Source organism: Oreochromis aureus, linkage group 3 (genome assembly GCF_013358895.1).
Source record: "Oreochromis aureus strain Israel breed Guangdong linkage group 3, ZZ_aureus, whole genome shotgun sequence".
NCBI classification, from domain to species: domain Eukaryota; kingdom Metazoa; phylum Chordata; class Actinopteri; order Cichliformes; family Cichlidae; genus Oreochromis; species Oreochromis aureus.
Genome location: NC_052944.1, coordinates 59821590 through 59890968, shown reverse-complemented (window position 1 = coordinate 59890968; position 69379 = coordinate 59821590). Strand labels below are relative to the sequence as shown.

Below are 69379 nucleotides of genomic sequence, written 5' to 3'. Positions count from 1 at the left end.
GTCTCAACTGTTCCGATACTCCTGACACATATGGGATCACTACAGGTTTTCGCTTGGGCAGCGGTTGTCCTTCTCTCCTGGATCGGCTGGAGCTTTCTTTAGGTGCCTTCCCAGCTTTGACAAAAGTCCAGCTGGGATAACCACATTTGCTCAGGGCCTTCTTGATGTGATGTTCTTCTGCATCCCTGGCCGCTGTGTCAGTGGGGATGGTGTTCACTCTGTGTTGTAGCGTCTTAATAGCTGTGTCCCAAAACGTCGGCTGCATCCTTTGGAGGACCCAGCCTCAGTCTACGTGAGCCGAGTCCTTCGAAGAAGGGAAGTGCGAGGCTGTGAAATTGGACGGTCTAGCCTTCCGATATGCGTCACCGCTGTGTCGGTGGAGTTTAATAAACTCGGCCGTCTGCTCCTTGCTATCTAAAATATAACAGGACACTGGCATAAATTCTCCACCGTCTCACACTTCTGTTTAATCAGTTTTCTTTTTGACGTTTATTCAGCTGTGTTAAAATCTCAGAGGAACCCACCCGATGGATTAATAAAGATTTATTTAATCTAATCTAAGCTAATAACTTTGATCTCAGCTAAAATGATTTACTTAGGAACAAAAAAAACACAGAAAAAAGCCAAACAATTACATTTTTAAGTTATCCGAGTGACTTATATATCATGTTTAACCTGAGTAGCGAAAGAGCGGGGGTCTGAAAACGATGAAGCCAGGAGTCCGCTGCTCTCGCCGGCTGGAGTGACCATTGAACACCCCACCCCCCCCCCGGCTTGCTATCGAGCGGGTGGCTAACAGACGTCTCTGAAAATGTCGGCGCACTTTTGCAAATATGCGATGTCTTGATAAACCAAGCAGATATTTGAAATTTACACAGCTACTTTCTCGCCTAAAAATTTATTTTGTGACCCAGAAAGATTAATAAGACTAATTTTAAAACTTAGTAGCGGCCACCATTGTTGGCAGCTGGGGGGGGGGATTTGGCTGGGCCGCGCAATGAATTCTGGGATATGGTGGGCCACGAAGGACACACCCGACCCATCCTTCAAATTCGGGGAAATGAAGGACGCATTTGAAGGAGTCGACGAATTGGGACAGCCTTCATCACTTGGCTGTGACGTAATCGGCCTTCAAATGCGGCCTCTGAAGGATGCAGCCGACGTTTTGGGACACAGCTTATCATCAGGTTCCTGCAGCACTAACCTCTAGTGTTGTTTACGACATTCGTGTTCATATGCTTCTTCAGCTGATCTCTGACGTCTCAACAGTAGGTTATGCACAGAGAGAAAGGAAAAGAAAACGAGTGATTACTTAGGAACAAATAAAAACACAGAAAAAAGCCAAACAATTACATTTTTAAGTTATCCGAGTGACTTATATATCATGTTTAACCTGAGTAGCGAAAGAGCGGGGGTCTGAAAACGATGAAGCCAGGAGTCCGCTGCTCTCGCCGGCTGTGATTTTCATGTGAGTGCGCACAGACAGACGCGGAAAGCCTGCACAGGAAGTTTTTAACCTCCTATCAGCAAATCAGACGGAACTTTCAGGTTTTATGAAGCCAGCAAACTAAAAAGAAAACAAACCGCTCCGGAGTTTCTCCACCCTCCATGTCAGTTACTGCTTATCTGCAGTGACGGCTGGCAGACCACGCGATCTGTTTAAAGCCATGTTTACATGATAAATATGAAGAAAGCTCTTGTGTGACACTGCTGGAGTCAAAACAGGTTAACACTCACCTGCAGAGATGACCAGATGTACCAGCAGCCATTTCCGCCTCATTGTTCTGCTGGGGTCCGTTCTTCGTACCTCGCTAAGTAAGTTAGTGTTACACCACTCCAGGACAACTTGGTGTAGACAGCAAACCGAGTTTATTTGGGTACTCCAGAACCGTGGCTTTCACATACATACAGAACCCAAGAATACTTCTTTTTTCCTTTTTTAACAGAACATTGTTTTTTTCCCTTTGACTGCCCTCTACTGGTGGAAAACATGTAGCAGCCAAAAACCCAAACATATAGCTGAATAACACAAATACTAACAGATTTATGCAATGTTTTAGACATATTTTAGCTTTACACTTTACCAAGTGCTACATTCCTCCCCTGCTAAATAAATGTTGTCCCAACATTGACAAAACATGACAATAAGAAACAAAAATAAACAAATATACTTCTTTTTCCTTGTGACAATGTGGAGATGGCGTAAGTTGGGATAGGGTATAGCAGTGTTTAAGATCACTTTCACGATGCACTATTGAACCTCAGGTGACAGAATCACATGTTACTCTCTTACCAGATAAGCATAGGCTTATAACAATGCTGAGTGTGTTCCAATAATCCACATAGAAATATTACCCTCTAAGACATTACTATCACTTTATCACGTGCTCCGGAGCTTGTCAACTTAGATAGTAACCATTTAATCACAATTAACCTCATTTAACATAAAACAATCCAATGTCTTACGCTACCATCTCAAAAGCATCAAATACTTGTGTCACCATACTGGTAAGACCTTGTTAAGTACTCGTACAATTTTGAAAAATAACACCATTTAAATTCAGAAAAGCTCTTTCACAGTTCAATAATAACTAACTGGTACATAAGCTGGACAGTAAGGCATTTGTAGAGCTGCCCAAGGTACTCCAAACTGTTCATAGAATGGAGATGCTGTTGCACTGGCATACAATGGGTTAACACTGTGACCAATTACTCTTTGAACTGGTTGGCCAAATGCATCATAAGTCAATATTTTCCGTGGACATCTCTCCCTTTGAGATCTTCTCGGCTGCGGTTCCGACAGTTCTGGGTTCATTTCACTGGGCTGATCTGGCGAAGCAACAGTGTCTGATGATGCTGAGATGTCATGTTCAGTGTTATCCTGTCCATTCACCATATCTGCTTGAAACTCTTCAGCATCCACTCTAAGCTCCGTGCTCTTTCGCTGAAGGTCCTGGTCAGGGTCAGTAGCAGGTGCGGACACCATCGAATCCCCTTGAGGCTGACAGTGGTGGTGCCTCACTCCCTGAGACCAATACTGCTCCTCATCATCTGAACTCTCTATATGGTTCAATGCATCTTGTGGGTCTCTTTGTTTTTGTGTCTGTGTAGTGTTTTTGTGCCTGCTTTGTTCAGTTCTTGTTATTTTGGGAAGCGGTAATGCATTACAGGGCATTAACATGTTGCGGTGGAGAATACGACCTCGTCCAGTACCACGCTCCGGCTTGACCTCATAAACAGGGCTATTTTCCCCCTTTTGAGAGATCACTATGTGAACTTGATCCTCCCAATAGGAGCGCAACTTTCCCGGGCCTCCCCTCTCTGACATGTTCCTGACAAGTACCCTGTCCCCAGGTGAGAGTACAGCACTTTGTCTCTTCTGGTCATAATGTGATTTTCCTCTCGCCAGAGTCTTTTAATGTTTCTGGATGCAATGTCATATGCTTCTTTCATCTGTTGTTGCCATTTGTGAGCATAATCTTCATGTGATTTGCATTTGTTTGTCTCACTCAGTCCAAAAATTACATCAATAGGGAGACGTGGATGTCTACCAAAGAGTAAATAAAAGGGTGAGTAGCCTGTCGAGTCACTAGTTGTGCAATTATAGGCATGCACAACTTTGTTTACATAGTCACTCCAGTTTTCTTTCTTTTCCTCATCCAGGGTCCGCAGCATTGACAGCAAGGTGCGATTAAACCTTTCCACTGGGTTCCCCTGTGGATGGTAGGGTGTAGTCTTTGAATTGGCTATTCCTGTGTACTTCTGCAGCTGTTTGAATAAATGGTTTTCAAATTCTCTGCCTTGATCATGATGTAATTTACCAGGAAAACCGAATTTCAAGGAAAAGTCATTAAAAATTTTATCTGCTGCTGTTTTGCCAGATTTGTTGCGTGTAGGGTAGGCTTGAGAAAACTTGGTGAAGTTGTCCTGTAACACTAAAATATACTCATACCCTCCCTGCTCTTTTCGAGATGGACATAGTCTATTGAAACCATTTCAAAGGGTGCAGTAGCCGCACGTGACACATGGGGGCCCCTACGCTGAACTGTAGGTTTTTTCTGAATATTACATTTGCACACCTGTGTGATGAAAAACTCAATATCTTTGTACATATTCGGCCAATAAAACCTACTCCTTGCCATCATCATCACGGTCCCCCCCAAGTGGCCCATTTCGCAGTGAAGGTGTTTGTACACCAGTTCTTTGTAAGAGTCTGGAATCACAATCTGAGTATAAGTCACAGTCTTTCGTATCAGCAACCCATCATCTGAAATAAACAGCTTTTTCCACTCATGTAGTAGCTGTTTTACTCTAGGAGTTTTGGTCGCTGATGTGTTGTCCAAGCTTGCACCTGTACTCTTTAAGTTGAGAACATAAGCTATGGCAGAGTCCTGCTTTTGAGCTTGTAATAGCTCCTGTGTTGTGATTCTCACATCTGGCTGTTTTTCTGTAAGTATTTTATTTACTTCTGGATTGCACGTTATAGCTGATATCCAATCCAGTTGTTTTTCTTCCTGTGTTTCAATGGCATTCAGTACTGCGCTTAGCACTTCAGGCAAACACAGCTCAGTGCATTCTGACATGTATGAGTCCATACTAGAAGGTGTTCTGGACAAAAAGTCTGCATCCACGTTACTTTTTCCGGGTCGGTATTTCAATGTTATGTTAAAATCAGCCAGCTCGGAAACCCATCTGTGTCCTGTCGCATTCAGTTTAGCTGTGCCTAAAACATAGGTTAAAGGGTTGTTGTCACTGTATACTGTCACTGAGGGAGCATAGAACAAATAGTCTCTAAAGCGCTCAGTCACAGCCCATTTTAGTGCCAAAAACTCAAGTTTCCCTGAGTGCCACCTGTAGTTCTTCTCAGCCTGTGTTAATGTTCTTGATCCATATCCAATTACTCTTAATTTACTGTCCTGCCTCTGGTACAAAACTGCACCAAGGCCTTCTTCTGATGCATCGATGTGCAGAATGAAGGGTTCCTCAAACTTAGGATAAGCCATCACGGGTGGATTAGTCAAAACATCCACCAAATAGTCTAGTGCTTTTTGGTGGCTGTCACTCCATATGATTTTTTGGGTGGGTGCAGCATGCCCCGCCTTGGCTGACCGTGCTGGTGTTTGGGTGTGGTCAACTGAGAGTAAATCATATAGGCACTTTGCATGTCTTGAAAAATCTTGTACATAGCTTCGGTAGTATCCTAAAAATCCCAAAAGCTTTCTCAGCTCTTTGATGTTTGTTGGTGGGTTGTCCTTCAAAGCTCGTACTGCTTGTACCTCTTTTCCATCCATTCTGTAACCGTCAGCTGAAATGATTTTGCCCACATAGCGGACCTCATTTTTAAACAAGTCACATTTATCAGGTCTTAGTTTTACTCCCCAAGCCTGCTGACGTTTGAGAACTAATCTCAAATCTTCAATATGCTGCTCAAATGTTTGACTGTACACTAAAACATCATCTAAATATGGAGTGCATATTTTGTCCCTCAAGCCTTCTAAACTTTCCTCCATGCTACGCTGGAAAGCTGCAGGTGCATTGGTGAGTCCAAATGGGATTCTATTCCATTCATACAGCCCCAGGGTGTTGTGAAGGCGGTATATTTTTTCGAGTCTTCGCTGATTTCACCTTGATAGTACGCTTTGCCTTGGTCAAGCACACTAAACCACCTATTGCCGCCAAGTCCATCAAGGATTTCCTGTATTCGTGGAATAGGGTGTCTGTCTGGAATGGTCTTTTTATTGAGGCCCCTATAATCGACACACAGTCTCAGGCCTCCATCCCGCCCTCACACACACTATTGGAGAGGCATATGGTGAGGTTGATTTATGAATAAAGTCTTTTTTTAACAAGTCCTGAATGTGACTTTTACTTCATCATAGAGAGCACGTGGGACCGCATTATAGGATTTGGCTACAGGAATCTGATCAGTGAGTTTGATATCCATTTTAGATTTTTATGTAACCAACTTCCTCTTTGTGTTTAGCAAATGCGCCTGACTCCTCCCTTAACATTTCCATGACAGCTGCCTGTTGTTCTGCGTTAAGGTGGCCCAAATTGACAGGTGGTTCCCAAGGCTCTTCCAGTAAGCTAGATGAGTTCTGATTGTCTTTTTCTACAACCGAACCTATCTGAGCTTCTTTGAGATTCACAGGATAACTGTGTGTTACCCTCTCTATGTTACCTAGAAGGGTTTTAGGTGGCAAAACAATGTCATGTTTGGTAACATTAGTAACATAGATATTGACTTTTATGGTACTGCCTGATACAGACAGCAACTGGCAGTTAGATTTCAGACCCTCATCTAAAGACAGGTTTTCATCTGGCTCAAAAAGCATTTCACTTTTTACCTTTAAGTCTGTTTTGATGGAACAACTAACGCCGTACATTTGTCCACTCGGTACGACAATAGCTTTGCGTCCTGATCTGACAGGATAAGTAACTATCTCGCTACTGGCGGTGTGGATAAGGTTCAACAGTGCTTCTGCTTTGCTTGATCCTACTCTTAGAGAGTTTCTGAGTAAAACAAGCTTTCACTGGACTGAGTAGTGTCTTTTTTATCAGTTCCTCAATAGCATTAAACCCTATTATTGGTTTCTGCATCACATCCTGACTTACTAGGATGGGAACCCGAACCTCATTCTGAGCTACAGCTTTTCCTCTCGGATCACAAAGGCTGAGGCTAACTTCTACCCAACCCTGGAAAGGGACTTCAGATCCATTTACGGCTCTCAAGTCTAAAAGTTCATCCTTACTTAGTAAATCACTGATGGGGTGAACTTCTAAGTGAGGTAAGTTGTCTGATTTCCAGCATGCACTCATTATTGAAACTTGGGCTCCCGTGTCCCACAGCGCCTGTGTTTTGCAGTTGTTCATTCTACACCATACTAGACACTTTTTGCCCACGAGCTGTGCTACTTTTCTTTTTTTGGTACTCAGATTGAACACGTTTGGGGGTTGGTTCCTAATTTTAGGATTTCCTGAGTCAGTTGGTGATGCCTGGGATAAGTTTTGGGCCTTGGGAATGTTATCACATTGGGACATTGGTGCTGAAGCTGTGGCTTGTCCCGCAGTCACAGCCCCACCCAGTTTCCCTGCTTCTGAGCTCCCCTTACTTTACATCCTTTTGCCCAGTGAGAGTCACTGCCACATTTGAAACAATGGTCACAGTCCCTGTTTTCTTGTTGACATGCAGAGCATCGCCATTTTGGTCTCTGAGCTGACTTTCTGTACACCCTGGCTTGCCTATCACCGTCACCACTTCTATCCCGTTGGACAGTTTGTACTAGTGAAGCTACCTGTCCTGTAAGTTCCCTGATTGCTGAGTTACTTTCCTCAATTTTTGCAAATAAGGAGTTATCTTTGAGGGGTTTAGCTGGTTTTGTATCAGGCTGGCTTGTGCAGGGATCAGTAAGCGCTACATTCTGCTCAACTACATTTAGTCCTGTTCTAAATGACCTGTGGGCTTTTGCCTTTAACGCTCTCTCGCTTTCATTGTACTGGGCTGTTTGCATTTTCATTAATAAGAGTTCATCGCTACAGTTTTCATCCTGCAAATATACTCTCATTTCTGCTCTGACATTGTCATTTAGAAGACCCGTTCTAATGGACTGAAAACATTGACTTTGAACAAGTTCTTTGTTGTACTTTAGGCTAGACTGGGCACGCTCAGATGCAAAAAGGATTTTTTGACGCAAATCCAGCACTCTAATCAGGAACTCGAGTGGTGTTTCATTTGCCCCCTGTGTAGCCTTGGTTAATTGCTGATACAGTACTGTTGCATCCGTTTCTGCATAATGGGCTTTTAGAACTTGTCTCAGGCTGGTCAATGTGAGATCTTCTTTCCCTTCCAAATAGCTCCTTAGTTTTAAACCAGGACTGATGGCACGTATGACAGCCTCCACGATCTCAGCTTCAGAGTAGCCCGTTTTTAAGCCGTTTTCCATCTGGTGCTCTAAGCTACTGAAACTCAGCGTGTCTTTAGCTGTTGACTCACCCACATGTCCACTTATCCTGAAGTCTTTTCTGAATCCACCTGGTGAAACATTACAGCAGCTGTTGCCAATGCAGTCTCTCCCCCTGCGCTGTGTTTCGCCATCCAGCGACGTCCTCATGGCCACCTGCCGCTCCGCTGATGCCCCTTGAGCCGCCTGATGCTCCAGCGATGTCATCGGCCCTGTCTGCCGCTCCGGAGGTGCACGCGTCGCTGCACGCGTCGCTGCGAGTTGCCCCTCGTGCACAGCCTCCGCCGTCATCCCCGCTCTGTCTGAAGATGAAGACCGGGCCGCCGCTCCCGCGCCGACAGCCGCTGACCGCGCCTCCACCAGCAAAACCAGCACATCATTTAGCTCCAGAAGCACCGACATGCCTTCATCCTCTCGTTGCAAAAATTCTTCTCGTTCACAGAACTGGCTAATAAGCTTAACGAGAGCTCTGCGAGATTTGCTTTGTATTTCTTCACTGTCCTTTTCGGTAATATTACATAGTTCACATACTCTGAGCAGTTCTTCCACAGAAAGTCCACATAACTTCTGCTCCAACTCCAACAAAAAATCTTCACGGCTCTCAGACATGCTTGAGAGATAACTAAGGCGAGTAAAGCTCTCTCAGTGTATCTGACCGGAGGAAACACAGTTTGCGTCGCATTAGCTAGACTGTTGCAATCCGTTAGCATTAGCCCCTTTGCTCTGTCACGCTCCTTTACCGTGTACCTCTGTGTGAAGTAGTCCCAAAAACGATCTCGGTGGAACCTCCAAAATGTTACACCACTCCAGGACAACTTGGTGTAGACAGCAAACCGAGTTTATTTGGGTACTCCAGAACCGTGGCTTTCACATACATACAGAACCCAAGAATACTTCTTTTTTCCTTTTTTAACAGAACATTGTTTTTTTCCCTTTGACTGCCCTCTACTGGTGGAAAACATGTAGCAGCCAAAAACCCAAACATATAGCTGAATAACACAAATACTAACAGATTTATGCAATGTTTTAGACATATTTTAGCTTTACACTTTACCAAGTGCTACATTAGCCGGATTTGATTGTTGACGATTTCGCGTGATCTTGGATCATTCGGTTCTCCGAAGCTCATCCGGGACTTGCTGTCATAGCAACAGATCCGTAAGCGTAAACCTGCTTGGGAGCAGGCTTACTTTATGTAAACAGGATTAGATCGCGGCCACTCTGGGGCCCGTTCTTCGTACCTCGCTTACTACATCCAAGATCAAATGACACATCCAAGATCAAATCATCGCGCTAACCTTGAGCTCGCTAATCCGGTTCTCCGAACACACCTGTTGTTGACGATTAGTATAGCTGGATGAAGTAATGCGAGATCACTGGGTGGCTTAAAAGGGGCTACGCATCGATAGTAGAAACATTGATCCGCAAACCTGTGATTGGTCGGCGAAGATGTCGAAGGAGCGCGCTCAGTATTTTACGGCAGCAGAGCAAGAACTCTTGATTGAGGGATATCAGGAGTTTCAGAGTTTAATTAAAACGCAAGGGAACACCGCAAAGGCTGCAAAAGCAAGGAGAGAGGGCTGGCAGAAAGTTGCTGACAAATTAAACTCGTAAATAATTTATTATATCATATTCCATTATATCCTCTTTCACATTAGAGCCACAACAGGACCCACTAGAACATGGGAACAAGTAAAAGTGAAATATAAGAATATTCTACAGAATGGTAATAGTTATCACTTATATTGCTTTTAGTCTCTTGAAAAGAGACCCTGAAATAATCTGTTTGTTTGTTTATAACAGCAACCAAGAAAAGGGCCGAGCAAATAAAGACAGGTGGTGGTCCTGCACCCCCTCGTGTGTGTGTGTGTGTGTGTGTGTGTGTGTGTGTGTGTGTGTGTGTGTGTGTATACATATGAGGAAGGACAGGAAGGATCCTGTCTATCCCATCTATCCCGCAATATACGCTGAATTCTGGAAACTCTCCTTATAAATCTTGCACCTTCCGCAATGGGTTGCTCGATCGCGTACGAACAGACAGGACATGGCTGCGACAGACTTCCCAAATCCACCTTCGCTTTTATAGCCGTGGTCTCTCATCTTGATTACACGAAGTAATTTACTATTACTACTCTAAAATATGAATTACATCTGAAATAATCAAATACATGTAATAGAATGATTACTAGTACATTTCCCTTTTTCTAGGAAATGACCTGTATGTATCTGTATGCAATCAATAAAAGAATCAAATACTGCATTGTCTTTAGTTACATTGATGATATTTATTTATGGTAAAACAGTGGCGAAATATCGCTGTTGCTTTCATATAACTGCAGCGGACATACCTGAGTGGCCGCGATCTAATCCTGTTTACATAAAGTAAACCTGCTCCCGAGCAGGTTTACTCTTACGGATCTGTTGCTATGACAGCAAGTCCCAGATGAGCTTCGAAGAACCGAACGATCCAAGATCACGCAAAATCGTCAACATTCAAATCCGGCTAACTTACTTAGCGAGGTACGAAGAACGGGCCCCAGGTATGTCCGCTTCATTTATACGAAAGCAACAGCGATATTTCTCCACTGTTTTTCCATAAATAAATATTATCAATGTAACTATAATGCAGCATTTGATTCTTTTATTGATTTCATACAGATACATACAGGTCATTTCCGAAAAAAAAGGGAAATGTACTATTAATCATTCTATTACATGTAGTAGATCATGTCAGATGTAATTCATATTTTAGGGTAGTAATAGTAAATTACTACGTGCAATCAAGATGAGAGACCACGGGATAGACAGGATCCTTTAGCTCAGCGCAACAGTGTGCTCATAGAGAGATATCGATTTTCCGTGAGGGTATTATTTACTTAACACTCTCTCTCTCTCTATGTATGTATATATATATATATATATATATATATATCCCAACTTACTGTGCATGCTTCAGTCACCCCTTGCATGGGAACAGGTAAAAGTGATGGAGTGTTATGTAAAACTACACACAAAAACCCACAATGTCAATAAATGTCACAGTACAAAAGGGGTGTGACGAGGGGTGCAGGACCACCACCTGTCTTTATTTGCTCTGCCCTTTTCTTGGTTGCTGTTATAAACAAACAAACAGATTATTTCAGGGTCTCTTTTCAAGAGACTAAAAGCAATATAAGTGATAAATATTACCATTCTGTAGAATATTCTGATATTTCACTTTTACTTGTTCCCATGTTCTAGTGGGTCCTGTTGTGGCTCTAATGTGAAAGAGGATATAATGTAATATAATATAATAAATTACTTACGAGTTTAATTTGTCAGCAACTTTCTGCCAGCCCTCTCTCCTTGCTTTTGCAGCCTTTGCAGTGTTCCCTTGCGTTTTAATTAAACTCTGAAACTCCTGATATCCCTCAATCAAGAGTTCTTGCTCTGCTGCCGTAAAATACTGTGCGCGCTCCTTCGACATCTTCGCCGACCAATCAAAGGGTTGCCGATCAATGTTTCTACTATCGATGCGTAGCCCCTTTTAAGCCACCCAGTGATCTCAGATTACTTCATCCAGCTATACTAATCGTCAACAACAGGTGTGTTCGGAGAACCGGATTAGCGAGCTCAAAGTTAGCGCGATGATTTGATCTTGGATGTGTCATTTGATCTCGGATGTAGTAAGCGAGGTACGAAGAACGGACCCCTGATCCGACTCTTCAAAGTTTGCTAAATATCCCAGTTTAAACTATGATGGGATTAAAATTCATCTTGCGAATAAAGCTGAGATGTCCAAGTGGGTAACAGTCACGTTTGTTTTCAGCAGCTTGATCCGATTGTGTCCAGGAGAAGGAGAAAATAAATAATAATATAATGAGGGCGGGGTCATAAACACGAGCGTAAATAGACGAGGTTGAAGACAAAAACAAAAAGCACGTGTTTCAGAGCTGATCAACAACAAAACTGAATCAACCATTAGTCATTAAAACATTATAGAAGCTGTTTAATAGAGACACACGCTGCTTTACTTTATATCTACCTGCCCATCTCTATTTAATGATTTCATATTTCAGTATTTCTCTTGGATCTCTCATCCTCCTCTGCCTCACACTGAGGACATGTCTGTAAAAGATGAAACTGAGTGTTTAGAGCAGTCTGAAGTTTTGAGTTGCAGGGATTTCCTACTCTAACATCATTGTTTAGTGTGACAGTCTAACCCCAGAACAGGATGTACATGACAGGAAATATGAAGCAGATTTACTTTACATCTCTGCACCGTCCTCGGCCAGACAGTGATCATCCTGCATTGGTTTAAAAAGTAATAACAACTAAAAGAATTAAACCGGTTTTATTGTTTGAGGGCATTAAAGAGCACAGCGATGGTTGAAACTGAATATTTCTAAGGACTAAGGTTCAGTGATGACTGTGGAAGTGGGCAAGGAGTTAAAAAAATGTCTGAAAGCATCTCTAAATATACTCTGAGTGCATTTGATTTATGTAGAGACAATTCAGTTGATTATTAATCATGTGATTATGTTTTCCTGCCACTGAAAAATAACATAGATCTTACAGTGTCTCAGATTGCTCTGCTCATGAGCACCTGGGAGTTTCTAACACATGGCTGGCTGAAAGATGAAATCCATTGTTGATGTGATGGAGAGAGAAACTGTCTGTGAAGTTTCCTGTAATAATCACAACAAAACAAACAGGTGCACCATGTGCAGACTGTAGTGACTGTAACCTGCTGAAAAAGTACAAGACTTCTTTTTTTCTGCATTTTCTTAACAGATTTAACATTTTTCCTGTAAAAAAACAAAAAAAACCCCTTTTTTCTTAAATTTTATTAAGACAAAAACTGAAATGTAATCTATCGTCCTTCAGGGAGAAAGTAACGACACTCCCTCTGTGTTAGTTGTGCTGTAAAGATTATTGAGATAGTCTTTCCACCGAATCGTTGTTTGAAAGTTCTCAATCATATAATCAATTAGAAGATGATCCTTTGATCATCCCTGTCTCCCATATGGAGCCTTTAAAGTTCATCCAGCGTGCGCTATTTGACATTTTTGTTTTAGTAAGATATCAGAAACAGATCAAACATCCAGAGCACCAAAGTGTTTCTGTGTCTCTGTGTGATCAGCGTTCAGTTTGTGCAGTTCATTGAAACCATTGTGATTTGCAGAATAAAGAAATTAAGGAGACAGACAGAAGTAAACAAAAAGCAAAAATGTATTCACATTGTTGGAAATTTCCCAGAACACCGAGAGTCTGTGGGCAAAGGTAAACACACAGGCAAATAGATGCTGTGAGAGAATGATGAAAGGAAAGTGAAAATAACAAAAATGACATAATGAAACAAAACACACTGAACAAAATGTTGGGGGAAAACACCATGATGCAAATACAAACAGCAACCTCTCAAATAGATTTCAAAAGTACGAAAAGCTCAAGACAAAGAAGCTTTCAAACTGAGAACATGAAGTCTGAGTGAAAGCGACCAGAAAACCCCCCAAAATGATGCAAAACTTAGCAGCAACTCAGTGCCTTGAAGTGGTCATGAAACAACAGCAACAGTAAAATAACCACAGAAACTTAAACAAAAAGAAAAAGAAAAAGAGTCCCAACTATAACTATAAAAATACAGAAAATAAAACTCAGATGCTCACAGGTTATGCTGGGAAACACAAGTAACTGTGAACAATGACACAGCCCATGATATTGATACTGACAACATGAATCTAGTTACAGAAACAATAACGCCAAAACAAACAAAAAAATAAAGATGTTATTGTTAGAATTTGTCACTTTGAGTGGGTATAAAATTGATTTGGTTGCAGTTTTAAATTTGTTTTTGTGCCCTGAAGATTTCACGTGGATATCTTCTGCACTTCAGGGGAAAAATGCTGGAGAAACAGGGTGAATTAATACTACAAAGAAACTTTGTGCGGTTTTGGTAAATATACTAAAGTTATGGTGCAAAAAAAAAAAAAAATCAGCTGATTCTGAAGAGGTCAGGCGGGAACTAGAAACACAGACGCCGCTCCTCCTCAGAAGAGAGCACATCGCCCACAGAACTGATCCCACCTGTCCTCCCTCTCTGTGGATTGCTATCACACACAATTATAGCGTGCTGTACCAGAAACTCCTCGACGTTTCAGACCAGCTGCTGGTTATCTGCCTCCGTGGGCTCCTGTTTCTTTCTTTTAAATCTCCACATTGCCACAAATCCAGCTGTAGTAACAATGACAGCGGACGCAGCAGCAGCAGACACAGCAGGAACAACCATCTGATCAGTCCTAGTCTCCACTTCTACCACCTCCTCCATGTTTTCATCTCCTGTTTTCACCAGTTTAATGTTTTCATGCGTTTCAGCTGCAGAAAAAAAACATCAGCTGTCAGCGGAAAATCTGTCAGAAACCAAAGCAGCAGCAAACCTACAGGTGCACAAAACCAAGACACCAGGTGTTTAAGCTGCTGCGGTCACAGACTCTGCAGCCATAATCAGTGCTGATACCTCATGTTATTTTTGTGCATATCTTTTCTTACCTTCTCCACATATTGTACATTTCATCTCTGAACACATCTTAATTTAATTAACTGCACATACACGTGCAGAAAATTGCGTATTTTTATTCTGTATGTGTAACATTTGTTTAGTATGTTTTGCTTGTCTTTCTGTAGCACCGATGTGGGACAGTACTACAATTTCAATATACTATTGTACAAAACATGACTGTGCAATGAAAGTAAAGAGCCAGCTCTACAGCAGCTTTAGCTCCTCATCAGAAAAAACCATATCTAGCATCTGTGCTAGCAGCATGCTATGCTACTGCCCTTCACATTCACACTGGAAGGAGTGAGCAGAGGAGACCATGGGAGGTACTCTTCATTTATTTGTCAAGTTGCAAGTGCAGAGACTGTGCAGTTCCTGTAGGTGCTGGGAGCCAACTGATTTTATTTTCAGTTTTCAGGTTTGTAAATGACGTGGGAGCTGAGCGTGAGCACCACAAACTCACCTGTGACTGTGAGGTTGATGAAGTGACTGATCTCAGTGTGAGCTCTTTTACTTCTCCCAGACTTCCTCACTGCTACGTGACACTCATACATCCCAGTGTCATTAAACGTGACGTTCTTCAGGATCAGAGAAACGTCTCCATCCTTCATCTCTGGGTCCCTCAGCTTTACTCGGCCATGAAAAGATGGATGTTGGTAGTTTTCATAGGAGCGTTTGTTCCTGTAGAAGTAGACGTAGCCGTCTGTGTTCAGGTCAGCTCTGCTCCACTTCAGCACTGAGATTATTTCCTGTTTGGTAATCTGACACTGGAGAGTGACGTCAGCTCCAAGCTTCGCCTGAACATCCTGCTGAAGAGCTGAGGACAAGAACATAATCAGTAATCATGAGTTTAATTTCAGCCCTCTGATTTTTTTTAATTCATGAAGCTGCTGGTAAACAGGACCTTTCACATTTTTAATGTTTCACACATCTCGGGTGTGAACGCATCATTATGGAAACGTTTTTAGGCAAGTAAGCGAACTGACTTCTTGTAAAACATCTGCAGTTCTGGGAAAATAAAAGTTTCCATAAGACTAAGTGAAAAATTAAGTAAACTGCATGACTCAGGAGCTTTCTCAGCAATGACCTGACATAATCGTCTCTCACATCGCTGTGGAGGCATTTTGTCCTTCTGTTCTTTACAATGTTATTTCAGTTCAAAGCTAATTTCAGTTCATATTTCTAGCTTTGTAACAGTTTACAGGGGGGTGAATTTAAAAGAAAAAGACATAAAATTAGAAACATGGTTAATTAACAGGTGTTATAAGATGGCTGTGTGCAGCTTCTAGCTGCTGACTTAACCTCAGCTAACTGCAGATGCATGAATTAGACCAGTGAACCTTCTTTGTCCTGTTGGTGCATTTTTAATGTAATTATCTCATAATTGTTATTATTGCTGCTGTGCAGAGGAGACCATCCAAGCAATCTGTGCTCCAGGTTTTTTGAGTGATTTATTTGGATGTTAGCACATCAGCACATCCAAATACAGATCCTACAATATTCAACATGAACCCCAATAATCAGACGACCCCCTATGAGCAAGCACTTGGTGACAGTGGGAAGGAAAAACTCTTTTAACAGGAGAAAACATTCCGGTTGAGGGTGAGGGCAGGAAGACAGGATAAAAGACACGCTATCAAACAGAAGGTGAGATTAATAATAACTCAGGATTAAATGCAGAGAGGTGTATAAACACATGCTGAGTGAAAAAGAAACACTGCACCAAACTCTGCAAAAAAACAGGTGGTCCTCAGGTTATAGCAAACAGGAAAAAAAGGGGGCACAAACCAGAGCGTGGTTCTCATCTCTGAAGGGAAGTACCACTAATACCAACTGAAACTGGGTTGAAACTTTTTTTTAGTATGAGAAAAAGGACAACATTGCCGTAAACCACCAAACAGGTGGCCCTCTGTTTACCTCAACCTGAAAATAGGCAACCAGGTTTTAGAGAAAAAAACTAAAAGGTCAGATGCTCCAGATCTGTGTTCACAGCATGATTCAGATAAACTAGAATCCGAATTTACTGGTTCTTAGTTGTGGTCAATTCAGTAAGATGACACAGATTCTTATGCCTACTACAGGGGACAGAAGATAAACAGTTTAGATCAATTATTTCTTTAAACCACAGCACTTCTTTTAAAAAAAATCTTCTGTTTTGTTCAGACTTGGAGTCTACACTTTGTTGCACGTCAGGTTTGAGTTTCATTAATTTGTAAAAAAAAAAAAAAAAAAAAAAAAAAAAAACACAACAAATCAAGTTTAAAATTTAATATGATTATTTGTTTGTTTTTTTTACTTTGTGTAGTTCTATTAGAGCAGAGGTTGGGAACTCCAGGCCTCGAGGGCCAGTGTCCTGCAGGATTTAGATCTCTCCCTGGGTCGACACCCCTGAATCAAATGATTAGTTCATTACCAGGCCTCTGGAGAACTTCAAGACATGTTGAGGAGGTAATTTAGCCATTTAAATCAGCTGTGTTGGATCAAGGACACATCTAAAACCTGCAGGACACCGGCTCTCGAGGCCTGGAGTTGGACATCCCTGTATTTGAGTAATGTTATGAAATATGCATGTCGGACTAAGCATCAGTTTGTGTGAAACTTCCGCTACACCAGATTAATTTTAAAGCTTTCATAAAATTGTACAGATTTTAAGTGAAATAATATAAAATATCATGTTAATTAAAAAGTGGTAACATTTAAAAATATAAAAATAAAAGCTTTTTTCACAAACCAATAGAAATGTTGATGGGCCATTAAAACTTAGAGTCAGAGTAAAGGTAATTTTTTTCTCCCTTAGTTTAGATTTCACATGAATTTTCATGACTTTGACCTTTGACCTTACTTGAGGTTATTTATGCAGTTTTGCATTTTAGCAGGATATTACAGGTATGTAGGTGTTTTTCCCTCACTGATTTTCTGTTTTGAAGTTTGCAGTCTTTGGTCTTTGTTGTTATCATTCTGCAATTTCATAAAGTCAGCATCAAAGTGAAAACACTGTACAAGAGCCACAGACTCAGGATGTTTACACTGTGGTTTAACCAGGAGTGTACCCAGAGGGTGTCATGAAACTTTGGTACTTTTTACTTACGTAAAGTCTGAAAAATTTCTTTCAACAGCTTTGAAAACATCGTAAAGCCCTGTGCTGACATTTTTCTGTAAACAGTCTGTAATATGGCTGAATGTGAGCCTAAAAATCAAAGGTTTTCACACCAGTTAACCATACTGGTGATTTTTCTCTGATCAAAACTCTCCCAAATCCTGGAAACACCTCAACCCCATCCTGCAATGAGTAGAGTCTACAACATCCACTATCTCATTGTCAAACACTGCAGTGTATTAACTCGAGACTCTTCATCCAAGATCAATAAAACTGATTCAGGAAAAGAGGAAGTCATATTCTGGGTTTTTGACCACAACCTTTGCTGCTCCAAATAATACACAAAATGAACATTTCACATGTTAAACAGATCACTCTGAATTATACTTATTAACCATTATTTAACCCTTATTACTCATAGGTTTCTTTTTATTTTTGTAGGAATAAAAATACAAACAAATTCAGTTTCACTCACATGTAGTTGCAGAAATTAGGGATGAAATCAGAAGGAAATTGAGAGAATCCATCTGTGACCACAGCTGTGAGATACTGCAGAGGCTTCACCTACACTGAAAGATGTTTACAGGGAACAAACCTTTTATACACAGAGAAGCGAAACAGAAAGAAAGATGGAGAACAAGCAATATCTCACAATGTCCACAAGAGGTCTCTGTAGACCGTAAATCGGTATCCAAGGTTGCCAAGAGTAAGGCAGAGATGGCGAAACGATCCACAGTTATTGAGCAAATTAGTCCTTTTAGTTATTCTCAGTACAGCTGGATGTAATTACTGCAGGAGAGTCACGGGGAGCTGGAGGCAACCTCAACAACGTCATCTCACAAACACATTAAGTTTGTCGTGTGTTCCCTGCAAAGTTGCACATTGTGACACAAAGGTTGGTGCTGACGATAAACAAGACTCTTGAAATAACCATTTTTGAACTGAGATTTCACGTGCAGCCTTTCATGACATGTAGATAACCTTATTGGCTTTCTGAGAAACATTGCAGCGATGATAAGTCTAATGTGTGTCTAATGTGTGGAGACAGACTCCTTCGTAGAAAAGATGTGCCAGTATTGTTTAGGTGTAGTGTGAACAATTTCTCTGGAATATAAAGAAATCTTTCCTCTGCTGAGGAAGAGCTGAAGAGGACATGTCAGCCTTCTGCTGGTCTTCATCACTTTTGTAGTGGCAATTCCTTTTGTTTGACAAACCAAACATCCCACAATCAAAAATCCACAAGCCACTGCTGCACTGAGATAATATTTTGTACACAGGCAAAAGAAGTCCGCTGTCCAAATTTGAATGTTGCGTTTTTTATGGTTTATTCATCCAGTTTGGCAATAACAAGATCCATTTTTGTTACTTCCTGCTGCTTCTCCTGCTCTGGTAAAAAAACAAAAAACAAAACAAAAACAAAACCATAGGCCCACCCCAGTGCATGCTGGTCCTATACCAGTCTCTTCATTTATAGAAAAAAAATGGCCCTGCAGCTCTTACTGATTGACTTAAGGTAAACACCAAAACAAAACAAAACATTGAAACAAAAATTACAACTACAAATAAACTTGTAAATAAACCCCAAATATAAGTAAACTAACAACAAACTTTAACAAATTTCAAAATAATTAAAAATAACAAATAGCTCCAACAACTTTAATGTCAGACTCTGGTTGTTCTTCTGCCCTCAAAGAAAAGTTCTCAGTTTTCTGTTTCAGACCAGAGCCATATAAGCTAGTTCCTCAAGATGGGGAGGAAGTGGGAGTATTCTTCATCTTCTGTTTCTTGGAGATCACAACTATCACAGTGATGATCACAACAAAAGCAGACAGAGCAGCTACCAGTCCAAAGCGTCCTCTGCTGACTCCACCTGTCTCCTCTCCATCTGCTGTGTGGTGGACATGCAGATTGGACAGATGTGAGACGTCAGCTGTCAGTCAGGTGATGACTTATACTATTACTGTGTATTATGAAGCAAAAGAAAATGCACCATAAAAACAACTTAATAAATATCAAAGCCTTTGACCACAAAACCTACCCTTTAATGACTCACATGGAGGAACAACACTCAGGCTGATGGTGCTCATCCTGTGGTTTGTTCCTCTCCTGAAGACGCGACACTCGTATGTTCCAGAATCATTAATCGTCACATCCTTCAGAATCAAAGACGTCTCCATCCTTCATCTGTCTGTCCTGCAGATCCACCTGGTTCTCAAAAGCTGGATGCTGGTTGTCTGGAACAAAAACCTCATCTCTGTACAAAAGCACATATTCTTGCTTCAGGTCAGCTCTGCTCCACTGAACAGCCAAGATCTGATTATTATTAGTTGGAGCTCCACATGGCAGCGAGATGTTCTGCCCAGACTCAGCTGTGATGTTTTTCTGGTCTAACAGAGGAAACAACACAGAACAGAGACAAAAAAGGAAACATTCAGCACAGCAGCCAATCAGAGTGAGGCGCTACATACCTGAGCTCTGCTGAACTAAACCAGAGAGAGTAAAGCATCTGGTACACTGATGTTCTACAAACTGACCATTAGAACGTTGATTGAAAAGAAGCAGGACTAACATGTTACAGGTGAGAAGTTGCTGTACCATCTTTACTGAACTGTTTACTTTATTTGAGCTATTCAGTGATATAATGTATTGAGCTCAGATGTTTTTCTGTCTTGGCTGTTGTAAACAGGCTGCATATTTCCCCCTCTTACTCTATGATAGGTTTGTAGCTTAACCCTATTCGCTGGAACATTGAAGACAATGTAATTACACAGCAAAGCAAGACAGGAGTAGGCAAAGTTCTCTATGTTTCTCGTGCACGGGAGAGAACTGGACAAACGCTGTCCCTTCACTTGACCCCAGTTGCTCTCGTCCAATTCTTCGTAACACTGCTCTTTTATTGAGGTCACATGAATATGCATAGGTTCATTAACATACGACGTATACATACACACAAAGAGTACCTTGCCTGTGCGTTGTGTAAGCGTGTGTGTGTGTGTGTGGGGGGGGTGTGACCCCATACATGACTTCCCTAAACCTGCTGGTCTAGAAGTCCAGCAGTTCATCTAAACAAAAGGCACTTAGAGTAAAACAGACATAGATACGTTTATCCTACCACAAAACAATAAGAGAATATATAACCTCTCCCATGCTCCCAGGATGTGGGTGTGAATGCCAGAGCACTCTGGAATGCACACAAAGCTTTGCAGACTCCTAAGGATCACACATCCTATCACTACACAATCGATTATACACCTCTAAGCATATATGGTTAAATATTTCTGAGCATAAATGACAATCAACAATGTAAAGCTGACACACAATTTTTATCCTTTGCATCATCTTGAAACATTCTGCAGTGCAAACAACATTTAAACTAGATCTCTTCACTTTTACTTTCACTGCATGTCTGATGTTGTTCATTCTGTTCTGATTCAGTTTTTCATTAAGCCCATAAGCATCACAGTTTCAGAGTGAAAAACACCATTAACCAAATAAAAGGAATAGAAAGGATTCAGAGCATCAAATTTATACCCATGTGTATGAACCTGATTATCTACATCAGAATTCCCTACAAGGGTGAGATATGCAGCTTCTTGTTTCAACTTGATAAAGTGCAGTAATGTGCCAGGGCTGCTGACTAATGCAGGCCACAGTTAGAAAGACTGACTATGACAGGATCTCTGTGAAAGTTATGATTACTCTGCAAATAAGCAAATAAACAAAAAGGTGCTCGTTGGATATGGAACGCCAGGACTGCCATAATGAATTACTTAAATACACCATTAAATAATTAATTAAATGTGGCAATAATTAATTAAAATGGGAATTAATTAATTAAATAAATAGTTATGACACATGTAATTAATTAATTATTGACACATTTAATTAATTATTTATGTATTTCATATTTTAATTAATTATTGACACATTTAATTAATTAATTATTGACACATTTAATTAATTATTTATGTATTTCACATTTTAATTAATTATTGACACATTTAATTAATTATTTCATGATATATTTATTTATTTCATTTTGGCAGTCCTGGCGCCTGGCTCTCATCATGAATTAATTTTATCTGTCAGCCTCACCCATCAAACTCAGGGGCGGGGTTAACGCTGATCGACTCAAAACCATTGCTTTGGCCTGGTGGCCATTGTTTTAGCCCACAACAACCGGCAGAACTGAACTTTGAAAAACCCTGTTTGTGTGTCACCAAATACCGTTTTAATATTTTTTAGCCGAGAATGTAGTGGTTTAATCTTCATATGTCTGATCGGTTTGTCAAGATACAGCCTCTTTGCAAAAGTGCTTCGATGATTTCGGAGATGTCTGCCCAGTCTCACGGCAAAGCGTGGGATAGACCCGCTCGCCTCGCAAGCAATCGAGCTGTTGTTACCGCCGACAAAGCGCAGGCCCCGGTACACAGCTGCAATAACCCCGCTGACACTGACTTCTTTTACTGAGGTTATATTTATCGGGGTGTTATTTCCTGATGTTCGTATGTGTCCTACGTGTTTCAGTCGCCAATTCTGAATTATAACTAACATTAAAAACATGTTTAAGGAGGAGAGAGAGGAAATAAATTCGATTAACAGCTGATGTTTGGGTTTCTGTTCAGTAATCAGCGTGACCTGCGTATAAACGCATAAAAGAGAAAACGTTGGTGTTTCCGTCATGTAGTAACTGCTGGCTTTAACTGTACAAAGGTTGTTCGACACTATGAAACACATACAGACTTCATGATGTTCGGCTAATATTTTTATTATGAATATTAATCATGAGGGTGACCTGTACACCACGGAGCAAGATCAGCATCTCTCCACGATATCTTCAGATCTCTGAGTTAACACAGAGTTTCCCAGCTGACTATCTAACTGTCATCTACGAATATGTCACGGGTCATATCAGTATGATTTTACAGAAAAGCATCCTTAATACTGCCAACTATTCCAGAGACGTGAAAATCTACAGCATAAAGAACACAAAAATATAGCAGTCTAACGCAACACTGTAACAGAGATGAACCGTCAGTTTGTCGCAGATCAAAGTGGAATGAAAGTGATTGGTTGAACAGGTGTTCGTGATCTGTGTTATCTGCATTTTCATCAGTGTAAGAGACTCAGCAGCAGATTAGAATAACAGTTATACATTTAATAAATTACCAAATGAATCCACGATCGAACCTGTTCCGACAATTTGAGTTTGTATTCCCTCAGCTGCAGACTCGCTGCTGTTTAAATGTTTGAGAGGAAGATTAGATATAAAGCAAACATCAAACAGACTCAGTCTGCGGTCACATTTGATATGAGGCCAGCACGGATATTGGCTGTGTCCTGTTTTAAGATCATACATGTAAAATTGTTGTCTGACCTCCGTCGATCCAGCCGCTCAGAGTCCGTGGTTACCATGGTTACTGCATAAGCAGCTATAATGTAAACATTACGCAGCATGGGTGTTTATGTTTTTCATTGCAAAAGAACTGTCTGAATGGTTAACTGACGTTAACTTGGATAAATTATAGTTAAGGAGTATCACAGATAACGCCCATGTGAGCTGCTGAAATCAGTAGGCTATTACTGAAATACACGTGCTATATCATAAACTACGATATAAATAGGGAGGTCCTATTAACATGTTTAGTTTTAAAGGACACCTTCCTGCCTTTAGTCTCATTCATGAGCAGTATTAGTTTTCTTCTAACATCCAGAAGTCTGCACGATGTGTTTCACAGTTTGTAACAAACCTTTTACAGTTAAACATAACATGACCGAAAAGAAAAAGCAAAAAAAAAAAAAAAAAAGAGAGAGAGAGAGAGAGAGAGAGAGAGAAATCACACAAATTATATGTTAAGCTCATTTATTTTTAGTTAAGTAAACTCTAAAAATTCTAACATAGCTGGTGCTTAGAATACAGTTAAATAACTATTAAAAACAGATGATATAATATTTCTGTCCAGGTTGCAGTCTTCATCTTGAACATGCTGTTGCAAACTCTGCTCCTCTCGGTGGAAATGCGCCTTCTCTTTCCTCTTTGTATAAAAACATTTTAAAAGTCAGTTTAATCTCAAAATTCACTGTTAAATCCGAAACACACCAGATAAAGAAAAGCGAATAGTTCAGTCTAACACATGTGCCAGTGAACCATTAAACGTCTGTAAAACTCTGCAGTTATGAAACATAACTTTAATTTGAGCCAAACCGATTTGCTCAGTTGTAAATAAAACAGCGAAGTAAACGTGACCCGACAGACAAAACCTGAGTGAATTAAGTCCAGCGTTTAACCACTGAGAGCTAAAACTCAGGTGAGGTTTCAAAGCTGTGTGCAGGTAATTGGACATCAGCTGCCGATAAAGTGGCTTCGCCTATAAAGTCCTCTGTAAGGAAACAAGCTCCAGCAGCTCTGCGCTCGGGAAAAATACTATATTTACTTATGTTGTGCAGAAAAATGCGCTGACATTGCGTTATATCAGCACCGGCTGCCCAGTTAAACTGTGACTATCACCAGGTAACGTGGGCGTGTTTCTTGAATTAGCAGCAGGTGTTAAACAGCTGACAGGTGAGGAGGACGCATGCAGGTAAACTGAGGGCCTGCTGAGCTGATCGCTGGTGTCCTGAGAAACATGTCAGCTCGTTCTTTATGTTACAGAAGCACAGAGACACAAGACCAGGCGGAAAGAGACGATCGTTCGGTGAAAATGCGAATCTGCGAATGCAACATGTGGAACACGGAGAGTGGGATATGTAAACAAACCGGTTGACGTAACCCCCTCGGTGCACTCTGCATGCTGACTGTTAGCAGAGCTACTGAAATCTCTGAAAACATCTGAGCACTTTTGCAAACATGTTCTATGTTGATAACCTGACCAGACGTGAAGATTACAGCGCGACATTCGCGTGTAGTTGGTGACAGAAAAACGGGGTATTTTAAAACTACACCACCACCATTGCTGCCTGTGATTTGAAACGCATTCTGGGATACCTGGCTGCCTCAAGTCTACAGAAGCAATCGATTATCTAGGATCGACCTGTTTTGACTTACATTGCACGGCAACCAATCAAATGTTAGAGAAGCTGCATGGGCAGCGTTAACCCCGCCCCGTGAGTTTGATGGGTGAGGCTGACAGATAAAATTAATTCATGATGAGAGCCAGGCGCCAGGACTGCCAAAATGAAATAAATAAATATATCATGAAATAATTAATTAAATGTGTCAATAATTAATTAAAATGTGAAATACATAAATAATTAATTAAATGTGTCAATAATTAATTAATTAAATGTGTCAATAATTAATTAAAATATGAAATACATAAATAATTAATTAAATGTGTCAATAATTAATTAATTACATGTGTCATAACTATTTATTTAATTAATTAATTCCCATTTTAATTAATTATTGCCACATTTAATTAATTATTTAATGGTGTATTTAAGTAATTCATTATGGCAGTCCTGGCGTTCCATAGTTGGAGAGCAGTCACGTGAAGTTTGACAGAGTGACACGACAGATGTGTATATCTAGTGTTTTCAAGTATTTAGCTGAGGAAAGAACGATTATAAAGAGGTATACAATCAAATTAATTTTAGATCTAATTGATAATTAATGGGATTGTAGTTATTGAAAAAGACACATTTCCCACCTCACTACTTCTCTGCTGTGAAGTTTGCAAATGTTTTCAGTCTTTAAATGTTTATTCTCAACATTCAGCAATTCAAGGAACACATCAAAAGTCAAAGATTGAAATATCAGCAGCTTACAGTATTTATTCAGGTGACACTCGGACTTTGTAGTCTTCATAATGAGTAGCTTTGTTTCAGCATCTTTGCTTTTTCCTTAAATATGATCACCATTTCACTTAGGAGTCATTAACCTGTTATGCAGACACTTTTCAGTGATCAGTCTGTATGAGAGCTGAACATAAGCCTGAAAATCACAGATTTCCACACAAATTATCTGCACTGCTTTTTAATTTCTGATCAAATATAACCCCACCACTGCATTTACAAAACTCTGAACATGCTATTGGAAAAGCAACTAACCCCTTCCCACAATCTGCAGCAGTGTCAACAGCATCTGCAGTTTCATCATTAAACACTTGAGTTTAATGAATAACTCTTTACTTTAAATAATGCTAATGAAAATAAAAACATGTTTCACTCACCTGTAGATGCAACAATTAGAGACAAAGATAGGAGGATTATTATAGATCAAAATAAGATTCATGTTAGACACTCAGCATGCTGTGTGTCCTCCCAGCTGTGGCGTCACAGTACGTCACCCTAGTAATATTTACACCACATAAAGTTAGCACAGAAGGAAATTTGTGTTTGGTTGATTATTTCTTTGTTGTAAAAATCCTTCTTGGCAGTAAATCTTTTAATGTTGGAAAGCCTGTTTATTTCCCTTTAGCTGGGCCAATTAAATGACACCAAACAAGAGCAGAACAAACTGTTTGGCAGACAAGATTTAGTACATTTTTCATGGGCTCAACAAGTAATAGCATGCCTGACTACACAACCTCTGGTGCAAAAATAGATTGATGAGCTATAGATAGATCTGACAGATTTGTTTGTTCATTTCACTGCAGCAACACATTGTTGCAAAGAACTGCAGACAGTTACGGGTGTGTAGGCACACTGCTTATTTTTGTCTGATTATGTGTGCAAAAGAATACACAAAAAGAAACATTTTACAAGATTACTCTGACTTATAGTAAATAAATAAACAATTCAGTGTCAATCACATGAAGATGCAGGAATTAGAAATGTAATCAGGAGGACGTTGAGACAACTCATCTGTGACAACATCTTAGAGACAGTGCAGAGACTTCACCCACACTGATGGATGTGTGCAGGGAGCAAAACGAGAAAGAGAGAGAACGTTACATTTGTTACAGCTCACAAACTCCCCTCATTAACCACTGAAGCATAAAAAAAATGTCACATCAATGTCAACAGTAATGAGTCATACAAACTTCCCCATTCATTCCAGGACATGATCACTGACACAAAACACATCTGAAAGAAAGTTGTGACACATTTCAAGTTTCCTTTTTCAGTTTTTATCCATTTTTTATTAATTAATTATTAATTAATAATTTGATGGCCAAGACATTTCTGAACCTCATACTGGTAATTAGGGCAGATGTACAGGTGAACAGTTACTACACAACAGACAGAAACCAGAACAAACCAGTATACAGCGTTTACAAAAAAAATAGATCAAAGAGTTCAAAGCAGCAGTTGACCACTCGTGCAAAGGACACTGACACTGAGCTAAACACACATTTGTTATTAAACAGCACCATACGACTTTGTGCAAACTCTGGTGACGATACAAGGATCGTTGGTTCACATTATCCTGGATCAACATCAAACACAGACTGATGACAGTAAACAAACAACAAACAATTCAGTAACTCTTACAGTCTGAATCCTTTTTTTAGCACCAATCAGAAGCATTTTTTGTGATTTTTTTTTCCAGAATTTTCTATTTATTTTATTATGTTTATTTTCAGTGAGAAGCTCCAGGCTGAATTTGCTGTTTATTTGAGGAGTTTGAGGAGCTGTTATGTTTTTGATAACCACAGAACAGTTTTTTTATTTCTTATTTTTCACTTTTAAACTAGAAGTCCATGTTGCTTAGCTGCCTGGCAAAGCTGCCATCAATGTTAGTTCATCAAATCTGTAATGTTTCTTTTTATAAAATCATATTTCCGGACATGTTAAATCGACTTCCTCTTACTCCAGACTGAAAGCTGCATCTGGGATTGGCAGATAAAAGTGGACTTGGATCAGAGGCTAATTTCCCCCACAGAGATCGTAACAACTACTCTGCAACCAGACCTCACCTTTGGTCTAACTCCCAAAAACTTGCGTACGTCATTGAGCTGATGGTACCAGGGGAGGAAGCAGCGTAAGAAGCTGCGGTATGCCAACTTGGCAGCTGAGGCAGAGGACAGAGGCTGGAAGATCAAGGTGCGCCCGGTGGAAGTGGGGTGCAGGAGCTTTCAGTACAACAGCAAAACTGCTTAGAGAGACTGGAATCAGAGGACAGGCGCAACTGCAGGCTATAAGAGAACTAGCTAACACTGTTGAGAGGACCAGTCACTGGCTATGGCTAAAAAGGGCTGACAACACTTGGGCAGCTACGGCAGTCAGCTAACCACGAGAGAAAAGAAATGTTCCGCTCTTCTCCCCTCTGCTCTTCTTCGCTTTTCTGGGAGGCAGTGGGGAGGTAGAGCGTACAGCCTGATCCAGCGGGGAGGTGTGGGAAGCCAGATCAGGCGCCCCCCTTCCGGCTCTCCTCTCTGCTCTCTCCTATCTCGTCCCTTTTGTCTTATTTCTCTCTATCACCTTTTCTATCCCTTTAAAGAAGTAGGGCTTCATAAATGCTAAAGAGGTAAGCATTATTTCTCAGTTGCAGTGAATAGATAGAAAATAAACTGTAGGAAACTAAACAGAAGAAAGAAGAAGAGAAATAACAATTTAACATAAACCAGTGACTCCAGGGCCTGATCAACCCTGGCAGGGCCTCCTTGATGAGGGTGTCTAATGATAATGGCCGAAACACCCGATGAATCCAAGGTCGACTACTGACGATGTGTCCCAAATCTTAATATGATATCTAGATCTGATCTCTAATCCTCCTAAAAATGGCAGATTAGCCTGGATAAAAGACCGAAAGTTGAGGCACACAACGATGTCTCTGGGCTGCCTTTCCTCATAGCAGCCATCCCTCAAGATTCTCGCCATTTAAAGCAATGCATTATCAGGGACTGTAACATCTAGTCCTTTTAACTGAAATCTTTTAAATATGAATAATGTCAGAAAACCAACAACAATAACAGCAACCGCAACATAACAAACAACCATTATAACAGTTGGAGTTACTACATCTCCCACATCCTGCACTTTTCCAGCTTCACTTTCCACGAGTCGCTGCTGCAACAACTTTTCATCTGTTTCACCTGCAGAGAGAACATCAGCTGTCAGAGAATATTTCAAACAGTGGTTTAATGTTTAGCATCTGAGTTAGCAGCATGCCTTTTCCCCTTCACACTTAACACTGAAAGAATTGAGCAGAAGAAGCTGTGGATGAATTTTAGCTCACTGGCTTTTGTTTGTCTATTTGGCAAGTCACAGATAATCATGCAGTTTCTGTAGAGAAATACTAGCAGTAAGCAGGTTTAGATTTTTTTAGGGATGCAACGATACCAATTTTTTCAAACCGATCCGATACCGATACTTGGATCTGAGTACTTGCCGATACCGAGTACAAAAACCGATACTTCTACCACACACAAGTTAAACTTAACCGGTAGTAAAAAGCGACCCCAGACAACTCTTTAACACAAACGAAACGTTTACTGAACGTAAGGGCAGAGACAAATACTGTACAACACATCCCTTTTTTAAACTCAAATGATATTCCAATTCCTTAACCAAATGAAATACACTGTATAAATGAAATAATTCCCTTTCAAATTATATTAAACAACCCAACTTATGTTATCACCTTTTGGTAAGTGACTCACTAATATACACTCCAAAACACTTTATATAAATCCACTAAACACACAATATTCACACATGGGCCCCACACACACTCACATTCACACTTGTTGCAGGCCTGTTTGCTGCTCACGCCGGACGATGGAGAAAAATCCTCTTCTCTCCAGTAAGAGCACAAAAGTCTGACTTACAGTTCCGTTCTTCGGTAGGTCGCCATTCACCAGTCCCACACTAAATCCACTCCCTGCGGACCCGATGCTGTCTCTGCTACAGCACGTTAGCCAGTCACTGTCCAGCTCTCCGACAGTCCATAGCAGCTGCCTCCGTGGCGCAGCCAAGCAGTCCGGGCTAGCCTTTAGCCTCGGCGGTCATGGCTGGAAACACAGTTTTCCACGGACGGTGGTGCGACCGTTGAAACAAAAAGTCACTTCACCCACACTCTGTTGCGAAGCTCTCACACGGTCAGCTTTCTAGTCACACACTCTTTTGTGCAAGTTAACCTCAGTAAAACTAGCCGAGTCTCTCACTTTGGTTCAGCTAACCTCGTGCATCTCTCCATGCCGTTCTCTTCTGTGAACTGTGAACACCTTATGTGGCGTTCAAGTCCATGGGAATTATGAGTATCTACTACCAAATTCCCATCCGGGCTACATTAGTATCGGTTCATGGTATCGGTTGACTTTTACGAGTACGAGTACGCACACATTTTACAGTATCGGCACCGATACCCGATACCAGTATCGGGATCGGTGCATCCCTAGATTTTTTGTTTGTAATTTCACACTTTTATGTTTTCGGGGTTTTTATGATGTGGGATCTGAGTGTGAGCTCTACAATCTCACCTGTGACTGTGAGGTCAATGAAGTGACTGATCTCAGTGTGAAGTCTTTTACTTCTCACAGGGTTCCTCACTGCTACATGACACTCATACATCCCAGTGTCATTAAACGTGATGTTGTTCAGGATCAGTGAAACGTCCCCATCTGTCATCTCTGGGTCCCTCAGCTTCACTCTTCCATGAAAAGATGGATGTTGGTAGTTTTCATAGGAGCGTTTGTTCCTGTAGAAGTAGACGTAGCCGTCTGTGTTCAGGTCAGGTCTGCTCCACTTCAGCACTGAGATTTTTTCATCTGTGGTAATCTGACACTGGAGAGTGATGTCCTCTCCAAGCTTCACCTGCAGATTCTGCTGCAGGGCTAAAGGAAAGAAAATAATCTTTTTTAAATGTAACTCCTTTTTAAATTTTTAAAACATTTTTAACTGTTAACAGCACTTGATAAGAATTTGTGGCTGAAAAATCAAGAAACAGCAAAAAGCCTTAAACAGCAGTTCCTCTAATCCACACACACACGGAGCTATGTGATATAAAGGAAGTCCTAACACTTCAAGCAGAAGTGGTTTGAGGAAGGGACTTTTTGTTTTTTCACTGTTAAAAGTGAGCTGTAGTGGGGGAAAAAAAGAAGGTCAAGGTAAAAAAAAAACAAACGCACATTTTACAATGTTAAACACTTTAAACCTCTCAACATCTCCTGGTGTCCATTTCAGATCCCGAGTGACTGCTGCTGTTCTCATCGTGCAGCAATACAAAGAACACAAAAACCACAAAGTGGCTGCGACTCGTAACACAAGCAGCTTACAGCAGCCAGACTCAGGTGGACTCTGGGACTTTAAAACCCCTCTGCCCCACCCCTGGATCTGACATCAACTGTTACATCATTAACCATGTGCTGTAATAAACACAAACTCTGATTCTCATTCAAGGTCAATGAAAAATGAACATAAAGAGACAGAGGAGCTCAACCTGCAAACAAAACAAGGGATTGAACATTTAACCTGTTAAACACATCACACAGAAAAAACACAAAACATTTTTTAAACTGTCTTTCACTTACCTACAGAGCCAGAAATCACAAACAGGAAGATTATGGGGGACTCCATCTGTGAGTGGAGGCTGGAAAGTGAAGTGTTCGCAGCCTGACCTGCAGTGAAAGTGTTCTTCACACTTTCACTTACCAGCATCTTTCATTTGCATAAAAGAGGGGGGGAAATGCGGGTAGGCTGGGTGTTGTGTTGTGCAATTTTAAGGAAGAAAGCATGTAGGAAAGATGACATAAATGACTCATATTTCAATGTATACTTCATACATCCCCTGTAGGGAAATTCCTCTTAGCATTTAACCCATTCAGTGAATGAGTGAGCAGCCACCAAGCCAGTGCCCAGGGAGCAGTGTGTAAGGTACCTTGCGCAGGGGTACTTCAGGGTAGCCGTTCAGTGGATTCAAACCCCCAACCTTCTGATTATGGGGCAACCACTTTACCTACTGAGCTATCCCTGCTCAGACATGTTAAGTTCTTCCTTAACTTTGTCAGTATTGGATTAGATCAACAACTGTGGCCTACTTCAGGACAAACTTGGCCTTAATATTTAATGAATCAACAAATACATCAAGTTAGTGTTAACCACTACTGGGTGGGGTCATAAACACGTACACAGCAGCTTCAAAGCACACAGGAGGAATACTGCATGATGCCAAAATATTACACAGATGCTAAATGATCCTCAGGGCTTTGAATTTGATTCAGTTCTTCAACATTTCACTGATGAAACCTTTAGCAGTGTGATGTGGAGCATTAGGAACACAATGGGCATTTAAAGGAAATCCGAGTGCTTCTGAGAAGTGTTACAGAGATTGTTATGCTTATTTCAACCAACAGATGGCAACAAAGGTCACAATATGAGAAACATTTAGTGCCAACAAGAATAAAGTAATGAAAATTGTAGTAGTGACTTTTATGATGTTTACAAAATGATGCAGAGTGCAGCACAGAGACTGTGGCTGCGGGAATGACTTTTCTTCTGTTTGATCAGTTTAATCAGTCACATTTTATATAATTTTTTAAATAAAACTGACTGCAATGTATAAAAAAAAGAGAAATGGTGTAAATAATAGAAGCCAAATACTGTGTCAAGTCTCATTTGCACAGCTAGTGCCGCATTTATCATTGTACTTTGAAAAGTTTTACTTTATATGACGTGAAGTGGGAGGCGCTCAAACGGTCGGTTAGGCACACAAGAAAAAAGAAAACAAAACGGCTTGTTTTTATGTGAGAGCGCACAGAGAGAAGCATAAAGTATGCGCAGAAAGTTTTTAACCTCCTCACACCGTCTCTGACTGATTTTTTTGGTTTATGGAGTCATCAAACAAAAAAGAAAATATATATTTAACCGCTCGAGAGTCTGTGCGGAAATTATGGTTTCCTTAACTGTTTATCTGCAGTGAGAGCTTGAAGGTCACGTGGTCCAATTACAAGCAAGTTTACAAATCTAATATGAACAAACCTCTTAGTTCAAACTCACCTGCAGACACAGACAGTAAGTCCAGCAGACACGCTCCAGTGTCGCAGCAGCCATTTCCTCCTCATTGTTCTGATGATACAACTTTTGCTAAATATCCAAGGATGGTGCGATTTTTCCGAGAAGGGAACATCCCTGTTTAATCCTGACGAGGCGATTAAAGTTTTTCAATAAAGCCAAAAGTGTCCAAGCGTGAAAACATGTGCATTTGTTTACATGTGCGCGCTGTGTCTTTTCAAGGAAGAAGAAGAAACTGAGGGTGGGGTCAGGGGCGGTCCTGGCCTGTTTGTTTCACATATGTGTGTGATGAAATTTAGAAAACACATCAGTGCAAATTATAATTATATATCATAATGTCTTCAGTTTGTGTGTTTGCTGTAGGGCTGTCAACGTTAACGCGATTAAAAGTTTTAACACGATCAACCCATGTGGAGCGCATAATGGACCAACTTTGAACAAAATGCGCAAAATGCGTTGACAGAGAAATTCCAGGGATCTTGAGTCATTCTGGGCGCCAGACAGATTCATTGCATTAAATGTTTTAATCGTGGTGACAGCATTAAGGCTGACAGCCCTAGTTTGTTGGTTTGTTGTTTTTTTTCTTTTCTTTTATTGCGAGTTGGTTATTAGATGCTGCTCCAGCCAGCGAGTGAATCCCCCGCCGCCCCGCCCTCTCCAACCTGTGCAGCAAGCAGCAGGCGCGCCTCGCAAATGGAGGGCGCCCTTACTCCCAGCAAATGAGCGATAGAAAACCGATCGGTGCCTATGCCATTCCCAGTATGTGCTGGCATGATGTCGGGGCAGCATGGGTGCGAGCAACTTTTTTTTTGCCAATGCCATGATACCGCCCCCACCACGATGCCGCCCTGGGCAACCGCCCATGTCGCCCATATCAAAAACCGTTACTGGGCTGGGTCATAAACACATACACAATAACAAAGGGGCTAATAGCAGTATTCATGCTCAGCTTTAAGTGGATCTTCTCTGACTGTGACCTTGATGTGAGAATGCACAGCATTTCTGTGTCATCTCTTACCCTCCTCCACATTGACACACTGTCTCACATTTTATTGGCTCCAAACTAAGAACCTAAAAATGTCTGAAAAGAAAAGCTTTGCCCTGAAACTCATCAGTTTACACCAGCAGTGTTAAACATGAGGCCAGAACCAGCCTACCACACGGTCCATTTCAGTCCACTTGAAGTGAGGGAGAGAAAATGAACTATTGTTATCTATAACTTCTATATATAGATGTAAAATACTCCTGTTTATGTATAGAAACTCTACACGGGAAGGTTGTTGTAAATTGTAATGTAGGCATATTCTTAAAACTGCTCTCAGTTTCGCTAAATCAGGCTTATTTTAAATCAGTTAATTTATAAAATAAGAAAAAAAGCAGTTGGTTTTTTTTCTAGAGGGATTTTTTTTATTGAGATTTGTGGTTTCAGCATTTTCTTAAATATCAGCTATTATTTCAGTGGTCACCTGAAACTAGTCTGTTTCTTTCTAGTCCCATATTTTTATTCTTAGACTCCACTAGAGCAACGTTTAGTGATCCATTACACCAGGACATATTAACATCTTATTCTACACTTTTAGAGAACAGAGCACTGACACTAACAGTTCAGAGTTTCAGGAACAAATGCTTTCCATTCACACTCAGGACTTCGATTATTATTAAAAGAAGCACGGCTCTGGTGGATAGTGTTTAACATCTGTTGAACATCTGTTTAATGCTGGATTGCACTACTGTGGTTATCCTGGATCAGAAGGAGAGGTTGACATCCAGATATGAAAATTCCAACAGATGCAGTTTATTTTATATTCAGTGTGATGGTACGTGAGGGTTGGGTATTGTGTGGTTTCTGCAAACAGGAACAAACTAAATTACAAAATAAATAAGGATCTTCACTGGCTTCAAACACCCACACTACTGTGCTATTTTAAGTTACATCAATGCAATTTAGCTGAACACGAATTCAATAAATATATTCTAAACAATTAATAAATGTGCCACAAGAGGGCACTCAGACACAACAAGTCGACATATCTCTAAGCCAGGCATGTCCAAAGTCCGGCCCGCGGGCCAATTGCGGCCCGCGGTCCACAAGTAATTTTATAAATAGAATAGAAAATGGCCCGCACTTCAACTTTTGCTTGAGTGTATTGCACTTCTTAGTTTTAACACCAGGGGGAGCTGCTGTTGATCAAGGCAGTTGCTCCACCAAAAAGGACAATCACAGAAGAAATTTACCCCAAGTTACCAAACATGGCAGAACCAAAGAAGCCAAAGGTAGAAAGTGAGTGCAGAAAATTTCAGACACTGTGGGAGTGTGAATATTTCTTCAAATAATTCAAGGGGAAGTGTGTCTGTTTGATCTGCACTGAAACTGTGGTAGTTATGAAAGAGTATAATGTACGACGTCATTATGAAACCAAACATCAGGCCTATGCATCCTACACTGGTGCTGAGCCAGAGCAGAAATTAAAGCAAATGCTAGCTGTCCTGCGGGGTCAGCAACAGTATTTTTTCGTGCTCAAATTGTCCAGGAAAAGGCTCCAATAGCAGCTATGAGGTCGCCCAACTCATCGCAGGACATGACAAGCCTTTTTCAGATGGAGACCTCATAAAACACGGCCTCGTTAAAGTCACCGAAATAATGTGCCCGGAAAAAGTGCAGGACTTCAACAACGTCAGCGTGTCCAGAAATCTAGTTGTGCGACGCACTGAAGACTCGTCAGCCAACATTAAACTGCAACTGTCTGATAAAGCTTTGCTTTTGATTTTTACTCCATCGCATGCGATCCGAGCACTGATGCCACAGACACCGCACAGCTGCTAATTTTTTGCGGGGAGTGGACGAGAGCACGAGCGCTTTAGGTGAGTAAAAAATATATTCCACAATACCCGTGTGTTAATATGCAGGTACACATGCTTCAAATATCAATAATGCGCATCAATTCTGTCACTACCCTGCTTTTGCGCACCACTTTCTTATATGCTTTTTTCTTGTTAACACACAGAGTACACAGCGCTGTGCACAGCGCACGCACAGGCAAAGTCAGCTGATCTCCTCTGATGCAGATCTGCTCCTTGATCAAGTGACATTTGTCTGGATTTTTGGCACGAGTGGCGCACGATCAGCACCGCAGCTGGATGGCCCGATTTACATACCCAGCGCAGCTGATACTACAGAATAATTTACTAAAATTATATGCACTCCTGTTATTAAGTCCAGTTCAATCTGTTAATGTTGATAATCGTTTCAAACGAACGTTAATAGGTGTGTTGCTAAGCCTAATAACGTAAATAACAAACTTGAAATGTACCCGTCCCATTTTCCCCTTTATTGTTTTTTCTCTGTGCTGTAAATCTTCTGTCTAAGAAGAAATCTGAGGCTGCTGTTCTGAGAATGAGCTACCAAAGCTTTTTCTGAATAAATCAATAAAGATCCATTTATGGAAAGCTGTGATGAAGGCAGTTTTGTCTTTAATTATATTCAACAATATAACACATTTGACCACTTTTAAGTGATTTTTAATACAGTAAAGTTAAGGTTATATACCTAATTTCTAGTAAGTGGCCCAGCCCCTCCTATATTTTTATGTATGTGGCCCTCAGCGAAAAAGGTTTGGACACCCCTGCTCTAAGCAGTCGGTCAGCAGTCAAACCTCCATTTAGCCCCCTAGTGTGCTTGATAATGACTGAGCTAAGCTCCTGTGATTGATTTGAAAGTTTCCCATTTTTCCACTGTGGCTGTAGCTCAGGAGGTAGAGCAGGCTAACTACTGGTTCTGGCTCCCCAGTCTGCATGTCAAACATCCTTGATACCAAGATACCAGTTATGTTTAATTTCACTGTTGCTGAAGCTTCTTTTGTTTGAAGGTTGAATATAAACAGTCTGCCTGCTGACGATCTCCTGTGATGAAAGATGTGGTGAAATATCAAAGATGTTTTTTTACTGGTTGTACTAATCACAGAACGAAAGATACAAGGTGACAATTTACAGAGTGAAGCAACTGTAACCCGACTTCCTCAGAAAACACTGAATTACATGTGTGTGACGTCAGCAAACTTTAGAAACTTTATGCAGATTTCTTAATGACGTTTCTTTTTTATTTTGTTTTCTTGGTTTGTGTAACCATGTCAGTGTTTTACTTGCTGACATGAGAACTACTTCAGCAAATTTCCATCATAAATTCTGTCACATTTTCCAAAAAAAAGAAAAAATTTGACTCTCCAGTCAGAGTTGCTGAGTTCAGGTAAACTGTAGTTATGCCAAATACCTGATTCATTGTTTGAAAGTTTTCTGATCAGTTATTAACCTCTGCATCTCTGTGTCACAGCATGTCTCCCTCCCCTCACCCCCAGCAGGTCGCAGCAGATTAAATCAACAGGAAGAGGTTTTCTTTTTTCTTTTCACTGTTGCCAGGTGCTTGTTCATTGCTTGATTGTTTCTCTGTTATTGTAGCGTCTTTAATTTACAGTATAAAGCACCTTCATACTCCAATAGATGCATCAGAGAGCAAGTGGAGGTTAGTATCTTGCCCAAGGATATTTAGTATGCAGACTAGGGGGAACGAGCCAGGGATCGAACCACCAACCTTCTGAGCTACAGCCACCTCCTGTGGTCAAACTAGGACATGATGCAGTTTCCAGGGCATCACCAGGGATGTTTCTACATTTAACAGCTGATCCTGGTATCAACTGTAGGTGACAACAGATAGAGTGATATGACCCTTTGAATATTACCCATAATGCACAACATCAGGGTGCCAATTCTTGTTTCTATAGGGACCGTGTTTATCTCCTTAACAACATAATGTTAGCTGCTGTTAACAGTTTGCCTGTTTCACTTTGCACATGCAAAGACGACATTCAGCTTCATTTACAGCTGTCAGCAACTCTAAAAGACTCTCAAAGGGGTTCAGGTGAAGCACACACAGCAGAGATGCAGTGTATATGTAAATAATTGATGTACTGTAACAAGAAATCATCCTGAGGTGCTCTTTATTGCATTGTAAAGAAAGTAACATTTCAGGCCTTTTCCTCACTCCCATCACTAGGATTGGCTATGAACTGCTCCTTTCTTCTTTTAAATCTCAAAAATGCCATAAACCCAATGACAGTAGTGACAAGAACAATAACAACAACAACAACCTGAACACTCAGAGTTTCTGCTTTTCTATCATACATGTTTCCTTCTGTAGCTCCTTTTTCCTTCAGCTGCTGCTCCGACATGGTTTTATCCGTTTCACCTGCAGAGAAAACATCAGCTGTGAGAGCAGAAAGTAAGACTCCAACACAGCAGGGAACCAACAGATGTGTTCTGCAGGTGAAACTATCAGAAGCAAAAAAGCTGTTTAACATCAGTTTAGGGACCCAAAAACTGAAATGTGATGCAGTTTCCAGGGCGTGTAGACAAACTCACCTGTGACTGTGAGGTTGATGAAGTGACTGATCTCAGTGTGAACTCTTTTACTTCTCACAGACTTCCTCACTGCTATGTGACACTCATACATCCCAGTGTCATTAAACGTGACGTTGTTCAGGATCAGAGAAACGTCTCCATCCTTCATCTCTGGGTCCCTCAGCTTCACTCGGCCATGAAAAGATGGATGTTGGTAGTTTTCATAGGAGCGTTTGTTCCTGTAGAAGTAGACGTAGCCGTCTGTGTTCAGGTCAGCTCTGCTCCACTTCAGCACTGAGATTCTTTCATCTGTGGTAATCTGACACTGGAGAGTGACGTCCTCTCCAAGCTTCACCTGCACATCCTGCTGCAGAGCTGAAGATGAGAAAAGAATCAGTAATTGTCAGTTTCTCTCAGCTCTCTGTTATTTTAATTCATAAAGCTGCTGTTAAACAGGACCATTGTTTTTTAACACACTGCAGTCAATAAAAAAAACAAAAACAAAAACAAAAACACTGAAAAACTTGTTTCCATGCATCTCAGATGAGCAAACAGGTTTCCTTTAATACACATACATTTATTTTAAATGTCTATAAGTGCACACTGAGGCATCTTGAAGATGATAGTTGTGTTTTATGTGTTTATGTTATTGTATTTATTCATTTATATTTAGCACTAATGAAAAACAAAAAAGTAAATTTTCAACCTCTTTGGCAGAAAAAACAATTCAATCCTGAAGCACTACAAATGCAGTGCCTCTAATGTCCTCTTGAGGCTCTAAAAGTGGCTCTGTTTGCATTAATTATTATCTTAACATGTCAAAATAAGCATATTTACAGCAAAAACTGTTTGGGTCTTTATACCTAAATTCTCCCTTTCTAACAACTCCATATAGATCTTGGGGAGGCTTAAATTGAGGAAACAGACCTAACAGAGGTGGGTGTACCTGCTAGCTGCCTGCCATCTGTGTTAATCATGATACAATTATCTAAATTTGTTCGAGATATCATGTTCACAGTAAGATAAATCCTCTGACCACAGGTTCCAGCTCAGTGTGAGTCTGTAAGAGTATCCTTCACCAGCTTTTCCAGTTGGATTTAAAGCACTCCTGAATGATATTAGCCAAGATAATTAAGCAGTGTTATCATTAAAACGCTTCCATTCGCTTCCGCTTATCCTTCTTCAGGGTCGCGGGGGGCGCTGGAGCCTATCCCAGCAGGGCGAGAGACAGGTTAATCCCTGGACAGGTCTCCAGTCTGTTGCAGGGCTAACACACAGACAGAGACAACCATTCGCACTTACATTCACACCTACGGGCAATTTAGAGTTTTCCAGTAACCTAACCCCACTAACTGCATGTCTTTGGACTGTGGGCGGAAGCCGGGGAGAACCCACGCAAACTCCACACAGAAAGACCCCGGCCTGATGGTGGAATTAAACTCAGGACCTTCTTGCTGTGCGGCAACAGTGCTAACCACCAGCAACTTTTCACTGATATTATTTTGTCCTCTGACACCAAGCATGAGCAGCTGTGATCACAAATGTCTTGTAAGGCTGTCAGATGGTTTTCACCTGAACACACATCTGTGATGATGTGTTTGATGTCCAGTCGCTGGTCCCTCTTTGCTTTAAACTACCTCCTGCACAAAAGACAGTGATTGATGTCAGACTGATGTTAATGATTTTCATTTCACACACAGTCAGTGATACCCTGAGCTGAACTGACAGCAGCATTAACAGTTTAAACCTTTGAGGTAAATGCTTTTTATTCTTCTGTGAGATATTTTTAATTTCCAGGTAGTCTCTTAACACGTTTAGACACAGGGATCACATTTTAGACATGAGCACAACTAATAATGGTAATATGATAGTTAAGAAAAACATGTTTTCTTATATTAGAGTAAGATTTTTAATTATTTCCATCACCACAACTGTGAAAATCCCACATGTTATCGTGAATCACTCTCACATCAACTTATCGTTGCATAGTAAAATCCCCTACCTATCAATACCAGTGTATTAGAGTCATAGTACAGATGAGATTTCCTCAGAAACTCTAAAAAACTCCCCATCTTAACGGGCCTGTTTAGCACTTCCTGCTTGAGCTTTCACTTCATTTTGTGATTGAAAAAATCACAGTTATGGTTGAAATACACAGTTGACCATGTTAAACACACTTTAAAGGGCAAACGTCTCATACTTGATACAATCCTCTTGACATCTCCTGGGGCACTACAAGCAACAATAAGCCTGCCTTCATGATGCTGATTTCAGACGCTGACAGGCTGCTAACTGAACTCTGTCAGAGTGTTGTGCATGGTGAAAATTTGCAGTAAACAAGTGTCAGAAGTGTCAAATGTGATAACAACACATCTTGCCTAAGCATCGGCTCGTGTGAAATGGATACAGACAAATGGGTTATTATAGCTTGCTATGCATTTTTACCAGGGGGGCATGTACTGCCACTGCTAAACTATTCCTATTTATTGTGGTTTAATGTGTCAAGGTAACCATTCTTTTAACAACACCATTAAATGTATTTTTTACTCGTAAAACTGCTTTCAACATCTCAACTATCTGAACATCTGAGTAAACACTATCCCAGCAGACCTCTGTACCTGTCCAAATAAACTAGAATTAAAAGAGTAACATGGGCCACAGCCTCCTTTCAACCCTGGTGAAGATTAGAGGATGGATGGAGTAGAAGTTGTTATAAATCCATTAAAATTTATGTTAACCAGATGCTTGACTTTGTTGAACACTGAAAAAAAAAAAAAACTCTTTTAAGGAACTTAAAATAATCATGGAAAATATTTCCACATTAATAAATGCTTTTCTATTGGCATTTTTTGTTGGACTAACGTAATTTGCATTAAATTAAGTAGGACTCAACAGTAATATATAAGTTGATTCATCATTAATTAATCAAGTTGGTTCAACTCAAGTACATTAAAATTGAATAACAGAATTGCATAATGCTAAAAATAAAGCAATTTAAATCCATGGAAATTCTTTGATGATTTTTATGTTCATTCAAAGAGTTATTTTTTGTGCAGCTTCATTGTTAAAGACTTGAGTGTAATGAACGCATTGCCTTAATCAAGATCAATGAAAAGTGACAGGGAAAATACATTTAGTCATGTTTTGAACAATTTAAGTTCAAGTTTTTGTTTTTCCAAAGAACATGGAAAAATAAACTTAGTTACTGTCTGTGAAGGTTCTCAGTCATCCAGGTCATCGTAGTCTAAGGAGCTTGGAAAGAAAAGCGTCTGGACTTCTTTGAGTTGCTTGAAGACGTTTCACCTCTCATCCGAGAAGAACTGAAGAAGCTTCTCGGATGAGAGGTGAAACGTCTTCAAGCAACTCAAAGAAGTCCAGACGCTTTTCTTTCCAAGCTCCTTAGAAAACTTACTCTTATTAGATTAGCTTTGAAGTTTGACACAAATTAAAATATAAACATGCTAAGTTTCACTCACCTATAGATGAAACAATTAGAGATAAATACAGGAAGATTATTAAAGAAGTCATCTAAAGTATGATAGGTGGTCGGAGACGGCGGAGCAGCTGCACGCTGAGCAGAACAGGAGGAAGACTAAAGCAACTGAAAGCGAAGAAGTCACAGGGTTTCAAAGAAGTTATTCAAAACGACAGATCATACCTCTATTTACATACAAGGTGATAAAATACGCCCTTCCTTTTCGTTGATGTCTTTAATATAAAGTATCACTGATGATGCATTCACAAGAACTCAGGCTGCTTCACAATATTGATTAGCTTGAAACGCAGCTGTTTATCTAGTTCTTAGTAAAGCTTGTTAGCTCAAAACCTTACAAAAACATGTTTTTTTCAAGTCATTTTTTACAACATTTAGTAAAATATTTGTAACTTTTCATATTTAAAACACAATTTTAAATGTTAAATCTAAATGTTAAATCTAAATATTATATTTGAATCTAAATGTTAAATCTAAATGTTACATGAAACTAAATATTTAGCTAACATGCAAATTTATTGTACGGATCAACGGAAATACCAAAATAAAAGCTTTACGAAAACTTCCAGTGCAAAAGGATGCCGGTAGTGGTCAGATTGTGTCAGCTCTCCCCTGATGGCCGACAAAACAGATCTTCCGATGTTTTCAGCTAAATCGCTGGACATGCTCGTAGGCAAGAAGTGAAGCCGCTTATGGTGTTGAGAAGTGACCATCAGGGGATGGATTTAACATTTAACATTTAGATTCAAATATAATATTTAAATTTATCATTTAACATTTAGATTTACATTTAGATTTAGCTTTGAATTTAATATTTAGATTTAACATTTAAAATTGTGTTTTAAATATGAAAAGTTACAAATATTTTACTGAATGTTGTAAAAAATTACTAACCCCCCCCCATGTTTTTGTAAAGTTTTGAGCTAAATGTGGAAAAATGTTGCCGGTAATTTCAGCATGTTTCATTTTACAAACGGCGCCCTATATATTTCAGTCTACTCTGTCCAAATAAAAATGTCAGGACTGCATACAAGTTTGAAATAAGAGTTTTATCAGACGTGCATTGATGGATGAATGTGTTCCCTTCAGGCTGGGTGTATGCTCGGATACATGCTGCCTCCTGTGGAGCGACAACAACAGGAACAAGATTTCGTATTTTAAATGCTCTGACAGCAGCAGATGTCACAAAAAGCGAGATGGATAAATGCAGTCTTCAGTGTCGTAGCCAAATAGTGCACCTTTCATTCATAATATTGTCAGTCCAAGCCCATTATGTATGATTTATTTTTTCTGGGTTGTGTGAAATCCCAAAAAAGACACAAAAAAAACAAAACCTGGGTGTAGGTCTATTAGTCTATTAGTTTATGTTGTGGGGTTGGGTGTTGATACTGGAGTGCAAAATTACTGATGGAAGATGGACAAGAAACGGTCAAAGCCATCAGGTCCTTTGGATAATGATGAATTATAATGGCTGTTTGTTATCCATTTGCATACTCTCTCTCTCACTATATAAAATATTTCAGTATGGTTCCTAAAACAGTTTTCACAATAACATATGTTAATGTGCAATCCTTAATATATATATATATATATATATTGTGTGTGTGTGTGTGTGTTGGGGGCTAGGGGGCGGCAGAGGGAGTGTTCGCCCAGGGCACCAAACAGGCCAGGACCGCCCCTGCCTCTCAGTGTGTTTCAGGCTGTTTGTAGATTCTGTGCTGTAAGGACACAGTTAATAATCAGCCTACTGAACCGTGTCTTACGTTTCTCGCTCCCAGTGTGCGCGCAGTTTCAGAGCGCACAGCGTGCTATACTAAACAGCACAAAGGTTTCTCATTAATGCCCAGCACTGCTCTCACATCTCATTTGCACCACTAGTGCAGCATTTTCCTCGTATATTTAAAGGCTTTAATTTGTAGCGCTCTATCAGCTGTTCTCTGATTCTTTCTCTGAGTGAAGAGGGAGACGCTCAAACCGTCGGTCGTTCAAATAAAACTGACTGCAGTGCATAAAAAAGAGAAATGGCGTTAATAAAAAAAAAGTCAAAAAAGTCTCATTTGCACCACTAGCGCACCATTTATCCTTGTATATTTAAAAGCTTTACTTTATATAAAGTGAAGTGGGAGACGATCCAACGGTCTGCTACACGCAAGAAAAAACAGAAAACGGCTTGTTTTTATGTGAGCCCGCACAGCGAGAAGCACAAAGTCTGCACACAAGGTTTTAAACCTCCTCACATGGTCTCTGACTGAACTTTGAGTTTTTTGGAGTCAGCAAACAAAAAAAGAAAATATATATTTAACCCGCTCCCGATTACTCCACAGTCTGAGCGGAAATTATGGTTTCCTTAACTGTTTATCTGCAGTGAGAGCTTGAAGGTCACGTGGTCCAATTACAAGCAAGTTTACAAATCTAATAAATATGAACAAACCTTTCGTGTCAGTTCAAACTCACCTGCAGACACAGACTATAAGTCCAGCAGAGACGCTCCAATGTCCCAGCAGCCGTTTCCTCCACATTGTTCTGATGGTCCGACTCTTCAGTCCGCTAAATATCCAAGGGATGGTGAGATTTGCCGAGAACAGAACATCCCAGTTTAATCCTGACGGGGAGATTCAAGAAGAGTTTTTAAAACAAGCTGAAAGTGTCCGAGTGTGAAAACGGGTGCGTTTGTTTTCAAGTGCGCGCTCCAGTGTCTTAAAGGAAGAAGAAGAAACTGAGGGTGGGGTTAATAACAGGGTTCGTGCTCAGCTTTAAGTGGATCCTCTCTGACAGATTTAAGCAGATTTCTTAATGAGAACTACTTCAACAAATTTCCATCATAACTTCTGTCACATTTTCCAAAAAAAAAAGAAGAAGAAATAATTAGACTCTCCAATCAGGAGTTGCTGAGTTCAGGTAAACTTTAGTTATTCCAAATATCTGATTCATTGTTTGAAAGTTTTCTGATCAGTTATTAACCTCTGCATCTCTGTGTCACAGCATGTCTCTCTACCCTCATCCCCAGCAGGTCACGGCAGATTAAATCAACAGGAAGAGGTTAACTTTCTGCAGAAGGTTTTTTTCTTTTCACTGTTGCCAGGTGTTTGTTCACAGCTTGATTTTTTGTGTTTTCTCTGTTATTGTAGCGTCTTTACCTGACAGTATAAATTACTTTGAAGTGAAACCTTTAGTCAAATGTGATTATATAAATAAAACTGAGTTGAATGTGGACAGAGTGATGTTTCTCCATTTAACAGCTGATCCTGGTTTCAATTGTTGGTGATAACAGACAGAGTGACATGACCCTTTGAATAATACCCAGAATGCACCACATCAGGATGCCAATTCTTGTTTCTATAGGGACCATGTTTATCTTTTTAAAAACATAACTGTTAGCTACTGTTAACCCGCTATGTCAAAACTGCAGAAAATTTTAATAGAGATTGAAAATGTGACGTCATTCAGGGGTAAAACCGCAAAGGATTCTGGGAACTCGTGGCAAGAGGTACTAGCGCACGCAGGCTTTCAATTGAAATCAGTTACACAGCGATAAAAATGGCAAGAAGCTGTTGTATTATTAACTGCAATAGCCGGTCACATGACAGCCACGGGAAGCCGACGGGTAAAGAGATCGGTTGTTATTGGATTACGTCGTTGAAGAGAAATTGTTCAAGCCATGTTTCCGAAGTAACAAAGCCGACGGATGGCCTGGATTGCAGCCATTCAAAGACCAAATATAACGTCCCAGAACACTCCAGTTCACATGTTAGTCTGCTCCAAGCATTTCCACAACGGTCAGTGTTTTGTAGTAGTTAATACGTCATTTTTCATAACATAATTGGTGATATAGGTTACAAGCAAGTCGTTTTTTTGTATCACTAATTGCCCAGTACGATAACAGCATACAATATTATTGTCACTGCTACATTTCCGTAATGCGTACCAGAAATTATTTCCACTACTAATTAATTACCGTTGAGCTCAAAGGTCCTATTAATAAATGGTTAACAAATGTGTATTCATGACGACGATTTATGAGTTAAACTTACCTTTGTTCGTACGATGGTCTTTCGTTCTACACGGTGCATTTCAAGGTCCTGTACCCATCCATCGGTAAACTGTACCTGGGCTTGTTGCAGTGACCTGAAAACTTCATGAGTGTATGCACTCACTCCAAGAACCGTATAATTATAAATCTGAGCGTGGTGAAAGTTGGGCAGCACGCTAACGTCTTTTGTCCACTCTGTGTGCTCGTAAGGGTCTGACCCTTTCACTTTTTTCCTCGTATCTTTTCTTTGACTTTTCATCAAGTCTGTCTTTGTACGGACCGGCATTGTTCTCCTTCATTTTGTACATAACTTTTTTGGGGGGCAAAGAAAAAGCAAGAAGGTATTGGAACCGGAGAATGAACGTTTTGCGGTGCTGCAAATGCTTGCATTTGATGCATTGCTTTGATTGTTTTGCCACGAGTACCCGGCATGCAATGCGCGAAAGTCACGTGGTCTGTCAATCGCTATTGACCCAAAAAACTGGGACGTGATGCAGTTTCCAGGGTGTGTAGACAAACTCACCTGTGACTGTGAGGCCAATGAAGTGACTTATCTCAGTGTGAACTCTTTTACTTCTCCCGGAGTTCCTCACTGCTACGTGACGCTTATACATCTCAGCGTCATTAAATACGACATTCTTCAGGATCAGAGAAACGTCTCCATCCTTCATCTCCGGGTCCCTCAGCTTCACTCGGCCATGAAAAGATGGATGTTGGTGAATATCCTGCTGAAGTCCTGAAGACAAGAAAAGAAGCAGTAATCATCAGTTTATTTTCATTCCTCTGGTACTTTAATTCATGAAGCTGCTGTTAAACAGGACCTTTGACATTTAACACAGTCTAGAAAACAAAGTAAATTCATATTTTAAATGGACAGAAACATTAACAAATATACAACAGGAATAATCATACTGTCAGTTCTCTGTCCGCTTCTTAACAACAACCAACAAATAAAGACTAACAATAACTAAAGACAAACAAACAAACAAAAACCAAAAACAAAACAATAACAAAAAACAAAAAACAAACAAAAAAAACTCCAGGAGAAACAAAAAGATAAACCGCCTCCTGGGAAACATCAACAAAAACAAAATCAATGGGGGCTAAACCCCCGGGTGCCAAAAAAAAAAAAAGACATAACCTTGACCACTGATAACATTAGACAATTTCTTCCCTCTGCTGATTTTCAAAGTAAAAGAACAACAACCAGAATACCAACGACACATGAACCCCCCCCCCCAAAAAAACCACTTATCACAATATCTAAGAGACATTGTCGATATACAACAAAAAAGGACCCCAAACCTGCTCAAAAATATCTTCTCTCCCCTTAATTCTGTACATAACCCGTTCATATGATGCCATCTTAGACATTTGTTCAGTCCATTCCCTGAGAGAACAGGGGCTGGATGACTTCCAGTGCCTCAGTATTATCCTGCATCCTGTTATGAAAGCCAGACGCATCCACACAGTCTCTTTTTTTGAAAGAATACTGTTGTCAGGTAACAGGCCCAGGACACATACAGCTGGAGACTTAGAGATTAAGTTTAAAAATATCATTCACCAAGTTAATGATCCCATCCCACAAATAATCATTTTTCCGACATGTGTACAACATATGAACTAGAGTCCCGGCTTCCTCCTGACATTTCCAACAGGTGTCATTATCCACAAGCTTCAGCCTGACTAATTTACTGGGAGTCCAGTAATTTCTGTGAAGCAACTTGTACTGGATAAGTTGAGACTGTGTTTCAGGTGAGCAAACATACCATGATGAAACCAGCTGCTTCCAAGTGTCCTCTAAAATCTGGATACCCAGATCCTTCTCCCAACACTGCCTCAATCCCCCCAAATTGGGAGAGTGCGCCTCTCTGAACATCCCATAGAATTTGGATGCCCTGATTCTATTAATGCCAGGAGCTGCAAACATCTCCTGAATACTAGATGGAGGGTCTGGGTTATTATTCAAAATGGTTTTAATACAGTGTCTTATTTGAAAAAACCTCCAAATTTCCCTTGGATCCAGATTAAATTCTCGTCTGATTTCTGCAAACGATTTCATGCCAGTCTGCCCAAATAAATCCCCCACCTGATTGATACCTGTCCTAGCCCAAGCCTCCCACCTGACTGGTTTCTTACCAATTAATATTTTCTTATTATGCCAGATAGAGGCTCTAGAGGTTAGATAAGGGCTAACGTTGATATATTGGTGAGCTCTAGACCAGGTCTCTTGCATGAAAGCCAATACAGGATCTTTAAACGGTACTGGTCTTCCCTTCTGAGTGAGGAAGGCCTCTAAAGACGAAGGAGCCACAAGACTTTCCTCAATCGCAACCCATGAAGGCTTCTCCATAAGGGAATTGTATATCTTAACTAACTGAGAGAGGGAGAAAGCATAGTGATACCAAACCATCTTGGACAATGCCAACCCGCCATTATCTTTTGGAGCATATAATTTGGACCGATTAAAAGATGGCTTTTTGCCTGCCCACACAAAACCCTCCACACATGTATTATAAAGCTTTAACAAATTATGTGGGACTGCTATCGGTAACATGTGAAGAAGGTACTGAAGTTTAGGGGCAATAATCATCTTCACCAAATTAATTCTGCCCAAAAGGGACAGATTTATTTTAGCCCAATTCTGCAACAACGGACGAATGTTTTCAATCACTGGGGAGATATTTACTTGCATTATGTTGTCTAAACCAGGGGTCAGTTTAATCCCCAAGTAAGTCAAACCCTCGGGCATCCACTTGAACTGCCATGAGCTCCTCGTAACTGGAGGACACAATTTAGAAATGGGCATAACTTCCGACTTAGACCAATTTATGGTGTAGCCAGAGATTACAGAAAAGGAATCAATAATTGAGGAAATTGCAGGAACGGCCTGTTCTGGGTTACTTGAGATCAGTAAAATGTCATCTGCATACAAAAAAATTTTATGTTCTTCTTGACCCATATCCACCCCTCTAATTTGCTTACATTCACGTAATGCAATAGCCAAAGGCTCCAAAAACAGGGCGAAAATGAGTGGTGATAAGGGTGAACCTTGTCTAGTACCCCGACTTAACGAAAAGGAGGGTGACATTATCCCATTGGTAGTAACTGTAGCCATTGGATCTGTGTATACCACCTGGATCCACTGCCTAAAAATGGGACCAAAACCGAATCTCTTCAACGTATAAAACAGAAAGGGGTACTCAACTTTATCGAAGGCCTTCTCTGCGTCTAAGGAAAATGCGACGACAGGGTCTAAATTAGTCCTGCTCTTCCAGAATATGTGCAATAACCTACGTAAATTATCTGCAGAACTTCTATTTTTCACAAAACCGACCTGATCCCTATGAACCAAACAAGGAAGAACTTTCTCAAGCCTAAAAGCTAATATCTTGGAAATAATCTTTTCGTCCACATTAATTAATGAAATTGGGCGGTAATTCCCACAATACTGTGGGTCTTTCCCTTTTTTATGTAATAACGTGATCACTGCCGATCGCATACTAAATGGTAGTCTCCCTCTTTGAAATGCATCTTGATATACCGACAGTAGTCTTGGAGCTAATTCACCCACAAACACCTTATAAAAATCTGATGGAAATCCATCATTGCCTGGAGATTTGCCCAAACTAAGACTGCCAATTGCCTGCTTAACTTCAATTAGTGTAATCTTACCTTCTAATACAGTTCTTTGGTCTTCAGACAGGCTGGGAATTTTAATAGAAGAAAAGAAATCTGACAGCCTCTGTTCCTCCACCAATCCATTGGAGGTGTAAAGCTCCTGATAAAATTTAGTAAAGGCGTCATTAATTTCTTTTTTACTGGTGGTCAACTTATTATTATTACTAGGAACAAAAATAGATGGTATAAGGTTGCTAGATTTTATCTGCTTAACCCTGTGTGCCAACATTTTACCTGTTCTTTCCCTTGTTCAAAATACTTTTGATTTAAACAAAACATTGCATATTCCGCTTTTTTCTCCAGAATATTATTCATCTCAAATTTAAATTTAATTAATTTATTCCATAGTTCCCTCTCTGGGTGCAGCGTGTGTTGTTTTTCAAGCTCCTTGATGTCCTGTTCCAGCTTCATCAGCTTGTCCCTCTCAGCTTTTTAATCAAGGAGCAATATTGGATAAGCGCCCCTCAAGTAGGCCTTAAAAGCATCCCAGGTCATTCCAACATCGTCAATAGAGCCCTCATTGTGCAACCAAAACTCCTTTATCATTTCCCTTATACATTCACAGTGACCTTTATTCTTCAATAATGAGTTATTCAGACGCCACCTAGGTGACGGTTTAATATTATCATTACCAGAAAGAACAAGGTCAATGGGAGCATGATCCGTTATAGCAATAGAAAACAAAGTAAACAAACCTATACATTTACATTTTTAGTGAGAGAAGTTAACCAACTGTTTGTAAAACGCTTGCAGTTCTTCGAACAAGTTTCTGTGAAACAACATGAACAATTAAGTAAACTGCACAACTCAGCAAGTTATGGAACCTTTCTCAGCAATGACTTGAAATTGCTGTTTTCTGTGAGACTTCATCAGTATTTCACATCGCTGTGCAGGAATTTTGTCCCTCTCTTTTTTACAATGGTACTTCAGTTTAAAACGAATTAAAAGTTAAAATTTTCACATTTCTAACAGCTTTATGTGAAAGGGAAATTTGAAAAAAAAAGCATTAAATTGGGAACATAGCTAATTAACAGTTGTCATAAGATAGCTGTGTGTAGCTTCTAGCTGCTGTCCATGAATTTGATCCGTGGACCTTCTTTGTACTGTTGGAGCTTTTTGGAGCATTTTTAATGTAGTTATTTGATAATTACTATTATTGCTGCTGTTAATACTCAGATGAGACTATCCAAGCAGTCTGGTCCTCATCTCTGCAGGCAGCATTGAAAGTGGAAATGTTCTTCAGCCTATCTGTGTTCTGTTACGTTTTTTGTCTAGGCGTGTACTGAGCGCAACAAGAAACTGGCCCACTCCCGCTCCACCAAAGCAAGAACACAAACAGTAGTATCTTTTAAAGTGCTAAGCAGCCATTTATTTGCTTCAGCAGTGAGCAGTGCCAAAAATAACAAACAAAACTCCCTAATGGTCCCTATGCTTTCCTACACAAATGAAAACCAAACAAAAGACAATTCACTTACCTAACTTTCTACATGAAAAACAGGAGAAAACTCATTCAACAAAAATGGCTTCTCACGCCTACTAGGCTGCTGCAGTGAAGGATATATACAAGGTGAACAAAATACACAATGGCTACTTTACAAATTTATTTACAGCTATTTACAATATTGAGGTACTAACGCCAGACACACACAAGGTTATGCTTGCAAATTACTGGGGACAGACACTCTATCAAAATAACGAATCAAAAACACATGCTCTTTGTTGGATGGTGGAGGCTAGTAGAGAGGGGGCCAGGGGGCTGTCATCCGGTAGTTGGAGGTGATCAACCAATTATCCAATCCCAGGACAGGAAGAGACTTCACCCAGCTACTCAGCAGGCACGCCCAGGTGTCCACCTCCTAAGAGAGAAAGGGGAAAAACCCACAGCCATGCTCTGGTGGGAGGAGTCATACATAAAACAAACACTGACAACATTGGATCATAACAGTTCACAGCATGATTCAGATAAACTAGGATTCAAATTTACTGGTTCTTAGTTGTGGTCAGTTCAATAAGCTGAGACAGATTCTTATTTCTACTAAAGGAGTCAGAACATAAAACTGAAAAAGAGTTTGTTTTTTTATTTATTTAAAAAAGAGATTTAACATGTTTTTGAACCACTATACTTAAACTAATTTAAGGAAAAATCTAAAAATCCAAAAAAGAAGACACAATAGCACAACAAAACAAGTAAAAAGTTAATTTGACTTTTTTTGTATGTGAAAAAAAATATGGGAGAATTTTACTCACAGTTACAGGTTTTTCATATAGGTACTTCCAAGACACAGTACAGTGGAAGCAAAAGACATTTATTTGCTCACATATCTCAAAGGTCATGACAGTCCCTGGCATGTCAAGCCTTCATACAGCACAAAAAATACTTTCCTGTCTAATGACAAGTGGCAGCCTTAAATACTCTGAGCTGTTAAGGACTAAACCATTATTTTGATGTCAGGTGAGTTTTCCAAATTCTAACCTTCCTCCTACAGTCTACAATACACTATTTTATTAAATAAATATAAACATCCATTTTCAAATAATTAAATATTTATACACTTCACCGTTACACCTTAACAATCATTATAGAAACACCAAAACCCCCATGCACAGAGATTCTAGATTTTGCACACACAATTTCCTAAGTTTTCCTTAATAGTAGACTTATTTGCTCCCAGTAACAATTCTTTCCTTCTCAAAGACAACCATCACATTTCTTGATGAGGAGCTGCTGTGCAGGACCTGGAACAAAAGGCTACCTGCTAATTAAAATACTCAATAAATATTAAATAAGTAAACCTCTGTGTGCAAATGTTATTTATGTGCAAATATACGCTAGACATGAAATGCTAAATAAAGTGATAGTTAAAGTGCTTTTAATAAAGTGCAAAGATGCTCCTAAAGTGCTGTACAAGTCATAATACAAATAACACTAGTAAAGGAGCCTTACAGGCATAGTCATTCACATTCTATTTTCCGTCTTTTTATTTAAATTTCATCGTGTCTTCATAAAATAACAGTGATTGTTTTGTAAAATAGGACAAATACTGTTAAATTGCAGATTTTTAAGTTTATTTAATAGAACCACATTTCCACACAACATCCTGCACTATTATATACACACTGCAACTCAGGAGGAATGTGTGAAAGACTTCAGGTTTAAAGTGACCACCACAATTCAGGCCCACCATGCAGCATATGAGCATGATCTGTTCTTGAACAGCAAGAACAGGTGATGATCTATGAGGTGTTACGACCCGGCTCAAAAGCCGCAACATAACTAAGGAGACGAACACAAACAAGGCCACCCTAAGGTGAGTCAGTTAAAAAAAAAAGAAAAAAAAAAGGTTTATTACAAACTTTAAACAGAAAACCAACAGGGCTGTGTTCAACATGCCACTGGGAAACCAATTAACTCATTAGGCAAACACAGGTGAGTAAAACAAATGACAACTCTAAACAGGCTAAGCTCAACCATATACAGGGGTAAGCCGCAAAGTTCAAGCTGTACAAGCTCTCCAAAGCCCTGAGTGTAGGATTTCCAGTCTTTCGTCGCGGCAGGTGAGCACGATCAGCCACTGATTGCTTCATGGAGTGCCACAGGATCCCCAGGCAGCCAATCACCTATGTGGGCTGACACAGTGCCATCTGCATGCACAGGGGCTGGCACAAGTCTCCCGCTGGACAATCGTCAGAGTCCTGGCATTCTTGGACTTGCTTGAAGGGAAAACTGCGGTCTCACTCTCTCCGAGGCCCAGGGCAGTAACACGAGGTCACTCAGACAGGAAATTCAGATAAAAGGATGGAAGACGGGGCCAGTTTTCCTATAAAGCTTAGAGATTATGATACAGTGTGAATAACATATTCCACATTGGAAAAGAGAAAAAAAACCCCAGAACAGATAAGACTCATCATGAAATCGAGAACTGTAACCAATATTTGTTTTCCACATTTCTTTACAGGGGTCTTGACTGTGTTTTGGTCACATTTACAGTGCAGTAGATAAGTAAAGGAAATTACATGGATACAAAAACCAAAACGTGTGTGTTTGTTGACATTTCATGAGTTCTTGATGTTTCTTGAGCCATTGAGGGTTTGGTTTTTGGGTTTTTTTGTTGTTGTTTATTTTGGTTTTTTTGTTTGTTTGTTTTGATCCAATTAGCCACTGGACCATTCCAAGTTGAACACCAGCTCCTGCTTAAGGAATATATGTGCCAGTATTGTTTTGGTGCCTTTGTGCTTTGTTAATGAGCTGCTTTGTTTCAGATGTGTTCATCAGGATGGGGGGTGGAGGAGTTATTCTGTTGCTTCTTACAAATCACAATTGTAGCCATCACAGCAATAACAGACAGAGCTGTTATCAGTCCAAAATGTCCTCTGAGTCCTTCCTCTTTCCCTCCATCCCTTGTGGATCCTTCTGGTAGACCTGCACATGAAAGTGAGGTATTAGCTGTCAGACAGTGTGATGGTCCATACAAATAAAACCTGATGTTTCCCTCATAGCCTTTGATCACACAATCTACTGACTCACCTGGAGGAACAACACTCAGGTATATGGTGCTGATGGGCTGTACAGCTCTCCTCTTATGGTTTGTTCCTTTCCTGAAGATGCGACACTCGTATGTTCCAGTGTCGTTAATCATCACATCCCTCAGAATCAAAGACACGTCTCCATCCTTCATCTGTCTGTCCTGCAGATCCACCATTCTTAAAAGATGGATGCTGGTCATCTGGAACAAACAGCTCATCTCTGTACAAAAGGGTCTGTACATCTCTTACTTCAGGTCAGCTCTGCGAATAGTTCTCTGACAAAGTCTCAGTGTGAAGAATGCGGTGCTCAAACAGTATGTTACAGGCGCAGGAAGAGGAAAACAAAACACCCATTTTTTATGTGAGTGGCACGAACAGACGCAGTTTTTAAATCCTCACAGCAACTCTGACTGAGCTTTTATTTTTTATGGAACCGGCAAACAAAAGATGAAACCCACTCCGGAGTGCCTCCACAGTCCGCGTCACACCGTGTGACACTGCTGGACACGCACACACAGAGCCGAACGCAATGGTGCAGGTTGATGACACATGGATCTCATGAAGGTAATTCTTTTTTACTACAGAAAGTTCCTGTAAATGCCCCACAATAAAAACCTCAGTAGGCAATACAACACAACTGTTTGCTGGAATACTTTTAATTTGTAACAAATGACAGAAGTGCTACTTTTAGAGAAAAGAGCATTTAGCTAGTAGCTACTTTCAGCTCCTCTATGATCAATAGAGTTAAAAAGAAAACTAATTATGTTAAGTTAGTCATCAGTCTCACGTTGTGGACTTTTTTTCCTTCTTAGCTGCTCTAAATGTTCTCTTGTTATCCAAACTAATCAAAGCACTTTAAAGATCAGCACGAAAGCTTTAACTTTATGTTTTTGTGTGAACTTGATGCTCAAACTGCACCAGTGATTGAATCTGGTCTCTCACTTTAAGGGGACATGAAGTGTGACCCAAGTGTGATTCTTTGGCTGTGCTGGTTTTTCTGATGTCACATTCACTGAGCTGCAGATTGATGCTTTAGCACTTTCAAGCCTCCAGCCGGCAGCAGAGCAGCTTGAGTGACAACTAGGATCATCATCGAAGACACAAATATTCAAGATTCAAGATATGTATTGTCATATACACTGCAAAACACAAAGCTGAGCAATGAAATTCTTACTTTGTGAGTTTCCTTCACACAACTAAATAAACAACTAACTAAATAAAGAATAAACGTAACTCTAAGTATAGAAAATAATAAACAAAGTTAAATGAGTATTATGTACACAGGCGTAGGGTTTAGTTAAACATTCATAAATATTCAAACATGATCATAAATTAAATCCAAATCAAAGAGAGTTTACTTTGCAGTTAAACACAAAAGTGAAATGTCTCCAAATGACCTTCACACAGTCAGAAGTCTCAGTCACTGTGTAAAGATTTTGTTTGTTTGTCAGTTCTGGCAGTTTTCGAGTCAGCATAAACTTTCATAATCACACTTTTATACTGTGGTAAAAACATTAAAGCTTTGGCTTTCCTGTAGTTTGTGAGAACTGCCACTCAAATTAAATTGTATGATCACTGACTGTGGTAGCATTTTTTAAACTTTTTTTTTACTTTAAATTAAGCTTTATGAACACAAGTGCAACGCACTTTTTGTTTTTTGATCAAATATCACCCCACCACTGCATTTACAAAATTCTGAACATGCTATTGCAAAAGCAAGGAACCCCTTCCCCACAATCTGCAGCAGTGTCAACAGCATCTGCAGTTTCATCATTAAATACTTGACTTTCATGAACTCATTATTTAAATAATGTTAGTAAGAAGCAAAAAGTTTTAGAGGAATTGAAATAAGAACATGTTTAAGTCACCTGTAGATGCAACAATTAGAGACATAGAAAGGACGATTACTAAAGACGCCATCCATGACAAGTGGATGGAGACAGTGGAGCAGTAAAGGCAACTGAAAGCTGTTAGGATTCCAAAAGGGAAGATGTGGTTAGGCCAGTTCTCAAACACCACAAGCAAGAGCATCATCACAACCAGTTTTCCTCTTGCAACATAGTGCAACAAAAATACAACATAGTCACAGTCAAAAGAAGGTGATAAATAATAATTAAAAAAAACCAAGACTTTATCTCAAAGTAACTGACATTTATTCACCTCAGCAGCTAAACTTTTGCACGTTTCTTCTTGCCTCTGTTTCATGAGTGTAATCTGCCATATTTCAACCTGCTCTGTTAAAAAAAAAACTGACAGGAGTGCAGATAAGATCAAAATAAGATTTATGTTAGACACTCAGCATGGTGTGTGTCCTCCCAGCTGTGGTGTCACAGTAGGTCACCCTAGTAATATTCACACCACATAAAGTTAGCACAGAAGGAAATTTGTGTTTGGTTGATTATTTCTTTGTTCTAAAAATCCTTCTTGACAGTAAATCTTTTAATGTTGGAAAGCCTGTTTATTTCCCTTAAATTGGGTCCAAATAAATGACACCAAACAAGAGCAGAACAAACTGTTTAGCAGACAAGATTTAGTACATTTCTCATGGGCTCAGCCCAAATACTCAACTATGCTGCTAAGGGAATTCAACAGACTGTCCACATGCCTATCCCCCCCCCCCCCCGAAGCATCATTACAAAGAAATAATAAACCAAACAGAAATGGTCTTTTTCTTTAAGTTTGGAGGATGGCTGTCCACAGAAGTTCATTAAGCTAAGTTAGCATTAGCCAACATCACATGTGGTAAAAATTATGACTGACTCATGGAGCTGGAAGCCAGTGCAGTGATATCCTAAGCAGACCTGGGAGCCGCATATAGAGGTCAAACCTCCATGGAAATGATTTTTATTTTTTTTTCTATTTGGATCTCCTTGTTCGGCCTGTGAGTTTAGGTGGACGGCCTTGTCTTGGTAGGTTTACAGTTGTGCCATACTCCTGCCATTTCTGAATGATCACTTGAACAGTGCTCCGTGGGATGTTCAAGGCTTTGGAAATCTTTTTGTACTTGTGTCAGGGAATTTCCCATAAACTGGGTATGGTGAGGGAAAATGGCCAATTTGTTTCGACTTCTGTTTCTGAATTTCTATAGCTATTTAAACTCAGTTGTTATCAGAAAAATGAAGGTTAAAGTTAAAATGCAAAATTTACAATGTTAAGATCACTTTAAAGGGCAGACTTCTCCCCATCTGTTAGAAAAATGCAGAAAAACTTTAGAGTACCACAATAGCATGCCTGCATCTCCTGATGACACAACGGCTCTTGTAAAAATGGACTGATGAGCTACAGATAGAAGTGACAGATTTGTTTGTTCGTTTCATTGCAGCAACACAATATTGCAAAGAACTGCAGACAGTTATGTGTGTGTAGGCGGTTTCCACCTCACCAATCTGCACTGCTTAATTTTGTCTCTCTATCCAAGATCTATAAAAATGAAGAAGACACAAATCATATTTTGGACTATTTGACCTGTGCAAAAAGACAAACAAAGAAAAAAAACCCCACAATAAATATAGAAACAAATTCAGTTTTACTCGCCTGTAGATGCAGAAATTAGAAATTAAATCAGGAGGACATGAGACAATTCATCTGTGACAGCAGCTTGGAGACAGTGCACAGGGTTCACCTACACTGACAGATGTTTACATAGAACAAACCTACAGTGGCTTGCAAAAGTATTTGGCCTCAGTCAGATTAGATGGACAGCGTTCGTGAACAGCAGTTTTCAGATCTTGCCACAGATTCTCGATTGGATTTAGATCTGGACTTTGACTGGGCCATTCTAACACATGGATATGTTTGGTTTTAAACCATTCCATTGTTGCCCTGGCTTTATGTTTAGGGTTGTTGTCCTGCTGGAAGATGAACCTCCGCCCCAGTCTCAAGTCTTTTGCAGACTCCAAGGGGTTTTCTTCCAAGATTGCCCTGTATTTGGCTCCATCCATCTTCCCATCAACTCTGACCAGCTTCCCTGTCCCTGCTGAAGAGAAGCACCCCCAGAGCATGATGCTGCCACCACCATATTTGACAGTGGGGATGGTGTGTTCAGAGTGATGTGTGGTGTTAGTTTTCCGCCACACATAGCGTTTTGCATTTTGGCCAAAAAGTTCCATTTTGGTCTCATCTGACCAGAGCACCTTCTTCCACATGTTTGCTGTGTCCCCCACATGGCTTGTGGCAAACTGCAAACGGGACTTCTTATGGTTTTCTGTTAACAATGGCTTTCTTCGTGCCACTCTTCCATAAAGGCCAACTTTGTGCAGTGCACGACTAATAGTTGTCCTATGGACAGATTCCCCCACCTGAGCTGTAGATCTCTGCAGCTCGTCCAGAGTCACCATGGGCCTCTTGGCTGCATTTCTGATCAGCGCTCTCCTTGTTCGGCCTGTGAGTTTAGGTCAGTGGTTCTTAACCTTGTTGGAGGTACCGAACCCCACCAGTTTCATATGCGCATTCACTGAACCCCTCTTCAGTGAAAAATAAAATATGATTTTTTTCAAATTCAGGACATATATATGTCTTTTACTGGTGCACAAAATGAGCCGTGCATGTCACGGCGGAGGCTCCGCCGAACCCCTGAGACTGACTCACCGAACCCCTAGGGTTCGATCGAACCCAGGTTAAGAACCACTGGTTTAGGTGGACGACCTTGTCTTGGTAGGTTTACAGTTGTGCCATACTCCTTCCATTTCTGAATGATGGCTTGAACAGTGCTCCGTGGGATGTTCAAGGCTTGGGAAATCTTTTTGTAGCCTAAGCCTGCTTTAAATTTCTCAACTTCATCCCTGACCTGTCTGGTGTGTTCTTTGGACTTCATGGTGTTGTTGCTCCCAATATTCTCTTAGGCTACGTTCACACTGCAGGTGTTAATGCTCAATTCTGATTTTTTGATCTAATCCAATTTTTTTGTCTGCTTGTTCACACTACAAATAAAATCCGCGGCCCACATGCGCAAAAGAAAACGTCACACACAACGTGCTCTGTTTAGAGCAAACACTATTGTTTGACTGATGGCCCTTAATATAAAAACTTCAGACTTTACGTTTCCCAATTTTTGCTTTAAGTTATTTACATAATAATGTAAATAACCTAATAATGATCCTTATTGCTGTTTTAGAGGAGCGGTGCTTCAAAGGATAGTTTCAGATTTCTGTCAGAATCTGCAGATTATACAGTACAAATAAAATGTTCACGTTTCTCCAACGTTGTCTTCCCAACAGTTTAACTAACATCTACACTGGATGGCCAGGAAGCGTTCACGATGTCTTCTCCGGCGCTGATAATTGGCGTCTGTCTTGTGTCAGTGATGTAAAAGACGGATTTAATGTGACATGACCGTTCACACAGCAGTCGCTTTCTAAAACATCAGATATGTATCAGATTCAGTACCACATACGAAAGTGACCCAGATCGGATTTGAAAATATCGGATTTGTGCCGTTCACACTGTCATACCATGATCGGATATGGGTCGCATAGGGTAAAAAAAAAATAGGATTTCATGCGCTTTCGCCTGCAGTGTGAACATAGCCTTAGACAACCTCTGAGGCCGTCACAGAGCAGCTGTATTTGTACTAACATTAGATTACACACAGGTGCACTCTATTGAGTCATTAGCACTCATCAGGCAATTAAAAGCTTGAGTGAGCTAAATTTGCATCTGAAAGAAGGTTGTGACACGTATAATGTCTCCTTTTTTATTAGTTTTTATCCTTTTTTATTTATAAAAATAATTATTAATTAATTATTTGACGGCTAAGACATTTCGGAACATCATACTGGTAATTAGGGCAGAGGTACAGGTGAGCAGTACTACACAACAGACCGAAAGAAACCAGAACAAACCAGTATACAGTGCTTACAAAAAAAGATCAAAAGAGTTCAAAGCAGCAGAATCTGAATCCTTTTTTAGCACCAATCACAAGCATTTTTTGTGATTTTTTTCCCCATATTCTTTTATTTATTTTATTACTTTTATTTTCTGTTCAGTTCCAGAACTTTAGAATCCCAATTCTGATGCCAGCCTGCCTCGACAACCTCACCCCCAGTCATGGGCAAGTATTTACAGAAGTATTTTTTTTTTTTCATATAAGACCTTTCTTGTTATCTACATGCAAATGTTATTTCTGTTCTAGTGTGAGCTCCATGTTTAGTTATTATTCCCATATTCCAGGGTCTGGCAGCAGTTAGCAACACAGTGAGAAGCTCCAGGCTGAATTTGCTGTTTATTTGAGGAGATTGCAGAGCTGTTATGTTTTTGATAACCACAGAACAGTTTGTTATTTACTATTTTTACTTTTAAACCAAAGGTCCATGTTGCATAGCTGCCTAGCAAAGCTGCTATCAGTGTTAGTTCATCAAATCTATAAATTTTCTTTCTATAAAATCATATTTCATGTTAATTCGACTGCCTCTGTATTACTCCAGACGGGAAGCTGCATCTTATTTCTGTTCAATATGAATAATGTCAGAAAACCAAAACAACAACAGTAACAGCAAGCGCAACAAACCAAACAACCATTTTAACAGTTACTACGTCTCCAACATCCTGCATGTTTCCAGCTTCACTTTCCACGAGTCGCTGCTGCAACATCTTTTCATCTGTTTCATCTGCAGAGAGAACATCAGCTGTCAGAGAATTTCAAGAGTGGTTTAATGTTTAGCATCTGTGTTAGCAGCATGCTAATGACTCTCCCCTTCACACTTCTCACTGAAAGAAGTGAGCAGAAGAGGCTGTCGATAAATTTTAGCTCACTTGTTTTTGTTTGTCTATTTGCCAAGTAACAAATAATCAGTCATTAGATTTTTAGTTTAGAATTTCACGCTTTTATGTTTTGGGGGTTTTATGACGCGTGGGCTGAGTGTGAGCTCCACAAACTCACCTGTGACTGTGAGGTCAATGAAGTGACTGATCTCAGTGTGAGCTCTTTTACTTCTCACAGGGTTCCTCAATGATACGTAACACTCATACATCCCAACATCATTAAACGTGACGTTCTTCAGGATCACAGAAACGTCTCCATCTTTCATCTCCGGGTCCCTCAGCTTCACTCGGCCATGAAAAGATGGATGTTGGTAGTTTTCATAGGAGCGTTTGTTCCTGTAGAAGTAGACGTAGCCGTCTGTGTTCAGGTCAGGTCTGCTCCACTTCAGCACTGAGATTATTTCATTTGTGGTAATCTGACACTGGAGAGTGACGTCAGCTCCAAGCTTCGCCTGCACATCCTGCTGCAGAGCTGAAGGAAAGAAAATAATATTTTTTAAATGTAACTCCTTTTTGATAAAAAAAAAAGATTGTAAATGTTAACTGCACTTGATAAAAATCTGTGGCTGAAAAATCAAGACGACAGCAAAGAGCCGCAAACAGTACTAGTGAATACTAATTTTTAGTGGTGCAAAGGATCAAAAATCTCAGGGTTCGGATCGGATCACGGTTTTAAGTCACGGATCGGATCAATTTTCGGATCAGCAAAAATAGAAAAAAAAGACAAAAATTCTACTCGCCATTTACTTATTTAAGTATTTTTTGCCTATTAAAAAACATTCAACTGAAGACTCATTCCATGCACTGGAGGGGAAACGGGGACAGAGGAGGGGGGAACAAGTAGCTGTAGTGCCTTTTCACTGTACAATAGTTTTTGTTAATATCCAACTGTGTAATAGACTCACAATATTTAAAATGTGCCGTTCCCTTGTATTCTTATTCCTATTTATTCTATTTATCCCTTTTGTATTCTCTGTATTTATAAATGTGTATATATGATATATTTCTGCTCACATTCTGCAACTTCTGTGGGTGCTGTGCTACTGGAAACTGAATTTCCCGGAGGAACCCACCCGAGGGATAAATAAAGTTCCATCTAATCTAATGTAATCTATAGGGCAGTGCAGGGCTTTGTATCTACCACTCCGCTGTGATATAACGAGCGGTCACGGTCACGTGGCTTTCGGTTGCCCTGGAGCTCCACCCATTTGTAGTTTGAGCAACAGAAGATGCCTGAGACAGTTCAGCCATAACTTTTTCTGCTCATACATGCTTGAAACGATCTTGTCACTGAAGTGGACGCGCAACGAGATATCATAGCGTGGCTCAAGCACGTTCATCACAGTTTAAACCCCCTGTTTTGCACAACAGAATATGGCCTCCTGTCTGCAGCTAAATCACCCACCTCCCTGCATCTTCGGTTTGCATTTCATGAATTTGCCCAAAAAGAGACAACAACATAATAAATAAAGTCACAAATTATTGTTATTATTTTTGTTTACTCTGTGAAAATATTAGAATCATATGTGGAATGATCTTGTTCAAGATAAATGTGAAAATCTCACATGGTAGCACAAAACAGTCCAACTCATTACACATGCAAAGTCAAGAGCCTCCCTTATTTCATTAACGCTGAATCTGTAGCTTCACGACATAAAGAGTTTCAGCAAAACCCAAAGCAGAAGTGGTTTGAGGAAGGAGACACAAAAGGCTCAGATTGATGTTCTGCTTTCACTTCTAATTTTCATTTTTTGTTTTTTTCACTGAGTAAGTGAGTTGTAGTTGAAAAAACCAAAAAAAACCCCCCCAAAAATCAAGTTCAAGGTAAAAAAAAAATGCACAGTTTACAATGTTAAACACACTGTACACCTCTCCAACATCTGCAATACCACAAGTAACATCTCATGGTATCCATCTCATGGTGTAAGTGAAAGTATCACTTTCACTTACCAGCATCTTTCACTTTTGTAAAAGAGGGAGGGAAGTGCGGGCAGGCTGGGTGGGTGAAGTGTAATTTCAAGGAAGAAATCATCCAGGAAAGACAGTATAAATGACTCATCTTTCACAGACATGTAAAGCTTTTCCTTGACATATTAGATCAGGAATTGTGGTTACTTCAGGACAAACTTGCCCTTTACATTTAATAAATCAAGAAATACATCAAGTTAGTGTTAATATGCAGCTTCAAAGCACACAGGTGGAATATCGCATGATGCCAAAATATTACACAGAGGCTAAATGATCCTCAGGGCTTTGATTTTCAAATATTTGCAATCTTTGGTCCTTGTTGTCATCATGCTGCAATTTCATAAAGTGAGGTTATCCACACTGCTGATTTTTCTCTGATAAAATATCTCCCCAAAAGCAGAACCCCATCCTGCAATGAATAGATTCTACAACATCCACTATCTTATATCAAACACTGAAGTGTATTGAATCATGACTCTTCATTCAAGATCAATAAAGAGTGATTCAGGAAAGGACGACAGCATATTCTGGGCTATTTGGCTGCAACCTTTGCTGCTCCAAATAATAAACAAAAATGAACATTTCCCATGTTAAACAGATCACTCTGAATTATACTTATTAACCATTATTTAAATCTTATTACTCATAGGTTTCGTTTTAGTTCTGTGGGAATAAAACTACAAACAAATTCAGTTTCACTCACATGTAGATGCAGAAATTAGGGATGAAATCAGGAGGAATTTGAGAGAATCCATCTGTGAGATATTGCAGAGGCTTCACCTACACTGAAAGGTGTTGACAGGGAACAGAAACCTTACACAGAAAAGAGAAACAAAAAAACAGAGAACATGGCATTATTCCATCTCACAAATTCCCCTTTAGCAACCACGGAAGTAGCACAAAACAAACACAATGAAGGGTAGGATGGAGTTAGTCAGCCTTTACAAGATGTGACCCTTTGAAGGTTTTTCAATGTTTCTCCATTTTACAGCTGCATTCATGAGAGTTGAGATCTGACTATATATTATACAATATTTGTGACTGCATGAACACATGTGTAGCTGGAGTAATGAAGGATAAATAGTTTTAATAACACTGTTGATTCAGGAAGTTGTTCATATATTGATATTTACCTTAAGTTTTCTTTTTATTTTACTTTTCTTCCCTGAGGCACCCCTGAGCAAGGTACTGTGTCCACACACTGCTCCCCAGGCGCCCAATGGCACCCACTGCTTCACAGAGTGAATTGGTTAAATGCAGAGAGGAATTTTCCCACAGGGATCAATAAAGTATAAATTATTATTAGTAGTAAAAAAGACAACATTCACACTCACATGTATGGATAATTTATAGTTTATACAATTAAAAATAAAGTACAAATAGCTCCAACAACTTTAATGTCAGACTCTGGTTGTTCTTCTGCTCTCACAGAAAAGTTCCCAGTTTTCTGTTTCAGACCAGACATATAAGCTAGTTCCTCGAGATGGGGAGGAAGTGGGAGTATTCTTCTTCTGTTTCTTGGAGATCACAACTATGACAGTGATGATCACAAAAAAAGCAGGCAGAGCAGCCACCAGTTCAAAGCATCCTCTGCTGACTCCAGCCTCCTCCTCTCCATCTGCTGTGTGTGGTGGACATGCAGATTGGACAGATGTGAGACGTCAGCTGTCAGGCAGGTGATGACATATAGTATTACTGTGTATTATGAAGTGTGGAATTACAGGGATTATTTTACATAACCATCATTTTATCATTGCATTAATTATCATTTCATCAAAGTGTTTATTGAAGCTGCTGGCATTATGTTATAATTTATATTATAGGGGTTATCATAATCAAATATTAACATGTTTATTACAGGTGCAGTTATAACTACTTTAAAATGATTGAGTTAAATATATATATATCATAACTCATATGCTGAGTATATTGGTATAGTAAAATAGTAGCTGAGCAAAGGCCTGAATGTATTCAGCTTCTTGTGGTATTTGAGTTTGCTTAGTTACAGGTGACGGAAGGATGTCCAGTCCATGGTGACCTCAAAGGCCTTAGATCATCACCATATTCTTAAGAGTATGCCACAAGGAGGAACCTCTATGTTGCATTTAATTCTTAAAATACATGAATGTTCTGTACATGCAAATTATGTGCTTGTAAACGCAAGAAGGGGCGTTACAATACCCTGATGTTATAAAAGCAATCTAGAGTGTATTTTGGGCAGAGATGTACAACTGTTTTGCAGTTTGCACCTCTCCACGCTGCGTGCATTCATTAAAATCAATTGTTTGAACCACCTCTTCTGGACCATCATTGTTTTACTCTCATCCTCAATTTCGGACCCATAACAGAAGCAAAAGAAAATTCACCATAAAAACTTCATATTAAATATCAAAGCCTTTGACCACAAAGCCTACCGTCTACAGACTCACCTGGAGGAAAACACTCAGGCTGATGGTACCTATCCTGTGGTTTGTTCCTCTCCTGAAGACGTGACACTCGTATGTTCCAGTATCATTAATCGTCACATTCTTCAGAATCAAAGACACGTCTCCATCCTTCATCTGTCTGTCCTGCAGATCCACCCGGTTCTTAAAAGATGGATGCTGGTTGTCTGGAACAAAAACCTCATCTCTGACATATGCTTACTCCAGATCAGCTCTGCTTCACTGAACAGCCAAGATCTGCTTATTATTAGTTGGAGCTCGACATGGCAGCGAGATGTTCTGCCCAGACTCAGCCGTGATGTTTGTCTGGTCTAAAAGAGGAAACAACACAGACCAGAGACATTAAAGGAAACATTCAGCACTAGTCACTAGTCATAGTGACTAATGATTCATTTAGTTTGCTTCACCAAGGAACACAAAGGGCCAATGATGTAATGAGTACTTGCACTGCAGCTACTTTACTTTTTGCTAAAACCTTTTAACTTGAACAAGTAGGGATGGGTACCGGTACTATCTAATGCCATGATGGCACCGGTTCTGACATAAACGGTAGTAACCACACCGAAAAGCAGCGCACATTTCGCGCACATGCTTATTTTTGGTGGGGGTTTTTTTTTCCTGAGCTGTGATGTCTTTAGATTCCAGCCAATCGTTTTACGTTTCCGAGGATAGTAGGCGGATCCAGGTACGTACATTCTTTTAGAGCAGAGCTACACATTAAAAATGCCCAAGGCGAAGTGGTCAAAAGTCTGGCTGTACTTCACAGCAAAAGATGCAAACTCAGCAGCCTGCAACAAGTGCTTTAAGCTGATACTGTGATACTGTCAAAGGAGGTACCACCTCAAATCCGATGAAACACCTGGCGACGCATAGCGTTTTTTTTTTTAAAGCTGAGAAATGCACCGTATTTGATAGCTTGCTGCAACACCTCACACCGTGCACATCTACTGCGGGTGTGGTGCCTGTGCGAACACAAAGGTGACTGAGTGAATTCTAGCTCAGTGTCTCAGTTATCCCTTTCTAGCATCATATGTGGTTAAAAAAAAATATATGACTGGTGCATTAATATCCCGAGCAGAGCTGAGAGCTGCAGATACAGGTCCAACCTTCATGGAAGTTGTTTTTATTTATTAACATTTTTTTATATGAAATATGTGCAAGTTAAAGTTCACATCTGTCTGCTCCCAGGTGCGGCTGACTAAATCTAAGCTTTATCACTTCCACTTTCCCACGCTGTAAAGCTGTTTGTCTCATCACTGGTCTCATCCAATCACTTTCTCAGTCACTTTAAATCTCACTGTGCATCCATCTTTCTACATCGCAGACGCCATTGGGCATCCCAGCTCCTCCCCATCGTTACCTCTCATCACTCACCCTTTTACCCATCTATAGCCTTGTCAATGGAGAGTTGTATTGGTAGTCAGTATAAGCTTTTAATGATATAAGTTTGCATATGATAGAATACTGCATGATGACCTTTTGATGACTTAGACTGTTGTCCACTACAGGACTGTTTTATAAATTCTTTCTCACAGCTGAATAAGCTGTTATTATTTCACTCCTGCCAGGAAGAGGAGAACTGGACACTCTTATCTGATGCTCCCTAACAAGAAGAGAGGCCGCGTCTTTCTGTATCCCACAACACACATGCATACACCTAAACCACTCTTATCTTCACTCCCTACGCACTAACTTTCCTCTGCCTATGAATAGACGTATTCACTGTTGTATTACTTTTGTATATAAATAAAGACAAGTGCAAGAACAGAGCGCGCATCACAGGGCCCCCACTCTGGTGTGAGCGTTCTGTGACCACCCTTGTATACAAGTAAATGCTGCAGCGTCTGTGTGTGTTTCTACCCTTAGACTCTTAGCTGAAGAAGTGTCTTTAGAATAAATCTCTTGACATTTATTTTGGTCCTTCGTAGCCGGGGCAGAAACATCAGAACTGTTATCTGTGACTCTGTTCCAGGATCCAGTACTGATTCCTGACGCCGTGGGAAGCCAGCACCGAAGTCTGTGCACAGCCCTCTTAGACGAGGTCGAAAGCCCTGGGACGTGTGAATTCGGGTCCAGGCCGGTGTTTTTAGTCTGGTCCACGGCGGTGGGATTCAGTCTGGCGATCCGAATCACCAGTGAGACGTCTGAGGGTGAGAAACACTATTTTGGTTAGGAATCGCCGTAATGAACCGACAAATAAAATAGGTTAGGAATCGCCGTAAGGAACCGAATTAGACCTAGGTTTTAGAGGTAGCCGTAATTACTTCGTGACAAATTAGCGCGCAAATGTCTATCTGTGTGTATGTGTGTATGTGTTTGGAAGTAAGTTGATTTTACAGCACAATACGCTGCTGAACTACTTCTATTTTATTTGTTTTCTTTGCTGAGGCTCACGTACTGGTGACAAAGGAGAACGGTTGGGTTTCATCTCATAAAACTGGTACCGCTTCACCTATAGGGTGAAGTCGAAGGCCGTATCAGTAAACCACTCCGAAGTCAGGCGTGCCAGTGACAGCCCAGCAAAATCTTTGGAAATGGGGAATAAACAAGCAAAATTAACACCTGATGAGGAATGGTTAGAAAAACAACAAACAGCAGGTAGAATAAGTGCAAATAGGTGGAGAAATCCACGGAAAGCTAAGAACCGCAGCTGGGAAGGAAAATGCAATCCCTCAGCTGTCACCCAGCTGAGAGCTGCTCTGAAACAAGAAATTACATTAACAATAGACCCAAAGAAAAAATTAAAACGTAAGGAAGAATATAAACTTTTCCAAGCATGGGAAAATGAAGCTGAAAAGAGAACTGAAAAAAGAAAAAAGAAAGAGGAAAAGAAAAAACAATTAGCAGCAGCTTTAATAACCCCTGATGATGAAACTACAAAGCAGGCACGTGCTGAACAAAGACCTCCACTGACAGACCCACATAACTCTCTTTTAAATCCCTCCGTTAAACTTGCCACACCTGCTGCAGAAAAAACAACCAGCATTAAACCGGAAAAATCTAGTTTTAAACGATCTCCCATAGTGACAAGAGCAATGAAAATTAAATTTGACAATGCATATGAGAATGCACAAACAATGTTAACCGAGCATGAGAAAGATTTTCATCCAGGGAATGATCATGGCTCTGACGAAGAGCGCAATGGTTGTGGTTCACGCCCAGAACCACCACCGCCATCCACACTAGCATGTCCATTAGTTGAAGTAGCGAACCCCAGATATGGCACACTCTTAGGTGATGGTCAGGGAGGAGGCAGGGATAACAGACCCACAATCTTCGTTTGCCGCCCGTGGACACACAAAGACAGACAAAATGTAATAAAAGGCATTCCACTAATACAGGAAGGATACGAACCGTGGCAAGCTGCCGTGCGTGAAGTAATTACCCAGTGGCACCTAAACGGTCACGAGGTAATGCAATTATTCCAGGACTGCCTAGGGCTCTCCTGGGGAAGGATTAGGGGAGACTTTACCGGCTCCCTACCAGATGGTACAGCGTTTCCCCCAGGTCATGCTGACCTCCAAGCAGCATTAATACCTGTGTTTGATAGGGCCCGTCAACAACTAGCGCCAAGAGCCAACTACGGTAAAATAGGGCAAGTTAAACAGAGTGACACAGAAAACCCACATGAATATATGGACAGGCTGAGGCCCGTTTTCAGACAGAACTCAGGTCTAAATTATGCTGATGACCCACAATCACCATATCAGCAACAATTTAAACGTGCTTTTATTAAAGGATTATTGCCAAGTATTAGGTCTCATGTAGAAAAATATTGGGTAACACAAGATACAGGCACAGTAGATGAGGCGCTTCAATATGCTAATCATGCACAGACAGTAGTGAAAAATAAAGAAGACCTCAGTTTTGCCCTAGACACTGACACTGCTTTTACAGCCTTTAGTGGGAGTGGTGACTACAGGGGAAGTTTCAGAGGCCACAGGAGAGGGAGAGGCATGCATAGAGGACGAGCAAGAGGCAGAGGGAGACGGACACACACACACACCACAGATGGTGACTCTAGTACTGCATGCTGGAGATGTGGGAAAGAAGGTCATTTTGCACGCCACTGTAACACACAGAGAACACCCGACACAGAATGACTAGCTGCAACCACTGTGGCTGCAACCACCCAGACAGATGACAGGGAGAGCCAGATAGATGAAAAAGATGTAAAAGCATTAACAAACAAAGAAAACAATTTAGAACAAGATGAAGCTGAAGTATATAACGTTCATCAGCTAATAGGTTTACTGGATGGAAAGCCAACACTTACGGTCTATGTAAATGGCAAAAAGCTGCAAATGTTGTGTGACACAGGAGCTTGTAAAACAGTACTTAAGATAGAACCCCCTCGAACGACCTATTCTAATGAAGTGATAATTGTAAAAACAGCATCAGGGCACGTAAAAACCCAGCCATTAACAATGCCACTGACATTTTTGCATAAATCCAGCCAACGCTCCTGCTGCATGCCATGTATAATAGACCCAACCTGCCCAGTAAACTTATTAGGAAGAGACGCAATGACAAAACTAGGGATAGGAGTTATCCCCACAGGAACAAGCATGACAGCTGAAATAATGTTAACAGAAGAAGAC

The 69379-nt window shown here is 40.3% G+C and overlaps 4 protein-coding genes across 5 annotated transcripts; all 4 read right to left on the bottom strand.

Moving 5' to 3' along the window:
- Positions 1-13150: 13150 nt before the first annotated feature.
- LOC120436026 (myelin-oligodendrocyte glycoprotein-like) lies at positions 13151-18161 on the bottom strand. Its single transcript, XM_039606283.1, has 3 exons — positions 18069-18161; positions 14960-15313; positions 13151-14315 (listed from the first exon to the last, which is right to left on the bottom strand). Exons 1-3 carry the CDS (start codon positions 18118-18120, stop codon positions 14098-14100), a joined length of 624 nt encoding a protein of 207 aa, XP_039462217.1. The 5' UTR covers positions 18121-18161; the 3' UTR covers positions 13151-14097.
- A 1120-nt stretch (positions 18162-19281) lies between these two features.
- LOC120434014 lies at positions 19282-53720 on the bottom strand. The gene is made up of 8 exons (XM_039601379.1): positions 53609-53720; positions 45926-46138; positions 43827-43974; positions 42483-42492; positions 39452-39512; positions 37901-38254; positions 19632-19980; positions 19282-19481 (listed from the first exon to the last, which is right to left on the bottom strand). Exons 1-7 carry the CDS (start codon positions 53718-53720, stop codon positions 19733-19735), a joined length of 1146 nt encoding a protein of 381 aa, XP_039457313.1. The 3' UTR covers positions 19282-19481; positions 19632-19732.
- LOC120436013 (myelin-oligodendrocyte glycoprotein-like) lies at positions 28093-32733 on the bottom strand. 2 transcript variants are annotated; one of them, XR_005610053.1, is made up of 3 exons: positions 32474-32733; positions 29959-30312; positions 28093-28572 (listed from the first exon to the last, which is right to left on the bottom strand). XR_005610053.1 is itself a non-coding variant. In XM_039606257.1 (3 exons), the coding sequence occupies exons 1-3, from the start codon at positions 31133-31135 to the stop codon at positions 28358-28360; spliced, it is 696 nt and encodes a 231-aa protein (XP_039462191.1). In that variant the 5' UTR covers positions 31136-32451; the 3' UTR covers positions 28093-28357. The 2 variants fall into 2 exon arrangements, 1 of the variants encoding a protein (XP_039462191.1); XM_039606257.1 differs by lacking the exon at positions 32474-32733 and adding an exon at positions 31009-32451.
- A 5587-nt stretch (positions 53721-59307) lies between the features above and the next one.
- LOC120436010 (myelin-oligodendrocyte glycoprotein-like) lies at positions 59308-63623 on the bottom strand. The gene is made up of 4 exons (XM_039606246.1): positions 63468-63623; positions 63038-63147; positions 60485-60838; positions 59308-60212 (listed from the first exon to the last, which is right to left on the bottom strand). Exons 2-4 carry the CDS (start codon positions 63087-63089, stop codon positions 60070-60072), a joined length of 549 nt encoding a protein of 182 aa, XP_039462180.1. The 5' UTR covers positions 63090-63147; positions 63468-63623; the 3' UTR covers positions 59308-60069.
- Positions 63624-69379: the final 5756 nt, after the last annotated feature.

Excerpts from the sequence above, each read along its gene's own strand:
- LOC120436026 (XM_039606283.1), bottom strand. The coding sequence starts at position 18,120 with ATGGATTCTCTCAATTTCCTTCTGATTTCATCCCTAATTTCTGCAACT. Across the intron at positions 15,314-18,068 it reads CCTAATTTCTGCAACTACAT|CTCTTCAGCAGGATGTTCAG; the intron begins GTGAGTGAAACT and ends TCTTGTCCTCAG. Across the intron at positions 14,316-14,959 it reads CATCAACCTCACAGTCACAG|CTGAAACGCATGAAAACATT; the intron begins GTGAGTTTGTGG and ends TTTTTTCTGCAG.
- LOC120436013 (XM_039606257.1), bottom strand. The coding sequence starts at position 31,135 with ATGCTGGTAAGTGAAAGTGTGAAGAACACTTTCACTGCAGGTCAGGCT. Across the intron at positions 30,313-31,008 it reads TGTGATTTCTGGCTCTGTAG|CCCTGCAGCAGAATCTGCAG; the intron begins GTAAGTGAAAGA and ends TCTTTCCTTTAG. Across the intron at positions 28,573-29,958 it reads CATTGACCTCACAGTCACAG|GTGAAACAGATGAAAAGTTG; the intron begins GTGAGATTGTAG and ends TTCTCTCTGCAG.
- LOC120434014 (XM_039601379.1), bottom strand. The coding sequence starts at position 53,720 with ATGATTAACGACACTGGAACATACGAGTGTCGCATCTTCAGGAAAGGA. Across the intron at positions 38,255-39,451 it reads CATCACAGATGTGTGTTCAG|CTCTGCAGCAGGATGTGCAG; the intron begins GTGAAAACCATC and ends TCTCATCTTCAG. Across the intron at positions 19,981-37,900 it reads CATCAACCTCACAGTCACAG|ACCAGAAAAACATCACAGCT; the intron begins GTGAGTTTGTCT and ends TTCCTCTGTTAG.
- LOC120436010 (XM_039606246.1), bottom strand. The coding sequence starts at position 63,089 with ATGGATTCTCTCAAATTCCTCCTGATTTCATCCCTAATTTCTGCATCT. Across the intron at positions 60,839-63,037 it reads CCTAATTTCTGCATCTACAT|CTCTGCAGCAGGATGTGCAG; the intron begins GTGAGTGAAACT and ends TCTTTCCTTCAG. Across the intron at positions 60,213-60,484 it reads CATTGACCTCACAGTCACAG|ATGAAACAGATGAAAAGATG; the intron begins GTGAGTTTGTGG and ends TTCTCTCTGCAG.